The sequence below is a fragment of the Onychomys torridus genome, chromosome 14, assembly GCF_903995425.1.
Source record: "Onychomys torridus chromosome 14, mOncTor1.1, whole genome shotgun sequence".
NCBI lineage: Eukaryota > Metazoa > Chordata > Mammalia > Rodentia > Cricetidae > Onychomys > Onychomys torridus.
In genome coordinates, this window is record NC_050456.1 from 68,339,773 (window position 1) to 68,411,861 (window position 72,089).

A 72,089-nucleotide genomic window follows, 5' to 3' on the forward strand; every position below is an offset into this window, starting at 1 on the left:
AATCTTCAACTATTAACATTAAAGTTTATCATGGAGGCTAGAAAAAAGAAAGGCTCAGTAGTTAAGAGTGCCTGCTGTATAAATTTTTTTCCTTAATTTATATGTATGGGTGTTTTGCCCACACTGTGCACCACTACTGTATACCTAGTGCCCAGAGGTCAGGAGAGAGCACTGGATCCCCTGAAACTGGAGTTACAAATGGTTGTTAGCCACCATGTGGGTACTAGAAATCTTCTCCAGGTCCTCTCACAACATGAGGAACTGTATTAAAGAGTCAAAGCATTAAGAAGGTTGAGAACCACTGCTCTAGATGATCCAAGTTTGGTTCCTAGCACCTACATCAGATAGCTCACAACTGCTAGTAACTCTAGCTCCAGAGTATCCAACATCTTCGTCTAGCCTCCATGAATACCACACTCTTCGTCCCCATAATAAAAAATAAGGGCTGAGGATTTAGCTCAGTGGTACGAAAGGCCCTGGGTTTGATCCTCAGCTCAATAAATAAATAAATAGAAACAAAATTTTAAAGCTACAGTATTTAGATCAGCCCTATAACACTCAGATCCCTTCAACTATTCCCACCATTGGCTGGCTGATGGTCCTCAAACTTGCATAAGTTATCACATTCAGATATTAAAAGTTTTGACTAATCTACCACTCTTAAGTCTTCTACAAAGCTGTTGTACTCAAATTCAAACATGTACTTCTCTTCAAAGTGTACTCCAAGTACTGACACTGAGCTCTGGATAACTAAATAAAATATATAACCCAAACACTTACTGTACATTTTAATATTCTACAATAATAATGACTTAAGAGAACAGCCACAAAAATACACAAGATACTAATGCCTGTTTCCCTTACAGAACAGCCAAAAATAAAAACAAACAAACAAACAAACAAAACCGAAGGGAAACCTTTCCCACCACAAATGCCTCTTTTTCTAATTATAGTGCAGGTAGAGACAGACTATACAACCAAGATAGAGTTCTACAACCATGAGGCTGAGCACAGAATTTAAGTCTCAGAAGTCAGTGAGCAGTGCTACCTGAATATGTCCCTATAGCTCCTTTCCTTCAATTAACAGAATCCAATCTGTTTTAACTTTTATACAAGTAACTCAGATGACACAATTTTTTTTTTGTTTTTTTGTTTTTTTGTTTTTCAAGACGGGTTTTCTCTGTGTAGTTTTGCGCCTTTCCTGCAACTCACTTTGCAGACCAGGCTGGCCTTGAATTCAGAGATCTACCTGCCTCTGCCTCCTGAGTGCTGGGATTAAAGGCGAGATAAAATTATTTTTAAATGTAAAAATACTTCATAAAACTTAAAGTAGGGCTGGTGAGATGGCTATGCTGGCTGTCTAATGACCCGAGTTTAGTAGGGAACCACATATCAGGAGACCCTTTTGACTTCCACATGTGTAAGCACACACATTATAAATGTAATACTAACAACCTTAAGTAGAAACCAAACAGAAGAACCCTATTTTTGAAGTCAGGTAGTTGAGATACGTAAAGGCGGAGGAGAGGAATCAATCACTCGAGTCCAGGGAAGAAAGGGAAAACATTTTTGGTGGCCTAGGTTGAAGGGGTTGAGACAATTCTCAGTAAAGGCCAGTGAAGTCTCAAACTGTGAGCCATTCTCCCGCCTCAGCTCTCTAAGTACTGGGATTACAGAGGTGCACCACCATGCCCACTCAAAACACTATTGCTGATGCTGTCCAAGCAACCCAGGATAAGAACATGGATATGATTTTATGAGAAGAGGACATCTTTTTTTTTGGGGGGGGGGGTTCAGGACAGGGTTTCTCTGTGTAGTTTTGGTGCCTGTCCTGGATCTCACTCTGTAGATCTGCCTGGCTCTGTCTCCCAAGTGCTGGGATTAAAGGTGTGTGCTACCATTGCCCAGCGAGGCCATCTTTTAAAGCTAAATATAGTATAGCTCAATGTAGAACATTTATTTGCCTGGCATGTGTAAGGAAGTCATCCTTTGTATGGAGAATTGCCAACATCCAACTTTTATCAATTCTAAAACTGGCTAGGTTGACATTATCCTTCAGCAAGTTAATAGGGAAATGAAGCACAACACTAAATTTTTGCTGGAACACAAAACTTTACACAGACCTACCATAAAACTGAGAGGGGAAAAAAGTGACTTATCTTTACTAAAGAAAAGGGTATGTTTGGGCTGGAGAGATGGTTTGGCAGTTAAAGGCCCTTACTGCTTTCCACAGAGGACCTGAATTCAATTCCCAGCACCCACAAGGTGGGTCACAACCATTTGTAACTCCAGTTCCAAAGGATCTGATACCCTCTTCTGACCTTTTGTAACATTCATCCATAAGCACACACATGGTTCATATACATACATACATACATACACACATATAAGACAAAACAACACATAAATCTAATTGTAAAAAGAGGGGATTTGTTTCTGTACCATATTTTGCCAGCAGATGCCTACTGAATAAGAATACAATCCAGGAAATGGGCATTATAGCTTAGTAACACATTCCTCCCCTCTAAAGGAAAAGTAGGCTACAGAGGGGGTAAATGTAATTACCCAGATTTACCTGAAACACAGAGGCCACAAATACTGATATTCAGAAACTGCTTTGTTTTTAGAAAAGAGTATTGGGGATTGAATGGGAATTCTCCAAACTGGCTCATATCTTTGAATATTTGAGTCACCAGTAAGTGGAACTGTTTTAAAAGTATTAAGAGGTGTGGCCTTACCAGAGACATGTCATTGAGGGCAGGCTTTGAAATTTCAAAAAGACACACCATTGCCTGTTTGTTCACTGCCTCCTGCTTGTGGATCAACATGGGAACTTTCAAGCTGCTATTCTAGCCACCTGTCACCATGTCTTCACTCTGTCACCACAGACTAACCCTCTGGAACCGTAAGTCCAAGTAGACCCCTTCTACGTTGTCTTGATTACAGTTTTATCACAGCAATTTAAAAATAAGTCTCTGTGACATTAAACAATAAATTTAACTACACAAAAGCTTACTTGAGGTGCTCAATAAGAAGGCTTAGCAGGTAAAGGTACTTAGCTCAAAGCCTGACAATCTGAGTTCTATCACCAGGGCCCACAAAGTGGAAGGAGAGAACATGCTTCTGAATTTGTCTTCTGATCTCCACATCTATACACCACTGTGCAGGCAGGCAGACAAAAAAATTCAAGGGTCAGGATGCAGCTCAGTGGTAGTGCACTTGCCTAGCTAGCATGTACAGCCCTAGGTTCGAACCAGTCTTTCAAAAATTTGGAAATGAAGTATCTTATTTTTCAGTTTTATAATGATTTTTGTTTTTGAGACAGAGCATTGCTATTCACTATTTTGACCAGGATGGCCCAAAAGTCAGTATGTAGCCCTAGTATTTGTATTACGCTTGTATGCCTCCACGCTGCTAAATTCTCAAGAAATAATCTGAAATTTCAAACTTGGATTCATGGAGAAAAAGGGGGAAAAACGTTACCATATATGACAGTCAATGTTTTCGAAAGATTCTTTTAGGGTGTTGGGGGAGATAGGATGGGACAACACAATTACTAGAGAGGTCTAACACATCCACAATAACTTTTAAAGTTTCCTTTTTTTCTTTTTGAGAATGAAGCTTAAGCTTAAACTACTCGAAAAGTAGGGATACTTCTGCTTCAGCCTCCCACTCAGATTACAAGGAAGTGTTAGGATTATAAATGTGTGCAACACACCCATCTCTAATTTTAATTTTCTACTGGACAAGCCACTTTATGGAAGATCACAAACACTTCCCATTTGCCAGGCATGGTGGCAGACACTACGTCTGCAGTCTTGCCCTTGGGAAATGAAGGCAGAGGGGCAGGCATTCAAGGCCAGTCTCTGCTACAAAAGACCACATTTGAAAACAAAACAAAACAAACAAAAGAAATGCTGGGCTAGAGAGATGGTTTAATGGTTAAGATCACTTGCTGCTCTTGTTTTCAGAATCCACTTGGTAGCTCAAAGTCTAACTCTGGGTCCTAGGAATCCTTTTGACCTTCAAAGGAAACAGATATGCATGCGATGCACATACATATATGCAGGCAAAACACCCTTTAGCTCAGTGGTAGATCGCTGAGGCCCTGGGTTCGATCCTCAGCTTGGGGACACACACACACACACACACACACACACACACACACACTATTTTGCTGGGCGGTGGTGGCGCACACCTTTATTCCCAGCACTTGGGAGGCAGAGGCAGGCGGATCTTTGTGAGTTCGAGGCCAGCCTGGTCTACAGAGCGAGATCCAGGAAAGGCCCAAAGCTACATAGAGAAACCCTGTCTTGAAAAACCAAAAAAGAAAAAAAAAAACAAAACCCCACATACAAAAAATACAAACACCTTCATTGTTCATTACAATGAAAAAAAAAATTTCTCAATTACATGTAACAGAATGGAGAAAGCAGCACACAATAATGGGTGATCCAAACTTGTAGCAGACACCGTAACTTTAAGCAGTCAGGGCTAGGTAGTAGGTAGCATCCTACCTCAATCAATAAATGAAATCAAACTATCTAGGGCTGAGCCCATGGCTCAACTGGTGCTTATCTAGCACTTTGGAAAGCCCAGGGTTCTATCTCCATCGCCACATAAAGCATAAAGGTTCAACATAACTGTAACCTCAACATGGAGGCAGGGTCAGAAATTGAAGGTCATCCTCACTACATAGCAAATTCAAGTCCAGCCAAGGATACATTAAATTTTGCCTATAACAAAATCAAAGTATCTGCAGAGTAAAACTAAAATTTCTTTGAAATAATCCCTGAGGCCAAGAATAAAACAGCACACAAATAGACCACAGCATAAGAGATCACATTCACCATTAAGTAGCTGTAAGTGCTTTAAGCTGTAGGCTAGATTTCCTCACTAAAATACAGACCACCATCCTAGGCTGAACTCTCACCAACCTATAATTACTATCTTAGACTCTAAATTATCTATAAAACATGGCTAATTATAGTATCCACATTTGAGAACAGTTTTAAGAATTATGTCTGTAAACACAAGTGAATTGCTTAAAGAGGCCCTGGCACATAGGAGGTCTCAATAAACTTCTACTACTATTGATCTTTTTTGGAATTTATCTGTAAGGGGGAAAAAAGCCCTAGTAATAAAACTATAGATTTCTTCACAAGTATCCCACAATTTTTATAAGTCCATGTTTTCTTTGTTGTTTAGTGAAGAAGTTTTACTATGTAGGCCCTGAACTTGAGATCCTCCTGCCTTGCTTCCTGAATGGTAGAATCAAGGTATCCCACTCAGCTTAAATCCATTCCTTTGAATTAGCTTTCTTTATAACATGACTTACAAGGGCAGATCATTAATTATGTTTAGCTCTTTTCCCACTTTGGTAAAAATAAAAATCATTTTACCTGTTCTAATAAATTATAACTTCATAACTCCAAAAGAAGAAAGGTGCTTAGAGGCAATTTCCTAAATGATAAAAATATAAAAGAGCATAGAAACACCAGACTTTTACAGAACCTTGGTAGGAGAAGAGATTCTCCAAGACAGTCTGGCATTAAGTCTTCATGCTGATCTTTTCAAAAGGTCTTTGTAAACTGGCTGCTGTGGTAGCTCATTGCCAGTAATCCCAACATGAGGATCTGAAGCAGGAGATAAAACAGATACAGAGAATGGCTCTAAAACCAAAGAGGTTGGGTGAGGTAGTATACCTTTAATCCTAGGGTCTGGGGAAGTAGAGACAGGAGGACCAGGACTACCAGAGTTTTGGCAACATACCATGTTTGATTCCAGCCTGGTACTGCAGGAGACTCTGTTTCCCAAGAAACAACAAAAGGGTCTTTGTATAATCAAAATACATTGGGGTGAAGAAATTCAAAGAAACTGGGTGTTTGTTGGAGGTAATTCAGAGGTAGCCTAGCATGCTCAAGACCCTGGATTCTTTTCCAGTTATCCCACCCTCAAAACAAGCAGCTAACTTAACCTTAAAACCCGTATTTCCAATTTACTACAAGGAAAGTTTTCCATATATACAAAAATGTAGAGGTGGAGGTTATTATGTGACAGTCATCTACACATTCAACTTCTATTTCCACCTCCCTCCCTTCGGCTTTTTTTGAGACAGGGTTTCTCTGTGTAGCTTTGTAGCCTGTCCTGGAACTCAATCTGTATACCAGGCTGGCCTTGAACTCACAGAGATCTCTGCCTGGCTCTGCCTCCCCAAGTGCTGGGATTAAAGGCGTGTTGCCACCACAAACCGGCCTCAACTTATTTTAACCACAAATAAAAACCCAGCTCTGAAAAACAGACCTACTGTAACCAGAAACTTTTTTTCAGACCAAGTCTCACTATGTAACCCTGGCTGGCCTAGAACTTTATGTAGACTCTGGCTGGTCTCTAAGTCACCTAGAACTGCCTGCCTCTCTGTTAGAAACTTTTAAGAATGCCTGTAGAGGTAACTTTTTACCACTGTTAATTTATTTGGGGTATTTGTATAAAGATAACCTGTGGGCACTATACTCCAAATTACCATTTTCCAATTCAAATTAATGTTTCTGCAATCTTCAGTTACAACCAGGAGAGCCTTGTTTTTCATGTAATGAGTTCTAGGTATAGTCCAAAGAATAAAAACCTTCTTTGAAATAAATTTGTAATAATTGAGATATGAAACAACTACAAACATATTAAACAGACCGGTCCCTCAGATTAATGCAACAAGGTAACTATATTTATACTCCAAAGAAACAATTTGAAAAGTTTTGCCCAACATGTATATTTTCTTTCATTAAGTGAAATTAAAAATGTAACCAAGGAAAATGTCAAACCCTGAAGAAACTAATAATTTAAAATGAGATACAGAGCTGGGAGGTTGTGGCACACACCTTTAATCCCAGCACTTGGGAGGCAGAGGCAGGAGGATCTCTGAATTTGAGGCCAGCCAGGACTACAGAAACAGTTCCGGGACAGCTAGGGCTACACAGAAACCCTGTCAAAAACAAAATGACAAAAACCGTGAAACTTTGAACAACTTGGTCTTTGGACCCTGAAGACAGTTTCAATAGACCTGAAGGGAACGCAGGAGGGCAGATTCAAGCTTTAAAAATACTTCTCCCCACCTGTTAAATTGAACCATTGAAGACCACACGCTTAAGCAATCAGAAAATCTTGCAATAAAATGTTCCAAAGGGCTGGGCAGTGGTGGCGCACGCCTTTAATCCCAGCACTCGGGAGGCAGAACCAGGTGGATCTTTGTTGAGTTCGAGGCCACCCTGGTCCACAGAGCGAGATCCAGGACAGGCAACAAAACTACATGGAGAAACCCTGTCTCGGAAAAAAAACAAAACAAAAACAACAACAAAACAAACAAACAAAAAGCCCCAAAAACAAAGTTCCAAAGGTCCAGAAGTTCCCACAGTAGAATTACAGTCTCTCTTTCCTGGCCAGGCGTGGTGGCGCACTTTAATCCCAGCTCTCGGGAGGCAGAGGCAGGCGGATCTCTGTGAGTTCGAGGCCAGCCTGGGCTACAGAGCGAGTGCCAGAGCAACAGAGAAAAAACCCTGTCTCAAAACACCAATAACAAACTTCCCTTCTTATGAAAAAGACAAGCAACACCGGACAAGTCCAACGTATCCTCACAAAGCAAAGCAGCGCTTTCTCTCCAGTGGAGGAGCTGCCAGCATCGCCGACCCCGAAGATCAGAAAGAGGTAGTGGAAAAGGTCCAGAACTCTCCCCAAAGTGTGCAACGGCTACGAACTTGATGAGCTCCAAGCAAGGTCTTGCGTCTGATTTACAGATGGGTGAACTAAGGGCAGGCAGGTCGTATCCGTCCCGTGCCTTTCTCAAGGTCACACGGGTGCAAGACCCCAGCCAGGCTCCGGGACGGATCCCAGGTCTCCGACCTTGCCCCCACGAAAAGGCGGCACGGCGCAGCGTGCTCCGCTCGGCTCCAACTCTCCCCCAGCGCAGGGTTCTCGGTGAAGGAGACACCCCGATCGCTCTCGAGCGAGCTCCACCGGACTTGGGTACCCATGGCGTTCCCGCCTGGACTCCCGAATTCCCCGGCCCCGTGCCCCCGTTTCCCCCAGGAACCAGCCGGGGCTGCTTACCGTCGCTCTCGGCCCTGACGAGCAGGGACATGCCCTTCAGCCGCTCCACGTAGCCCGAGGACACGTGGCCAGTGCCCCGGTCGTCCCATTGCCGGTCCTCGTTGAGCGTGTAGACCTTCACCCGCCGTCGGGTGTCGGTCATCGTGCCGGCCGGGGGCCCCGCCCGAGTGGCCCGGGGACGGTGTCCAGGAAAGGCGGGCGGCCGCGAACGGGAGACTCCGGGACCTCAGTGCCGCCGCTGGCCGCCCCGGAGCCGCGCCGCCGCTCGCATGGCCCGCTCCCGGGGCCGAGCCCAGGGCCGCCGCCTTCTCTCGCCGCCCGCTCCTCGGCGCTATTGTCCAGGCCGGGTGAGCGCGGCCGCCCAGCAGCCCCGACGGGAACGCGCAGCTCTGCACAGCCTACCAACAGGGCCGCCGTTCCAACAAGGGGCAGCTCGGTTCACAGCCCTGCTCCCGCCTCCGCCATGACCTCCGCAGAGCCGCTTCCCGCGCCGCCGCCGCCGCCGCCGCCTCCTCAGGCCGCCGCCGCCGCCATGTTTTCCTTCCTTGTACCTGGCCCTGCCGCCGCCGCCGGAGGCTCCGCTCCGCTCCTCGCGCTTAAAGCATCCGAGGCCGACGAGCTAGCGCTACCCGGCAGACTCTGAACGTCCCTGGCGACCCGACAACCCCTAACTCTTCTTAGAAGTCGCCTTCCCTGACCCACCGCCTCTTCCGTCTTCCTCACAGAGCCAAAGCCGCCGCCATCTTGACTCGCCCCTCCAAAGCGGCGCGCGGGGCCACCTAGGCAGCAGCGGCAGGGGCGGCCCGCAGGCCCCACCACTTAAAGAGACAGGACCGGGGCCAGCTGCCTGGCTGCGGCGGAGGCCTCGCACCGAGGCGGACCCGGAGCTGCGGGGGTGGCGGAGCCGAGGAGGCGGGACGCGAGTGGCGCCGGTGTCGGACCGGGACTCCCTCGCGCTGCCCTGCACGTACTGTCGTGCGAGCGCGGGCTGCGTGTGCGTCCGTCGCACCCTGAGTTCGTCATCAGCCCTGGAAGGGGTGTGGAGTCGGTTGGCGGCCTGCGAGCCCGTTTGGGGTTTGGACTCTGATCCCGTAACTCACCCTTGTCCGTCCTTGTGTGTTTTCTCCCGCCGTTTTCCGGGAGGGCCTGAGCAGTCGGTCCCGGGGCACCGGCTTCTGGCCTCCTCCCCAGGCCTGAAATGGAGAAGCTGCTGGGCAAAAACCGTTTGAGCTGCGGTGGGCCACGCACTGGTCGGGCGAGTTCCCCTTGGCGCGTTGTTCACGCGTGGCACGGAACGTTCTGAGCCCTTACCTCACAATACAGCGGTTACCTTCCTTTCTGCCGACTATCAGAGCCGATGTTCTATATTAAAATATCTGTTAAACTAAGCTGTCTGTTCAGAAATTCTGAGAAGCACAAATCCTGGTTGGGCCTGATTCAAAGTCCCTAAAATGCACTTTTTTTGGGGGGGGGGGGGACGGGAGCGGTGCGTGAGAGGAGAACCAGAATATAGCAATTTGACAATTTAGAATAAAAACATTTTAGAGGTGAATGGCTCCAGAAGACACAGATTGTAGATAATGTCCTTCATCATAATAAACCGGAAGACAAATACTGTAATTCTGGCTAGTTGTGCTTTATTCCAGGTTTTTTTTTCCCCCAGCAAAAGTTTCCTCTTTGATGGGTAAAGAATTAAGGCAGATAAGGAACTATTCAGTGTTCAGCCTCTTCTAGCTGATCTCCAAGTCCCTTCAAAGCAGAGCTTCTCATCCTGTTGGTCACAACCCCTTCAGGGTTACATAGTAGATATCCTGCGTATCAGATATTTAATTATGATTCACAGCAGTAGCAAAATTACAGTTAGTAAGCAGCAACAAAATAATGTTATGATTGGAGTCACCGCAGCATGAGGAACTGTATTTAAAGGTCACAGCATTAGGAAAGGTGAGAACCACTGCTTTAAAATAATCTGCACACCAGTGCGTCATACTGATTAGTAATCTGGTCTCCTTGATAGTCCATGAGCTCCCTCCAGATGCTTGAAACGATTGTATTCCAGTCTTTAGAAACAGCAACCGCTTTGTTTTTCCATACTTCTCAATTTTGTTTGCAAACACTTTCAGACGTGTCTTTCATTTGTCTCTGAAGTTATGGGTGAGGAAGTCACCAGCTTCTCACATAGGTTGCTTTGGTCAGTCAGAGCAACATAGCGAGACTCTGTTTCAAACAAAAACAAAAACAAAAACTGTAGTTAGAGTTTTCCTGCCTGGCCCACAGTCAGGACAAATCTCTCTTACCCGCCAGTCCCACAGTCGCTCAGACCCAACCAAGAAAGCACACAGAAACTTACATTGCTTATAAACTGCATGGCCGTGGCAGGCTGCTTGTTATCTACCTTTTCTATCTTAAATTAACCCATTTCTGTTAATCTATACTTTGCCACATGGCGTGTGGCTTACCAGTGTCTTTACATGTTGCTTCTCATGGCGGTGGCTGGCGGTGTCTCCCCCAGCCTTCTCCATCCCAGAATTCTCTTTCTTCTCTCTTGTCCCGCCTATACTTCCTGCCTGGCCACTGGCCAATCAGAACTTTATTTACACAGAGCGATATACACAGCACTTCCCCTTTTCTTTTTTTTTTAAGGAAGGTTTTAACTTTTACATAGTACAATTACATAAAACAATTATCAAGCAAGAATTACAGTTACAATATTAAAGAAGATATCCTATCTACCTTATATTTGTGAGTCTAAGGTTTTATATCTAACTTATCTTGTATCATAACTGAGGAAATTATAACTATCTAGTCTTTAACCACATCAAAGACCTCAGAAGGATATAATATTACCTAAGAACCGGGAGAAGGATGTAAGCATTTTTCAGGAGTCTTGCAAGAGTAGACAGAGACAGCTGGCAGCCTGGACAGTCACCTAATGTTCCTTTGTAAAGTTGGGGCATTTGTCTTCAGCTCACAGGGCTAGAGTCTCTTGGTCACTTCTCTCAGTGTCCTGTAGAATGTCTGGCAGTTTCCTCTGTGAAGCAGGAACCTGAAGGACCATTTTGTCAAGCAAAGGTCAGTGGTCACCTTTCTATGGGTCTTACATGTCCACTTGATCGAGCAGTCCAGGCAAGAACAGTTTCTTGCCCAAATGGCTATTTTTGCCAAGGTGAAGATAAGATATGAAATGTCTTCAATGCCCATCCTCCTCTCTGAAGTAAATCGGTGCTGCCAGGAGCAGACATGTCTCACTGTCCAGAAAGTCTAAATTGTAAAAGTATTTTAAATGCCATATTTTGTAGGTCTTTGAAGTATTTGAAGATTACCTATCTGAAATATCTCTATGTATACCTAGTAGACTTAACTAACATGGCTATGAGTATGATTATCATAGATGACTAATTATTAATCTATTTTTAATTATCCATTACAATTTAAAATGAGCTATACAAACATAATACCTTAAACATGATTAGAAATATACACACAGTATAACAAAATTAACTTCAAGTTTGTATCAATAGACTAAAATCTAAACCAATGTAAAACATTTTAAACAAGTTGTTGCTCTTTAGAAGTAAGTTCCTTCCTTAATCTACCCTTTCATCCTATTATATCTATATCATATCCCCTTTTTATCTTTAGAAAGAGATCACATTTATAATCAACCTGCTTTAAAGAAAAATATTGGTATTTCTCTGTCCCACACCAGAGGGCTCTTCTGATTTGGGACACAAGAATCTCTTAACCTTTTTTTTTAGCAATATGTCTGGGTTTAGAGAAGGAGTAAGCCAATTCTATCTCCAAAGCCAGCTTGATAATTTTGGGAATTTGGGCGTAGTTTTTCTTACTACTTCCTGCTGGAGGGGGGTGCTGTATCTTATGGGGATACAAAGAAAATTTTAGTATTATAGAGTAGTCCATTAGGGTGAACCTCTGAGCCAGTTGCCTTGAAAGCATTCTGGATGTTGGATCATCTGGGCCATGGTGTCATTGGAGACCTTTCAGGTGGTCTTGGCTGATCAAACCTGATATATCTTAATTTGGAACAAATCCACAGCCTCTGGCTTTCTGTGGAAACAAAAGCAGAGACTCCTTTCCAAAGCAACATATCCTTATATCCAAATTTTAAAGTCAAGGTACCTTTAAAATTTACATTTTTGTTTAACTCAACAGCTTTCAAATATTTTTCTGTGGTTAAAAATCCCAAAGACAACATAAACCAGATTCTCTGTGTAATATCCATCTTTGTAAGACTGAAACGCTGCTGTGGCTGCTGGCTCCACCCACCTCAGTTTCCCAACATGGCGGTGGCACTGTTTACCGCCAGCTCTGGGTCTGGAGCCATGTGTACCATCAGCTATCAGAAGCAGTTCTATCAAAGCAGTGCATAGCCCAGAAACTTTTTTTTTTTTTTTTTAAACTACCAAAGGCTAAATCCACCACGCAGCAGAGTAAAGTGTCGCTTGTAGATTCCTCATTCCCGCCGCAGTACAGGTCAGACGCACACGCCAGGAACCCGCCAGAGTAGCTCAAACCGGCAGGCTGCCGCTAACTTGAGAGAGACAACTACGAAGCTGTTTTTAGCTCCGTTTAGAATCTTTTTTTTCAGGTTTTAGGTGGAAACTCTTGCCCCACGTTGGGCGCCATTTGTAGTTAGAGTTTTCCTGCCTGGCCCACAGTCAGGACAAATCTCTCTTACCCGCCAGTCCCACAGTCGCTCAGACCCAACCAAGAAAGCACACAGAAACTTATATTGCTTATAAACTGCATGGCCGTGGCAGGCTGCTTGTTATCTACCTTTTCTATCTTAAATTAACCCATTTCTGTTAATCTATACTTTGCCACATGGCGTGTGGCTTACCAGTGTCTTTACATGTTGCTTCTCATGGCGGCGGCTGGCGGTGTCTCCCCCAGCCTTCTCCATCCCAGAATTCTCTTTCTTCTCTCTTGTCCCGCCTATACTTCCTGCCTGGCCACTGGCCAATCAGAACTTTATTTACACAGAGCGATATACACAGCAAAAAACAAAAACAAATTCATGTTGATCATACAGTGCTGCATTTACCACAGAGGCTTATTCTTAATTATAAATGCCCAGCCTTGGGGTTGGGAATTTAGCTCAGTGGTAGAGTACTTGCCTAGCAAGCGCAAGGCCCTGGGTTTGGTCCTCAGCTCCGGCAAAAAAAAAACAACCAAACAAGAACAAACAAAAAAAACCTGCCCAGCCTTAGCTTGGCTTATTTCTTGCTAGCTCTTCTTAAATTAGCCTAGCTCTCTTTTGCCTCTGGGCTTTTCCCATTCTCTTACTTCTGTAAACCTTATTCTTACGCTGTGGCATGCTGTGTAGCTGGGTGGCTGGCCCCTGGAGTCCTCCTCCTTCTCTGACTACTTCTTTTTCCTCCTCCCAGATTTCTTCTATTTATTCTCCCTGCCTGCCAGCCCTGCCTACCCTTTCTCCTACCTTGCTATTGGCTGTTCAGTTCTTTATCAGACCATTAGGTGTTTTAGACAGGCACAGTAACACAGCTTTACAGAGTTCAACAAATGCAACATAAACAAAAGTAACACACCTTAAAATAGTATTCTACTACACTCGCTTCTCAGCTTGTGGGAAGCTTCAGTCACTCTGTGGTGTGGGGCTTTGTTGACATCAGACTGTGTCCTACTATAAGTTACTGCATAGTTTATGAAACAGTTTAGGCTGTATCTTGCCCTAGGAGACACCATTTTACACACAGCTCTTGATTCCATTTTGAGGGAGAAAGATGATTAGCCATTTTACCATCTGTCAGGTACCATCTATCCAGCACAGACTGATAAATTACATTCCTGGGAGTAGAAAGAAAGCTACCCTATGAATTGAGACTTTAGAAGGACATGGGTCTATTAAAATATCAGGGGTGTTTATGTTACTTTTCAATTGCTGTGACAAAACACCACGATACAGCCACAATGCTGAAGCAAATACCTAAGAGCTCATATTTTGGGACAACTACCATGAGGGCAGAGAGAGCTAACTGGGAATGGCATGGGCTTTTGAAATCTCAAAGCTAGCCCCCAGTCACATACCTCCTCCAACAAGGCCACACCTCCTAATCCTTCCCAAACAGTTCCACCAACTGGGGACCAAGCATTCAAATATACATGATGAGTGATGTTGCTCTGTATGCTGTGAGTATGTTGCTCTGATTGGTTGATAAATAAAAGTTGGTTGGTCAGTAGCTAAGCAGGAAGTATAGGCAGGGTAAACAGACAAGGAGAATTCTGGGAAGAGGAAGGCTGTGTTAGACCAGCCTGCCATCCAGGGAGCAGCATGTAATGGCATACACGTAAAGCCACAGAACACATGGTGACATATAGATGGGTGAAAATGGGTTGAGTTTAAGTGTAAGAGCTAGTCAGTGGTAGGCCTGAGCTAATGGCTGAACAGTTTTAATCAATGTAAGCTTCTGAGTGATTATGATTTTGTAAGTGGGGCTTGGCGGGACCTGAAGAAACTTTCCAGCTATATATATGAGTCTATGGCACCATTCTCATTCAGAACATCACAAAGCAGGCTGGAGAGATGGCTCAGCATTAAGAGTGCTGGCTGCTCTTCCACAGAAATCAGCTCTAAGTCCCAACAACCAAACAATGGCTAGCAACCATCTGTAACTCAGGTTCTAGGGGATCCAATGCCCTCAGGTGGCCTCCACAAGTTCTGCATGGTACATAAATGTAGGTGTGACACCCACGCACATAAAAATAAATCTTTAAAAAAATCAGAGAAACGAAGCCCAAGAACATATAGTACATGCCAGACTAAGGAAAAACAGTAATATCCAGGCCCCACAAAGAAATGGATACCAAATACTGTGAAGGCATGGGCCAGACAAAGCTATCATCTGATACTTGGTTTGTTTGGCAAGGACTAATAGAGAACTCCATGACCCTGGAACTGAGGCTTTGCTTGTGTCTCCTGGTCTGCTTGACCACCCACCTGTTGACCCATCTATGGATCTGAACCCACTGCTTTTTACTCTTGGATCCAGATTTGGCTTTCACCTCCCAGCTGAATTCTAGACCTTCATTCTCAAACTGTAGCTGCAGTAGCAGCTTCTTTCTGGCCCTGGTCTGGTTTGTTATTTTATCAACACAGACTCCATCCCTTTCTGAAATCTCCTGCTCTGCTGTAGATTTTTAAACTGACATTCCTTCTGTAAAGATCATACATGCATATAGACATATATTTACTGTGTGGTGTGTGGTAAAATTTAATATTAATTCTGGTGGTTTAAATGAAAATGACCCCCCTAGGCTCATGGGAAGTGGCGCTGTTGAGAGGTGTGGCCTCACTGAGGAAGTGTGTCATTAAGGGTGGGCTTTGAGGTTTCAGATGCTGGAGCCAGGGCTAGTGTCACTCTCTCTTCCTACTGCCTGCCAATCAAGATGTAGAACTCTCGGCTACCTCTCCAGCACCATGTCTACCTGCATACCACAATGATTCCCACCATGATGACAATGGACTAAACCTTTTATCTGGAATCCAGCCACAATTAAACATTTTCCATTATAAGAGTTGCCATGGTCATGGTGTCTATTCACAGCAATAGAAACCCTAACTAGCCGGGGGGTGTTGGCGCACTCCTTTAATCCCAGCACTCGGGAGGCAGAGCCAGGCAGATCTCTGTGAGTTTGAGGCCAGCCTGGGCTACCAAGTGAGTTCCAGGAAAGGTGCAAAGCTACGCAGAGAAACCCTGTTTCAAAAAAAAACAAAAACAAAACAAAAAAAAAAAGAAAGAAAAGAAAAGAAACCCTAACTAAGAAATTAATAAGATTGGAATAAAAGAACCTATTCTATTCACCTTAGCCAGGCTACCAAGGTCGAAGGTAATAAATGACGACAAAAGCTGTCATTAAAACAGCTAAACCTGCAAATGTACTGTTGTTTAATAAATTCTGACATTGTGGGAAGACATACATTTATTTATGCTTCTGGCATAATAAGTTCACAACAGGTTCCCTTCCTTTACCATGTCCCCATAATTTCCCCTGTCTTTCTGTCCTGCCTCAGACTCAATGACAAAAAACTTCAGATAAAAAAGTTATAATTCTCCTGGGAGTGTGTGTGAGAAATCTTCCTTCTTTCTCTTTAATTTTGAAGCACTTGGGGATTGAACCTAGAGCCTCATACATAATAGACATGGACATTCTTTTTCCTTTTCTTTTAATTTTGAGACAAACTCTCACTAAATTGCCCAGTTTGGATTTGAATTTGCTCTGTAGACCACACAGACCTTGAATTTGTGACCTTTCTACCTCAGCTTCTTGAATAGCTGGGATTACAACAGGCCCCAGACATTTTTTTCACATTTGGAGAGTATGTGTGTGTGTATGTGTGTGTGTGTGTGTGTGTGTGTGTGTGTGTGTGTGTGTGTGTGTTGGGTATATCTTTCCATTATTTGGGTCCTGGGGACAGGTCTTAGGTCATCAGGCTTGGTAATAAGTGCCTTTATCTGCTGAGCCATCTAACTGGCCTTCAATTTTGTCTATTTTTTATGCAATGGAAAATTAAATTTAGACATATGTTAATTAACTTTCACATATACAAATAAAAACATGCAGTAATTTATAGAAAAATAATACTTATAAGCTGGGGCGACTGTATAAGCATGAGAACCCAAGTTCAGATTGTAGCACTCACATAAAAAGAAAAAGCTGGATGTGTATGAGGTTAACTTGTCTCAAAACTACAAGAACAAAAATCACTTACAATTACAAAGTTGATAAACATCAATTTTAGGGGCATACACATCAGAATCACAATGAGATATCACTTAATACCTATGGGAGGCTATTATCCATAAAGTGGAAAATAGTGGGTATTCCAGGATCTGGAAATGTTGGGCTCCCTGAGCACTGTCAGTGGAGAAACCCTGGGGTACAGCTGGAAACAGGATGTTTTATTTAAAACACACACACACACACACACACACACACACACAATTGGTTTTGTTTTTTGGTTTGCTTTGTTTTGAGACAGACTCTCATTATACAGCCTTGGCTGGCCAGGAAGACACTATGTAGACTAGATTAGTATCTTACGGAGATCTGCCTGCTTCTGCCTCCTGAGTGGTGGGATTAAAGGCGTGCACCACCATGCCCTGCCCAAAACAGAATTGTGTTGAATGACTCAGCAATTTTGCTTGTAGATATAGATCCAAAAGAACTAAAACCAAGATATTTGTACCCCTATGTTCATAGAAGCATCATTAATAATAGCCAAAAGATGAAAAAAAAAAAAACCAACAACACAAAGGCCTATGGATAAATAAAACATTGGAATCAGCACAAATAATATGTGCACATACAATATAATGTTATTTGGTTGTAGAAAACAATGAGGGTAAGGTAGTTTGAAAGAAAATGGCCTCCAAAGGGAGTGGCACTATTGGGAGGTGTGGCTTTATTGGAGTAGGTATGACCTTATTGGAAGAAGTGTGTCATAGTAGAGGCAGGCTTTGAGGTCTCATCTATGCTCAAGCCATGTCCAGTATCTCAGTTTACTTTCTGTTGCCTGCTGATCAAGATGTAGTACTCTCAACTCCCACACCATGTCTGCCTGCATGTTCCCATGTCCCACCGTGATGATAATGGACTAAACCTCTGAAATGTAAGCCAGTCCCAATTAAATGTCTCCTTTTACAAGAGTTGCCATGCTCATGGTGTCTCTTCCTAGCAATAGAAACCCTAAGACAGAGGGTTAAGAGTATGGCTCAATTATAGAATCTACCATACACAAGGCCTTAGGTTTAATCTCAGCACCTAGATTAAAAGGAATGAAATTCTGATATATGCCACATTATTGACGAACCTTAAAACATAATGCTAAGTGAAATAAAGCAGACACAAAGAGAATATTCCAGATGCCAAGAATAGTCGCATTTATAGAGACAGAGAGTAGAATTGTAGTTATCAACTAGGGACTGGGAAAAGGCATGGGAAGAGTTGTAGCTGTGCTTGCCACAGAGCAGATAATGAGTAACTATGTTCGCTAATGGGCATGTTAATTTGCTTTACCATCTTAGTCATTTTGCCATATATATGTGTATCTTATGACATCCAACTGGATACCTTCAGTATATACAAAAATATTTATTTTTAAAATTTGATTTTTATGGGCTGAAGAGATGGCTCAGAGGTTAAGAGCACTAACTGCTCTTCCAGAGGACCTGAGTTCAATTCCCAGCAACCACATAGTGGCTCACAACCAACTATATGAGATCTAGTTTCCCCTTCTGGCCTACAGGCATACATGCTGTATACATAATAAATAAATCTTTTAAAAATTTTGATTTTTATTATTATTTATGTGTGTGTGTTTCAGAGTGAATACATGCAAGTGCCCATGGAGGCCAGAAGAATGCATTAGATCCCTTGCAGCTGGAGTTGCAGCAGTTGTTAGTCACCAGTTGTGGGTGCTGTGAACCAAATTTGGGTCTTCTGAAGCAGCAAACTCCTACATTACCTATAACAGCTGAGAGAGGTGCCTCAGTGGGTAGAGGTGCTTGCCACCAAGCCTGGTACTCTTTCTTTGATCCTTGGGACTCTAGCTGGCCTGAGCATGGCAAACATGGCTCTGTCAGGCCTTGCCCTTCTCCCCCATTCCCTCTGCCTTGCTAAAAACTGATAGATCACATTCCTAAAGCCAGCCATCAAGGTCTATTCCCTTATTTGGTCACTTTCTCCTCTTGAGGTTTGCTACCAAGGTCCAGCTATCCAAGTACTGAAGTCCAGCAATCAAAGCCCCTTTTGGCCACCTTAATTAACATACTCTGTCAAAAGAAACCAACTCATCCTAACACAGATTTCCCCTTTTACCTTTATAAACTGCCATGTGCCTATGGGCCACATCTGTCTCCTCTTCATCCAGAGGCAGTCCTTTGTGCCCCACACCGCCTAGAACAAATACCCATTCCCCTTCTCCCTTCTTCACGTCCCCATTCTCCCTCATCATCTACCTCCTGTCTTGGTCTCTTATTCCCTGATCTGTGTCCCTCTGGGGCAAACAAATCTTCTTTGTGCTGAGAACTTGGTCTCAGGATGTCTTGAACCAAAACTGCTCCCTTCAGGACACACATAACAGAAAGAGAGAATTGACTCTATATGTGGGTGCATACACACATGTGCACATATAAATTAAAGGTATAATTTAAAAGTTAAAAATAAAAACCTTGTTCCAAATAACTAAAAGCCTTCATCTCCAAATTATTGAAATGATAAATTTCGTTACACACACACACACTCGCACACACACACACTCGCACGTTGCCACTATTATAAATAAAGATGTACACTTTAGAAGTGGAATTCTGGATATTATTGCAGATGGGTGAGAGAAGGAAAGCTACTTGTTATGAATTATGCATGCAGGGGACCATGCTGGTATGCTGCAGTGGGTGCAGCGGTCAGGCTGGGGGGTGACCAACTCCACGCAGGCATGGTGGTACGGCTGTGGGTGCACATTCACAACCTGGATGCTATGTCCATGTGGAAATGGTTTATTATAATAGCGATATGAAGAGAAGGTGGGAAAGAGGGAGAGAAGATAGAAAGAGAGAGGGAAAGAGAGAGAGAGGTCGAGAGGTGCACACTTGGTGGTAGTGGAGCGAGAGAGTGAGAAAGGGGTGTTTTTCCTTAAGAAGAGGCTTCTACATCAGGACACAGGGTAGCACCAAGGGGCAGGTCACAATATTAACACTAATGGCGTGTGGGAGACTCTCATAAATACTGTGAAATAGCCAGTTAGAAGCTGTCAGTAATAACTAAAGTGGAGTTTTGAAAAGAAAGGAGCTGACAAAAAAAAGCTATTTTAGGATTTTAGGTACACAGTCAAGAGGAATATACATCAATTAAACACCGAAAAGGGAGGAATCATGGGTAACTGGAATTTTTAAGTCACATGACAGTTTGGGGATGGGAAATAGTTCACAGGAGATAATTTGGCAGTAATGTGAATAATTTACTCTCAAATATTATTATAGGCCAGCCTTAATAATATTCTTCCCAGGGGCGCAGAAGAGAGGCCTCGAATGGTGAGAATTAATTTTGGGAAATAAATGTAAGTACACCAAGCTCTTTGACCATCTACTTTATTCTTCTGGAATAAAATCCTATTTACACAGCTTCAGATCTGTTCTTGTGCCTAACTCCTTTCTTGCCTGATTTCTCTCTACCTTTATCTGCTGTCCCCTCTAAGTTCTATCTTAATTCTCTCATCTTAATTCTGCCTCATCAGGGTTCTTGTCATCTTATTCTTACCTACCTAGTACTTCCCCATCTGGCTCTTCCTCATCTTCCATCTTCAAGGTCTCTAGTCAAAATCTTCCTCTAAGTCTCTTTATACCTCTCAGTTCTCCCCAAGTCTCTGAGATATTCTGTTATAAAGCCAAGCAATAGCAATCCTCCCCCCCCCCCAGCCAGGTCACCAGCCTTGAATTCTTATAGGGTCATAAAGGCAGACCAGATATTTCCTTATGCAGTGACTGTGAGACTTTATTTTACAACCCAAAAAGGGATTGGTAAAGGAAGAGGTCAACTGAGAGCTAAAAATCTGTTAATATATCAGAAAAGGGGAATTTATATGTTCAAACTACATTCCTAAAAGTGGTTAGGTAAAAATGTTAGGAGTCTATAATGTTAGTAAGGCTGTATAAGAAAGGAGGATCTCAGCTTAAATTGCACAAGAAATAAAGCTATCCGCCTGACCTAGGAGACTGGGGTTTCCATGAGGGTGTTACCTTAGTTCAGGAGATCGTTAGGCCTTGGATGTTTGATGGGTGTTTTAGATAAATACACTGTTAAGAGTTCTTGGAAGCATACATAGCACACAAGAAAAGCATTGTACGAACCAGCATATATATATATATGCTAAAATATCACCAACACTTAAGTCATGGCTTGACCTTTGGAAAAGTCCTTGACCTCTCCAAGTAGTAGCTTTTGTGATAGTAGCTGGATTCCATTACATTTTCCTGTGGCTTGCAGCAATTTACAAAGTTAAAAATACATTCTAAACTTGGTGTGGTGGGCACATACCTTTAATCCCAGCATTTAGGAGGCAGAGGCAGGAAGATCTCTCTGAGTTCAAGGGAAGCCTGACCTACATATCAAGTTCCAGGTCAGCCAAAGTTACATGGTGAAACCCTGGCTCAAAAACAAAATAAAACCAAAACAAAACTATATTCTATTTTCTTTTCTGTTGCTGTGAAAACAGTATCAAAGATAACAACAAACACAATTAAATAAAAAAAAAAAACTCTGATTAAAAGCAACTTAGAAGAGAAAATGATTTATTTCCCTTATACTTCTAGGTTACAGTCTATTGTTGAGGGTAATCAGGACAGGAACTCAAAGCAGGAACCTGAAGCAGAAACCTTGGAGAAATGCTGCTTGTTGGCTTGTTTCCTCATGCTTGGCTTTCTTGTAAAGACCAGGACAACCTACTCATGGAACGTTGCTGTCTGTTGTGGGCTGGGTGCTCCTACATGGACTATCAATCAAGACAGACAGACTTCAATCCCCACAGACATGCCTGCTGGGCAGTCTGACTATTCAATTCCTCCATGGAGTGTTTCCTCTCAGATGACTCTAGGCTGTATCAAGTTGACAATTAAAGCTAAGTAGGGCACGTGAGATGTTTGATTAGAGGAATGTGAAGCAATCTTTTGCCTTCCATCATGGTGCACACAGCCAACTCTTCCTCCTCTAGATTATTTGCAGTACTAAGTTCACCTGTGGGGTAAAAAGCAAAGTTCCAGAGGTAGACTGGTTGGCTGACTTGCCACATTTTGTTCTTTTTAGTTGCAAGTTTCCTGTCATCAAGAGATAAGTTTATCAGAGTAGTCTAAAACCTATCTGCTAAGTATTATATATACACAAAAATATGGGAATATGTTGTTCAGTTTATTGAATAATAATAAAATTGACTTGTGCTGGGTGGTGGTGGCACACACCTTTAATCCCAGCACTCAGGAGGCAGAGGCAGGCGGATCTTTGTGAGTTCGAGGCCAGCCTGGGCTACCAAGTGAGTTCCAGGAAAGGCGCAAAGCTACACAGAGAAACCTTGTCTCGAAAAAAAACAAACAAACAAACAAACAAAAAATTGACATGTATGATAGGCCACTACCTGTATTTTCTGAGTATTATTATCTATCTTTTTCTCTTTCTTCTCCTTTTTTTCTTTGAAACAGGGTTTCTCTGTGTTTCCTTGGCTGTCCTGGAACTTGATCTTTAGACTAGGCTGGCCTTGAACTCAGAGATCCACTTGCCTCTGCCTCCCAAGTGTTTTTTTTTTTTTTTTTTAATTATGATGTTGGGGTTCCATTGCAAGGCCTTGTGCATACTAGACAAGCACTCTGCTACTGAGCTATATCCCCAGCCCCCCACTTTTTAAATCCTCTCCTTCCCCACTTCCTCCTTTCTTTCTGCTCCCCTTTCCTTCTCTGACAGGTCTTACATACCCCAGGTTAGTGACCTAACTTGGAACTCATTCAGGCAATAGATAAATTTCTAAACAATCCATTCTTTAGATTTAAAAAGCTTAATATCTAATCCCAGTACTTCAGAGGTGGAGGCAGGAAGATCAAAAGTACAAGGTCATCTCTGGTTACATAGTAAGTTTGATCCCTACAAAAACAGTAAATAAAGTTTGCACCTGCTCAAGTTTTGAGAAGGCCTTAATCAGCAAAAATGCTCATATATCTTTCTTGCTTTCATCAGGGAGAATTGGATCCTTTCCAGGTCATGTCAAATCTCTACTTTTTCTTTTTTTTTGGGGGGGGGCGGGGAATTTCAAGACAGGGTTTCTCTGAGTAGCTTTGGAGCCTGTGGAACTCCTCTATAGACCAGGCTGGCCTTGAACTCACAGAAATCCACCTGCCTCTGCCTCCCGAGTGCCGAGATTAAAGGCGTGTGCCACCACCGCCTGGCTAAATCTCAACTTTCTTTTATGTCTAGCACTTTACTATTCTCCCAATCCTGTTGTGTTCCGTTTAACATCTTTGGTTTAAAGATGACAGAGAACTTCTTATTTTGAAGTATTACTTTGCGGTGGGTTATTGTTATTATTATTGACAAAGAGAAAAATAACGTGTTTTTTTTAAGTATACAAGTGTCCATGCACTCATTTCTCTTCCCTGATTTGAGACAGGATCTCATGTAGTCCAGGATGGCTTCAAACTCACTATGTGGTCAAGAATAACCTTGAATTCCTGGTCCTCATATCTCTACTTTCAGAGTACTAGTATTACAGGCCTGTGCTACCACATCTGGCTTCTTTTCCACCTTTGATAATCCAAAGTGACAAGGATGGTGGATATGAAAGTACTGATTTTTTAAAAAACAGATCAACATGGTCTTGCTATATAGACCAGGCCATCCTGGAAGCTCCATTTTCCTGCCTCTGCCTCCTGATTGCAGGAATGAACCATCACTGTACTGTAGATCATTTTTATTTAGCTATCTTTAAATAACCTACTGATTGTGACCTGGTTTTTGTAATTCCAAATACTCTTGCTGATTTTTTCATTTGGGGCTAATATGATGCTCTTTAAACAACTGAAGAATCCAGTACTTCAATATCTGGTCACAGTGGCTAGGGTTGTACTTGACAGAACTCATGCCAGTCAGATATAGAGACTACATTTCTCTGACTGTTACTGAGGGAAAAGGGTAGTAGGGATGTGCATATCATGTGCACCCACGACTCCATCCTTGATGTAAATAAATATCTGCACCCTTAAGAAGAAAGTAAGTAGAACATTCTGTGGGGGCTCAGGTTATCTCTCATAATAGATTTTGTTTTTCAAGATAGGGTTTCTCTGTATAGTTTGGTGCCTGTCCTGGATCTTGCTGTATAGACCAGCTGGCCTCAAACTCACAGAGATCCACCTGGCTCTGCCTCCAGAGTGCTGGGATTAAAGGAGTGTGCCACTACTGCCTGGCTAAGAGGATTTTTTGAAAAGAAGATTTATTTTAATGTGTTGTTTGTCTGCTATGTATATATGTGCACCATGTGTGTGCCTGATGCTCTTAGAGGCCAGAAGAGGGTGTTAGAGCACTTGTAACTGGAATTACAGGCAGCTGTGAGCTGCCATATTGGTGATGAAACAAACCTGGGTCCTTTCCAAGAGAAACACGTGCTCATAATCGCTGAGCTGTCTTTCTAGTTCCAAACACCTAAGGTGATTTTGAAGTTACGCTCAAAGGGTCTTGAGATGTCTTAGTGGGGAAAGGCACTTGTTGCTAAGCCCAATGACCCGCGTTTGGTCCTTGAAACCCACATGACGGAAGGAGAGAATGGAGTCCCTCAAATTGTTCTCTGACAGCCACACACCCTTCTGCCTCCCACAGAAACAAAATAAATGTTAAAAAAATAAGTTACTTTCATGTTCTTTGGCATTTTTCAAGGGCTCTAAGACATTTTCCAAAGACTCCTGGTTGTAATAGTGCATGGCTTTGTTCCAAGCCCTCAGGGAGGCAGAGGCAGATGGATTTCTGTGGGTTAATGGACTCTTGGTTGGGGCTGGAGAGAGAGCGCTGCAGAGCACTTGCTGTTCTTGCAGAGAGCACACATTCTGTTGTCAGCATCCACACTGGGCAGCTCACAATCCTGTATCTTCAGTTACAGGTGATCTGTACAAAGATGGTGCATATATATTTATTCACACTCAGGCACACACACATAAAATAAATCTTTTTTTTTTTTTTTTTTTAATGGAGTCTTGGAGCCGGGAGTGTTGGCGCATGCCTTTGATATCAGCACTAAGGAGGCAGAGATAGGAGGATTTCCGAGTTCAAGGACAGCTTGGTCTAAAGAGTGAGTTCTAGGATAGCCAGGGCTACACAGAGAAACCTTGTCTCCAAAAATCAAAATACAAACAAACAAATGGAGTCTTGGGAGTGAATATGTAGCTCAGTTGACAGAATGCTTACTTAGCATGAACAAAAACCTGGATTTAATCCCAAACACTCAAAGACTAGGCATGGTGGAGTATGCCTCAGCACTTGGGAGTTGAAGGAAAAAACATCCAATATTTAACATTATCCTTGGCTTCACAGCAAATATGGGCCATCCTATGCCTTATTAGAATCTCAACAACAAATTAGTCTCCAGACGGCTGTGGTAGCACATACCTCCCAGGATTTTGCAGGCAGAGGCAACAGGATCTTGAATTTGTGGACATCAAGGACTACATAGTGAGTTTGAGGCCAGCAGGAACTAAACAATCAGACCCTGTCTCTGTAGCCCAGGCAGGCCTTGAACTTTCTAAAACCTATCCTCCCAAACCACCAAACAAATGAAAGCAAACAAAAGCAACAGCACCACCAACCTTGCTCCTCAAACCTGGCAGATCCCCCCCCCCCCCCAACTTGTTTGTGTGTGCCCAGCTGAGTGAAGCAGGATTGATTCTGTTGACATCAGAGACTAGGTCACAGAGGGCAAGTGCTGAGGCCTGCTTCTGTCGGAATGCTTTCTGTGGGGAAGCCAGTCACCATGGAAAGATTCAACAAGTGCCACCCCCAGAAAGGCCTCCTGTGGCTGCACGGGTGTAGAGAGCCCTGGCTGAGCTCCAGATGACAGCTATCAGCAGTTGTCACCATAAGTGTTTCATTCGAGAACAGTGCAGCTGGCATTTATTTCACTGTAACTGTAGGAGAGGCCTCAGGCCAGGGACTGCCCAGCCAAGCCTTCCCCGTTCCGGATCCATAAAGTCCAAAGCACATCAAAACAGCTGCTCCAGAGCACTGATATTTTTTTTAAATTTATTTTTTTTATTTTTATTTATTTATTTATTTATTTATTTATTTATTTATTTATTTACTTACTTACTTAGGGTCTTTCGAGACAGGGTTTCTCTGTAGTTTTGGAGGCTGTCCTGGAACTCGCTTTGTAGACCAGGCTGGCCTCGAACTCGCAGAGATCCTCCTACCTCTGCTTCCCGAGTACTGGGATTACAGGCAGAGCACTGATTTTGGAGGTAATGTACAACACAGCAACAGGAAGCAGACTGTTATCTGTATAATCAAGTCTACTTTTTTTCTTTTTTGGTTTTGCGAGACAGGGTTTCTCTGTGTAGCCTTGGCTGTCCTGGAACTCCTGCTGTAGACCAGACTGGTCTCAAACTCACAGAAATCCACCCGCCTTTGCCTCTAGAGTGCTGGGATTAAAGCTTGCACAACCACACCTGGGTGATCTCCTTTCAAAGAGGGTAGAAATACAGTTTCAGGACTGAATAAATGGGATCTAGATAGGTTGTGTTTTATTTATTGTTTTGTGGTACTAGAGCTCTAACTCATGGATGGTGCATGCCAGCCAGTTATAGTGAGCTGCTCTCCCAGTTTCATTTGTAAAATGCTGGCTGAGAAAGCATGAGGACTTGAGTTTGGATCCCTGGCACCCATCCTTTTAAAAGACAATCCAAGTGGCTTATGCCTGTGTTCTCAGTACCAAGGGACTGGAGATACACAGATTCTTGGAGCCAGCTGGCCAGCCAGTGTAGCCAGTTAGTGAGCTCTGGGCTCAGTGACAGATTCCAGAAGGGACTGGAAAGATGGCTCAGCAAGAGTGCTTGCTTCTATCATGGGGACCCAAGTTTGAATCTTAGCATCCATACTGGGCAGCTCACACATGCCTGTAACTCCAGCTCCAGGGGATTGAGAAGATACCCAATGTTGACTTCTGGCCTCCACATGTATGCTATGCACTTGCATGTACAGATACACATACTCACACCACACACACACATGCACATATGAAAAAAAAAACTGCTGGTAATATATACAGTGCTTTTATGCAATGGATTTTCTTCCTTTGTTAGTAACGGGGATTGAAATGAGGGCTTTTCCCATGCTAGTCTAGCAATCTACCACTAAGCCATATTCACAGTCTTTTATTTGTTTGTTTGTTTATTTATTTAACATATTGTGTGTATGATGTGTATGAATGAGTGTGGCAATACAATATATGTCTGTGGAGTTTAAGAGGACAACTTTCAGAAGATGGTTCTCCTGTCCCGTCTTGGGTTCCAGGGACTGAATTTCAGTTGTCTGGTTTACATCGTAGCAAACACTTCTTCTTGCTGAGCCATTTTGCTCAGCCATATTCCCAGTCTTTAATTTTTTTTAAACTTTTATTTATTTTTTCTTTTATTTTAAGAAAAGGCTGCCAAGGTTGGCTATAGACTCATTATATATGATAGGTTTTCCTTGAATTTGCCATTCTCCTGCCTAAGCCTCCAGAGTTCTTGGAATCACAGACCTGCACAACCTGGCTATGAAATGGACTTTGATTTGGTAGAAAGCAGGTCTCATCATACCAACTTTATGGTAATTGTACAGACATACAGACTGTAGACAACAAATACAGATATTTGTACTAAAGACCTGTGCTAGTTTTGTTTTGTGTTTATATGACTGACCTTTAAAATTTAATATAATTGGATTTAACTTTCTTTTTTTGCAGGTAGGGAGACCAGTCTGAGACAGGGCTTCATGTCACTCAGACTGGCTTTGAACTTGCTGGGCCTGCACTAAGTGGGTGGCAAGGCACCACCACACCATACAGTGGAATTTATCTTTTACTTATACTATTTGTATTTGAAGTTGGACCAAAAGAAAATATGAAGAATTGGTGACATAGATTGAGCATTGGGCAAGATACTCACCAATAATTCCAGCACTTGGGAGGCTGAGGTAGGAGGATTGAAAATTCCAGGCCAACCTGGCCTATGTAGTCAGACACTACCTTTATTAGAGGTTTGTTTCATTTTCTCTTTTTTTTTTGAGCTGAGGATCAAACCCAGGGCCTCGTGCTTACTAGGCAAGTGCTCTACCACTGAGTAAAATCCCTAACCATTGTTTCATTTTTATGTGTAAGTGTGCATGTATGTATATGTATATATGTAAATGTAAATGTAAATGTAAATGTATATGTATATGTATATGTATATGTATATGTATATGTATATGTATATGTATATCCTTTGGAGCTGGAGTTATAGGTAGTTGTGAGCATCTCAGTGTTGGTATTGTGAACTGAACTCCAGCCTTCCACAAGAGCAGCCAGTGCTCTTAACCACCGAGTCATCTCTCCAGCTGCCAGGCACAGCTGTTTTTAAAAAATCAATACAAATTTAAAAAGAGCAAGTATAGAATCTTCCTGTTTAGCCCTGACTAAATGGGAACACTGTTTCCTCGGAGCACTAGGTAAAGGTCAATGCCATTTCTCAGCCTCCATGCAGAGCTAATTAAACTGAGAGTGAACACTTGTAAGATTTGTGTGGGAAGAGAGAGGTCATGGTCTAAGAATCTGTTTCTTAGCAAAGTCTGATCTTAGGAGGTCGTGCAGAATTCTAGAGCTGAGCAGAGTGCTAAACCACCAGCTGAGAGAGCGCAGAGAAGAGCTAGGCAGCCAGAGAAAGGTAAAGAGCAGCTTCGTGATGTCATATAACAAGGCCAGGGGCCAGCTTTTCTATCAGCTTGTGTCTTCTACAGGATGACTCTCCTTCTCTCCGGTGCTTTCCTCCATTAATCATTGTGAGACAGATGTGATATAGGATTCCAGATCCATCTGTGAACCATCTTACCCTTTTGCCTTAATTATTGATGGGAACTTGGTGCTGTAAAATGGCAGTTTTAGTTTTCTCAGCTCTGAGTATGTATAAGATAAAGTGGTGAGAAGAAAGTATGGGGGAGGTGACATGGGGTATAGCTGGAGAGATTGCTCAGTGGCAAAGAGCATTAACTCCTATTCCACAGGACCCACATTCCCATTCCCAGGGAATCTGATGTCCTCCTCTGGCCTCCATAGGCATACATATTGTATATAGACACACATATATGCAAAATACTCATAAAAGTAAATACATAATATTCTTATTTATATTAATTAATTAATTAATGTTTTTATTTTTGGTTTTTTGAGACAGGATTTCTCTGTGTAGTTTGCACCTTTCCTGGAACTGGCTTTGTAGACCAGGCTGGCCTCGAACTCACAGAGATCCGCCTGCCTCTGCCTCCCGAGTGCTGGGATTAAAGGCATGCGCCACCACCATCTGGCCATAATATTTTTTAAAAAGAAAAAGAAAGAACAGGTTTCCTCCTGGCCCTCAGAAATCCCAGGTATGCTGCATGGCTCTGGGAAGCTGAGGCAGGAAGATCTCTGTCAGTTCAAGGCCATCCTAGTCTACATAGCAAGCTCCTGGCCAGCTAGATCTGCATAATGAGAAACTATCTCAAAAAATACAAAAGAGATATAGAGACAGACAGAGATGATAGATAGATAGATAGATAGATAGATAGATGACAGATTGATAGATAGATGATAGATAGTTAGATGACAGACAGATGATAGAAAGATAGATAGATAGATAGATAGATAGATAGATAGATAGACAGATTGGTAGACAGATTGGTAGACAGACAGATAGATAGATGACTCCAGGAGCAAAAGAGAAAGAATGACATAGCCTCTCTCCTAGCCCTTGGGGCACTAGAAATTAAAACCAGGTAAATGTGAATGCTAGGAAATGCCCACCCCAGCATAGTTCCTTTTAAAAAAAAAAATCTTTATTTTATGTGTATGGGTGTTTTGCCTACATCTATGTCTGTGCATCATCTGTGTGCAGTGATTTTAGAGTAGACACCAGGAAATAATCAAATTGAGAGCTGAAATCAATAAAATAGAAACAAAGAGAATAATACAAAAAATTAATGAAACAAAGGGTTTGTTCTTTGAGAAAATCAACAAGATCGACAAGCCCTTATCCACCAAACTAACCAAAAGACAGAGAGAGAGAGCATCCAAATTAATAAAATCAGAAATGAAAAGGGGAACATAACAACTAACACTTGAGGAAATCCAGAAAATCATCAGGTCATACTTCAAAAACCTCTATTCCATAAAACTGGAAAATCAAAAAGAAATGGATAATTTTCTGGATAGATACCACATACCTAAGTTAAATCAAGACAAGATAAACTATTTAAATAGTCCAATAGCCCCTAGGGAAATAGAATCAGTCATTAAAAGTCTCCCAACCAAAAATCCCAGGACCAGATGGTTTCAGCACAGAATTCTACCAGATTTCCAAAGAAGAGCTAATACCAATACTCTTCAAATTGTTCCACACCATAGAAACAGAAGGAACATTACCAAATTCTTTTTATGAGGCTATAGTTACCCTGATACCCAAAGATGCAACAAAGAAAGATCATCTCCCTCATGAACATTGATGCAAAAATACTCAATAAAATACTGGCTAACTGAATCCAGGAACACATCAAAAAAATTATCCACCATGACCAAGTAGGCTTCGTCCCAGGGATTCAATGATGGTTCAACATTCGAAACTGATCTACTTGGTGATCAGATGGCCAAACACCCTAACTGTCATGCTAGAACTCTCATCCAATGACTAACGGAAGTGGATGCAGAGCTCCTCGGCCAGGCCCTAGGTGGAGCTCCGGGAGTCCAATCTGCGAGAAAGAGGAGGGAGTGTATGAGCGAGAATTGTTGAGACCATGATTGGAAAAAGCACAGGGACAAATAGCCAAACTAGTGGAAACACATGAACTATGAACCAATAGCTAAGGAGCCCCCAACTGGATCAGGCCCTCTGGATAAGTGAGACAGTTGATTAACTTGAACAGTTTGGGAGGCCCTCAGGCTGTGGGACAGGGACCTGTCCTTAGTGCATGAGCTGGCTATGGAACCTGGGGCCTATGCAGGGACACATTGCTCAGCCTGGGTGAAGGGAGGAGGAGCCTGGACCTGCCTCAATTGAATCTACCAGGCTGAGCTGAATCCCCAGGGGAGTCCTTGCCCTGAAGGAGATGGGAATGGGTGGTGGGCTGGGGGGAGGGCAGAGTGGGGGCTGGAGGAGGAAGGAAAGGGGAGTCTGTGGCTGATATGTAAAATTAAAGTATAAAATAAATTAAAAATGTTTTAATAACTTAGAAATTTTTTCTTTTTTTATGACTATGAGACATATCAGCTCCCGGCAGTAGCAGTCTAGTTCAGAGAAAATATGGGCATTGAAGAAACTGCATATGACGTTAACTTTCACTGTGGCAAAAGTTAGCCACTGAACAACAAAGTGTCCTTGAATCAACTGCTGACAAACAGGACAAAATGGACAGACAGGACAAGAAACACAGGACTACTGATTCTTGCCAAGACAAGTGTGGTTATGGCTTTAACAAAACGCATCTTCTGAGGCCAGAACAATATGGCACCATCCCTGAAGTGGCCTTTACAATCTGGAAAAGGTACAATGCCCCTTTCATTGAAGGCAGCTGATCAGGCAGTGGACTGATGGCTTCTGATGTGCAGTGGAACAGCAACTGAAACAGTTATTCTTAAAAGAGTAACTAAGCTGACGGAGTCTAACCTCTCAATGGTAGACTGGCATTTAACAGAGGAATGCCGAGCAGAATGGATGCTGAGATGAAGCCACACACACAGAGCCAAGAAAAATGGACAGCTGAATTAAAAAAGAAAATCAACAATTTCCAGAATTTAAAACCCCGAATCATGATAGGACACTAGTGGAATTCAGGTGTTTCTGGTACATGGACTACTCTCACCAAATGTGAGGTCAAACTGTTGACATTCTACTTCACAAATGAGTCTGTCAGATACATTAAGCCTATAGGCTGAAGATGATGCCCTAACGTTGCAGACAAATCTTGGATGACTGTCCAGGCAGCTGGCTGTTTCTGTCAACTCACAACTTTTTTGGAAGCTGCTTGCATGCACTTCCTGTTTTTATATTTTTAGGTAGTAGTATTTCCTTCTTAGGTCTCTGAGGAAGTTGAAGATTAGATAGTTATAGTTAAAGATTAGATAATTATAGTTATAGTTTTCCTTGTTAAGAATTTCAGAAAAGAAACTCACTAAAGAGTATAAATTTGAAAGACATTATAAAACAGTTCTGTTAGTAATATAAGTTAGGATAGAAAGTGAACCAGGTACATTTTAGACTTAACAAAATAGGATAGATAATGGAATTATTTTCTCTGAATTTGTCAAATGCAAATGAACTAGGCATTGTTCAGGTATTTATTGCTTGTGTATATTGTATATAGTTATTGTACTTTTTATATATAGTTTTTCTTATAGTAGTCATAACTTTTTCCTTTTTTCTTTTTATTAAAATAGAAAAGGGGAGATGTGGTGATATTTTATTTGTGCTGAAATGTGATTTTATTTGTATGTTAATAAAGTTGCCTGGGGATCAGAGCTAAGAGCAAGCCATTAAGCAGAAGTCTGGCAGTGGTAGCACATACCCTTAATCCGATAACATGGCAGGCAAAATCTCTGTGTGTTCAAGGACATAGCCAGCATGGTGACACATGCCTTTAATCCCAGTACCAACCATAGAGACCTGGAGATCTGTATAGACATGCAGTGATGAAGAAGTCATGTGGTTGGGTTTAGAACCAATGAGAAGACAGAACGGGAAGTCAATAAAAAGACAGGACACAGGAATAACGTCTCTCTCTCTATCTCAGGGAAAGCACAACAGTGAGTGGTAAGAGAAGGTGGTCTTAGCTCTTAGCTACTGCTCTGGGCTTTTAACTCTTTATTTGGCTCTATGTTTCTTATTTAATAAGACCGTTTAGAATTACATCTACACGTTTCCTTCTTCCTCAGCGCTGCCTGGGAGGTGGCTGCCCTCCAGCCTCTGGTGAAGCCCAAGATCGTCAAAAAGAGGATCAAGAAGTTCATCCGGCACCAATCAGACCGATATGTCAAAATTAAGCGAAACTGGCGGAAACCCAGAGGTATCGACAACAGGATGCGGAGAAGATTCAAGGGCCGGATCCTAATGCCTAACATTGGTTACGGGAGCAACAAGAAAACCAAATATATGCTGCCTAGCGGCTTCCGGAAGTTTCTGGTCCACAATGTCAAGGAGCTGGAAGTGCTGCTGTTGTGCAACAAATCTTACTGTGCCGAGATGGCTCACGTTTCCTCCAAGAACCGAAAAGCCATCGTGGAAAGAGCAGCACAGCTGGCCATCAGAGCCACCAATCCCAACGCCAGGCTACGCAGCGAAGAAAACGAGTAGATGGCTTGCGTGTGTGTTTTATTTGTGTTTAAATAAAACCACAAAAACTGCCAAAAAAAAAAAAAAATAAGAATTACATCTACACACAGCTTGGGTCTATTGCAGTCTGTATTGGAGATGAGGCAGTACAGACAGGATTTTTAAGCATCTCTTGTGAGGTTAGTTGTGAATGAAGACTTAGAACCACACACTCACCTTTCTCCTTGACTCCCACTTCCTTGTGTTGCCCCTCCTGTCTCTAACTTCCAGGAACTCATACTGCTCTACTTGATTGCTCCAGAAGAAGCAGAGGGTTCATCCTTGATGCCCCACTTCCCTCACCCCTGGCTATCAGGAATCCCATCTGCTCTCCTTACAGAGTGTATTCTTTGGGCTGCTACTGCTCACCTTCTGCACTGTACGCACCACAGCCTGAGGCTTACAGGCAGCTCTTGGGCATGGTGATACAACAGCTGCTAGCCATGGCCTTTATTCCATTCCTGCCATCCTTCCCCAAGAGTAGGTCTCTGGCTGACAAGCACCCAACCCTGGGACCTTTTCCAAAGCTTAAGTCAGAATGTATCACCTTCCTACTCAATGTACTCAGTTGATGCCTTTTTGATATAGCTAGTAAAAAGCCCCCACAGTCCCACAGTCCCTGCCAGCCTTTCCAAACTCAGGGGGCACCAACCATGCCATTATTTTCTGTGCTTCAGCAAGAAGGGGTCCTCTCAGCTCCTCAAACAGACCAATCCTATTTCTTCATACTGTCCTAGTACTTCTGTAGTGTCTCAACAATTATAAACATGAAACATTAATTCAGTGTATCTCAATAGTTTAGATTTAATTTTCAGCACTTGAAGTGATTTTAGATTCATATTTTAATGCTCAAAAGTAGCATATGTTAGCCAAACATCAGAGTCTCAAAGCTGGTTCTTCAATTATTATTGAATAATTGTCCATTTTATTTTAATTTAGAAAGCAATAAGAGAGTAAAAAAGGCACAGTATTTTGTCAGTCTACTTTCAGATCTTTTTTTCTAGTTTAGGGTTCAAACTCAAGGTCTCACATAGACTTGGTAACACCTTCAACCACCAAGCTATACTCTTCGCATTAAATACTTTAATTTTAGTTTGTAGCAGGAATTTTAAAACTTCTTATTAATAAAATCAAATGCCAGTTATTGGGGTGAATGCTGGAAGATCAGAGAAGCAGAACAAGCCACAGCTTCCTCACCTCGCCAGTTCCTCAGCTGGTCTTGTTTCCTCAGACTGCAAGCTTCTGAGTCCTCATCCCAATCGCTTTCAGCTGAACTGTGCTGCTCAAACCTAAAAGCTTAACCAGCCAAAAGCTTCTAGTCTGGTCTTCTCGCTTTATATAATCTTTCCCTTTCTGCCTCCACTCCCTGGGATTAAAGGTTGGGTTTCTGGGAATAAAGGCATGTGTCACTATGCCTAGCTGTTTCTAAAGTGGCCTTGAACTCAGAGATCCGGCTAGCTCTGCCTCCCAAGTGCTGGGATTAAAGGTGTGCTCCACCACCGCCCAACTTCTGCTATGGCTTGCTCTGACCCATTTTCTAGCCACTATTTCTGGCTCTGTTCTGGTGGCTGTCTGTTCTCTGACCCCAGATAAACTTATTAGGGTGCACAATATTGTGGGGAACACAATACCACCACATTTGTTAAATAAATCAAATATAGATACTATGGAAAACTTTTCTGTTTCCCTTCATTTTCCCATTCCCAAGCTGTACTCAAATGCATAAAATTGCTAGGTCTCTGTGTGTTTGTGTGTGTGTGTGTGTGTGTGTGTGTGTGTGTGTGTGTGTGTGTGTGTTTGTGTGAGTATGTCTGTGTGTCTGTGTCCTTCTACAATGCACATGGAGGCCAAAAGAAAACCTTGAGTGTCAGTCCTTAGGCACTGTCTGCCTTGTTGCTATGAGATTGGCTTTCTCATTAGTCTGGGGCTTCCTGATAGCCTAGATTAGCTCACAAATGAGTCCCAGGAATCCACCTAATTGATGCCTTCCTGTCTTCAGATTACAACCAAGGATCACTCAATCATCTTTTTTTAGGTGTGTTCTGGAGACTGGAGTCAGGTCTTTATGTTTGCAAGACAAGTACTTCACCAACTGAACTATTTCTCCAGTCTCATTACCTGTTTTTCTGTTATAATTTTACTACTCTCTATGCATGCATGAAGAGTGTATAGCATTGCATAGCATTGCTTTGTGTATTTTCTGAATTTTAGGTATGGTATTACTCTATCTTTTTAAAGATTCATTTATTTTATTTTATGTCCTTTAGTGTTTTGTCTGCATATATGTATGTCCACCACAAGCATGCCTGGTGCCCTCAGTAGCCAGAAGAGGGCATCAGATCCCCTGGAACTAGAGTTAAGGTAGTTATTGGTAGCTGTGTGTGCTAGGAACTGAGCCTGAGTCTTCTACAAGAATAACAAGTGATCTTAACTGTTGAGCCATCTTTCTAGCCCTTCCTACTCTATTTTTAATTTTAAACTTTATGTATGTGTGTATTTATTTATACACATGAGCGTGATGTGTATGTAGGGGTGGGGCATATCGCAGTGTGTGTGTGTGTAGCTCAGAGGACAACATTTGGGACTCAATTCTCTTCTTCCATCATGGGCTCCAGGACTTGAATTCAGGTTGTCAGGCTTGTGTGACAAGTACTTCTTACCTTCCGAAGTATCTCACCAACCTTAATATTCTATTTTTAAAATATATTGTGTGTGGGGTGCATGTATGTATGTGTATATGTATGTATGTGGGGTGCACATGTACATGGAGGCCGAAATTGATGGTGTGTATTTTCTTTGATTGCTCTTCAGTTTATTTATTGAGGCAGGAGCTTTCATCAAACCTGGAGCTCCTGATTTCTGTCTTGTACAGCTAGCCAGTTTGCTCTTCCCCTCCTAAGATATCCCTTTTCTTTGTCTCCCAAGTGCTAGTATTTAGGAGATAATTGCCCCATCTGTTCAGATTTTGTGTGGGTTCTGTAGATTGAATGCCAGTCTTCAAACCTTTGCAATAAATGCTTTATCCACTGAACAGTCTTCCAGACCCTGTCCTAATATATTTTGTAACTTTATTTTTTTACTCAATTTCTCTGAGTTCAGTTCTCTATTATATGTCTATTTTCTCATTTTTTTGTATTTTCTCATTTTGATGGAATGTATTTATATGCTTTTGATTATCTCTTTATGTATAGATAGTTACATCACCAGTTTTTTCTTATTACAAACAATACTGCATTAAAAATGGTTGTCTTAGGGCTTCTATTGCTGTGAAGAGTCACTATGACCACAGCAACTTTTATAAAGGAAAACATTTCATCTGGGCTAGTTTACAGTCCAGAGGTTTAGTTCATTATTATCATGATGGGAAACATGTTGGCATGCAGGCAGACACAGTGCTGGAGAGGTAGTTGAGAGTTCTACATTTGGATGGGCAGGCAGCAGGAAGAGAGTGAGACAATGGGCCTGGCTTGAGCATCTGAAACCTCAAAGCTCACCCCTAGTGACACATTTCCTCCACCAAGGCCACACCTACTCCAACATGGCCACACCTCCTAATAACACCACTTCCTATAGGCCTATGGAGGCCATTTTCATTCAAACCGCCACACGGGTCTCTTAGGCATGCTTATAATTCACAGTCCTCTAGACTCTCTCTCAATTTTCATTGCATTTTGTAATTATGGTGGAAGACTTGCTAAAACTACAGTTGTCTGGAGCTATCTACAGAGACAGATTTTAATTTGTGTATGTATAATGGAGGCTAATGGTAATTCATTGATTTTTGTAAGGCTACCCATGTATTTTTCCATAAAATGTAATTTTTATTTATTTTTATTCTACAGTCTACATAGCATTGTATCAGACTGGTAATAATAAAAGCAATAGGAGAAGGTAAGAAAAATACTGGAAATAGAATTTGAAGATTTTTTTTTTTAAACTTAACACTAACTACAGTGCTTTCTACAGGTGATCAACAAAATTGACGCCAGGTATGGTAGCACACGCCTTTAATCACAGTGCTTTACGGCAGAGGCAGGTGGATTTCTGTGCGTTTGAGGTCAGATGGGTTTACAGGGCAAGTTCCAGGCCAGCCAGAGCTATATCTATATCTAGATCATATCTCAGAAAAATATTAAGCTATTAATTTCATGTCACTTGACTGAAATAGAGAAACCTAGGAATTTATAAAACTCAGTGTTCATGAGCTTAAAACAGGTAACTTAAAAAAAAAGATTTATTGATTTTTGTGTTCATTGGTGTTTTGTCCACATAAATGTCTGTATGAGGATGCCAGATTGCCTGGAACTGGAGTTACAGACAGCTATGAGCTGCCATGTGGGTGATGGGAAATGAACCTAGGGCCTCTGAAAGAGCAGCAGTGCTCTTAACCACTGAGCCCTCTCTCCAGCCCCCAAAACAGCTAATTTTTATTTCTAGAACTCAATTATTCTGCTGGTCCTGTGGGTACCTGACACTTGAGTGGCTGAGGCAAGAAGGTGGTAACTTCATGGCAGACTGTAAGATCTTGTCTTGAGAAACAAAAGCAGGGAAGGCGTCAACTGTTCTGACTGAACTGAACAAGATGCTTTATTGTTGATTCTCATAGAAAAACACAGGCAATGTGCTGGTGATACAGATCAGTGGTAAAGTACTTGCTGGTGATGCTTAGGTTCTTCCAGGCTTAGGTTCAACCTTCATATGGAAAAATATCAAACCAACCAAACAAAACATCTGCCAGAATTGTGCTTGAGAATGCACACATATTTTTAAAAAGGACTGTAATGTAATGAACAGTCTTTAACTAAGATTCAGATCAAAGATATAAAAAGTAACTTAATACAGATGTGAAAAATAACAATACTGCTTAGAAGACCCCACAGATGGCATAGGTAAATATAATTTTATATTTTTAATCCTCTGTGAAGACTTTTTCAAGTTTATTTTATTTTTATTTTTTTCAAGTTTTTTATTTTATAATTTAATTTAATTTTACATATAAGCCACGGATTCCCCTGTCCTCCCTCCTCCTGCCCACCCCTCCTCCCACCCCCTGCCTTATCCCCAGCCCACACCCCCATTCCCATCTCCTCCAGGGCAAGACCAAGTTGGAAAAAGCACAGGGACAAATAGCCAAACTAATGGAAACACATGATCTATGAACCAAAAGCTGTGGAGCTCCCAGCTGGATCAGGCCCTCTGGATAAGTGAGACAGTTGGAATAGCTTGAACTGTTTGGGAGGCGCCCAGGCAGTGGGACCTGGACCTGTCCTTAGTACATGAGCTGGCTGTTTGGAACCTAAGGCTTATGTGGGGACACTTTGCTCAGCCTGAGTAAAGGGAGGAGGGGACTGGACCTGCCTGGACTGAATCTACCAGGTTGAGCTGAATCCCCAGGGGAGTCTTTGCCCTGGAGGAGATGGGAATGGGGGGGAGGGCTGAGAGGAAGGAGGGGTCGTGGGCGGGAGGGGGGAGGACAGGGGAACCCATGGCTGATATGTAAAATTAAATTAAATAAAAAAACTTAAATCAACCTGTTTATATTTATTTTTAATTTGCATTCTGCCTATCCCTCTCCTACCTAGCTATTGACCATTCAGCTCTTTATTAAATCAATCAGGTATTTTAGGCAGGCAAAGTAACACAGCTTTACAGAGTTATGTAAATGCAATATAAAAGAATGCAACATATCTTTGCATCATTAAACAAATATTACATAGCATAAACAAATGTAACACATCTTAAACTAATATTCTTTTTTTTTTTCTTTTCTTTTTTCTTTTTTTGTTTTTTTTTTTCTGAGATAGAGTCTCTCTCTGTAGCTTTGCGCCTTTTCTGGAACTCACTCTGTAGCCCAGGCTGGCCTCAAACTAACAGAGATCTGCCTGGCTCTGCGTCTGGAGTGCTGGGATTAAAGGTGTGTACCACCACCACCTGGCTTAAACTAATATTCTATAACAGATATTCCTCCTCTTCTCCCTCTGGGTATTTACAGCAGTGTGTGATGTTATACTTCCAAATGCCACTTATGAATAGATTCCATAACAAAATAATACACCACATATTACATCCTGTAACATTTTCAGGTTAATTCCATTTTAGTAAAATGTATCAGGGCCTAATTTCCCCAATATTATAATCTCCAACTTTTAGAACAATGAGTTTGTTTTAAATAAAAGATGGTTTATTATAAATATATATTGCTATATAATATAGACATGTTAGCCCAGTCAACTTGTAAGACTGCTAGAAAAAATGCTCAGTTAAATTTGAATTTCAGATAATCCACAAATAATTATTATGTCCCACACAACTATATGAGGCATTTATATGATGTTGCATGGAACATTTCTCCAAATTATAATGTTCTGTCCAAATTAAAACATTTCCTCCAGAGGGCAAGCTTTGGCTCACCAGTTTCAGTAGGTAAACCAAAGGGTACAAATCCAGAACAGAATTGTGGAAGATTCTTGCATGCCTCCACCCAACTGTGTAAGGGGGAGTAACAGTTGCAGAGGGTAGAGACTGACTAGACATCCCAGGAAAGAGAGATGTCCCAACTGTGGAGCTGCAGCAAGCTTGTAGAAATATACAGAGCTGCAGGTTTGGGGAGTCACAACCCAAGTTAGGGTGAGCTTTCTGGTGATGCATACACACTTGAGTTATCCCTGTTCCTCATGAGGAACCCCTCATAACATGCTTAAGAAGCCCCTGAAAAAACTCAGTGGTTCCCCAAAATGGATGCTGGTGCATATAATAGTTTCTTTGGTCTGCTGCTGGCTCCCTTTCTGGGGTGATTACACACGTGTGTTGCATCTACCCGGGAAATGTCTGTCACACAACACATGAGATAAGGTGTGATTTATTGCATGAAGTCAATGCTTTTATTTGCTAAATTTGGCAATACAGACCCATGAGTACAAGAATTACTTCAGAGCCCTCTTACCTGTGTTTACAGTGATGCTTTCTCTAGGAATATCAATGAACCAGAGAACCAATTGCTGAACTTGAAGAAAGAAGAAATCAGAATACATTATTTTACAATGTTAATAACAACACAACACTGACATTGGCATACCATGCCCAATACTTTAAAAATAAAATTAGTAAAAAAAATCCAAATATATATACATATGTACACCTATAGATAAAGAGTTATCAATAGCGAATTTCACTGTTAGGGATTTTTCCTATGCTACACTCACATATGAGTGAAATCACACACACACACACATGCATATATTCAAGGATATTTTGCATCACTGTTTGTAATGGCAGACTGATGTAATGCTAGTAAGATATATATAATTTTATGGCTGCATGTGGAACAGCCAGGAAGCACAAAGCTGAAGCATTGCTGACTAGATAAGTCAGAGTCAAGGCATGGGGCTGGTAGAACACTTGGAAATTTAAAATGGAAATCCCAGGAACAGGGGAGCAGTAAGAATGGAGAGCTCTAAAATTTACATAGAAAACATGTCTTAATTCTCCTGCTACACCAGTGTAGAGAATACTCCCAGAACAGCTTTAAAAAGAAAAGCAGTTGGGGCCAGGTGGTGGTGGCGTATGTCTTTAATCCCAGCACTCCAGGAGGCAGAGGCAGGTGGATCTCTGTGAGTTTGAGGCCAGCCTGGGCTATAGAGTGAGTTCCAGGAAAGCGCAAAGCTACACAGAGAAACCCTGTCTTGAAAAACAAGAAAAACAAAAAACAAAACAAAAATCACAACACAACAAAACAAACAAACAAACAAACCCCCAAGAAAGAAAGACAGGAAGAAAAGCAGTGGAAGCCAAAACCCAGCAGAATATTAACTATCAGAACTACAGGTAAGATGGTTTGCAGTTTTTCTTTTCTTTTTTTACCAAGGAAATTATTTGCTTTTTAGACTAACAATAAAAATAGCATTTCTTAGAAGAATGAACCAGAATTCAGAGTTGCCACGTGTTACCTTCAGTGTACAGTTTTCAACCAAAACAATGACAATAAGAAAATAAACAGGCCAATGTAACTGGTATTATTGGGGCAAATGTTTGGCTAACAGGTAATGTATTAAATGTTATTTTTACAAATCTGTGCATAGCCTGAAGGAAACTGTCCCCACGAGTAAATGCAGAGATAATTCCAAACAGAGTAGAAAAGATACATAAAGAAAATAAATGCAAAAATAAGGCTGTAAGTAGAACTGAAGTAAAATACATACTAAGTGGCCTCAATAGAAGACTGAATAAGATAGACAAGGCAAAAGGGAATTCAGGGATATACAAGTGACTCAGTCATAAAGGAGAAGGAAGCAGTAGCATGGCTGGAGATAGTAATAATATATACTATATATCTCAAAAGGTTAAAAAATAGGACTTTAATATGTTTACCATAAGACATGAGGTGCTATCTCAAATAAAAGAAACAACAACCCAAAACAAAAATAAGAACAAAAATAATACATATTTGAGAAGAGAGTAATTTAATCTAATGTAACTGTTACACAATATGTACATATATTAAAATACCATCTGATATGCCACTAATATATACAACTTTATATCTCTATGTATCAGTTAAATTTAGAAAAAAATGAAAGTGACTAAAGAAACTTAATAGTTTTAGAGACTTGCAGGACAATATCTTGATTTCTAAGACTTGTAAAATTAAGAGTCCTAAGAAGAAGACAAACAAAAGAGAAAAAAAATGCAGAAATAATTACTGAAGACTTTCAAAATTTGGCAGACACAAAATATGCAGCTCAGATACCCAGTCAGGAAAGTACAAAGAGAAAAATGTAAACATGTGCAGAGAAGAACTACACATTACATACGGAGGGAATAACTGCAATTTAAAGCTAACTTCTTATCTAGAAACAATGGTGCTAGGTGACTTTAGAATGTTCCAAATTCTGGAAGAAAATTAAGCCACTGAAAATGGTATATTTGGAAAAATTATCTTTTGAAATTTAGGTGACTAATAAATATGTTAGAAGTCACAATATGTTTAGCAAAATTATAAAATGAAAGAAAATTATACAAAAAATGAAATGTTGGGAGTAGATTTAATGGAACAAATATAAAAGGTGTACTCTTGACGACCACATGACATTGTTGGCAGAAATCAAAGATCTAAATAAATGCAAAGATGTCACATGGTTATCATTTGGAAACTCTACATTATTAAAATGTCAATGTCATCCAATTTATTTACACATTGAACACAATCTCAGGAGACTATTTTGTAGTCACTGGCACGGTTATCCTAAAACTTAGGGAACCAAAGGGACTCAGACTAGGAAAAAAGCAGTCAATTGAAGAAAAGTGAATTGAGGCTTTGTCAACATTTAGCACAATGCCATGCTATCAAGACAATGTGGCATCAACATAAAGGTTAGGATCACAGATCAAAGCAGCAGTGTAGTTTTCGACAGAGATGCTAAAACAATTCCAGCAGGAAAACCCAACACTACTCAATGTAAGGTGATGGAGTGCACGCAAAACAAAAACTGTAGCATTCTTGGGCCACGCCCACGGGTGCCTGCTCTCTGATTGGCTGGCAGAAACAGCGGTTAAAACTCCAGTTGGGAGGGGGCCAGGAGACAGAGAAGACCAAGGGAAGGGCGATTAGTTTGAGCAGATGCTCAACTAGGATCATGAAGGAAGAGGTGAAGGGAATTCCTGTGAAAGTGGCCTTGCGTTGCCGCCCTCTGGTCCCTAAAGAGATTGGCGAGGGCTGTCAGATGTGCCTGTCCTTTGTGCCTGGGAAGCCTCAGGTGGTGATTGGTACTGATAAATCCTTTACCTATGATTTTGTGTTTGACCCCTTCACTGAACAGGAGGAGGTCTTCAACACAGCAGTAGCACCACTCATTAAAGGCATATTTAAAGGTTACAATGCCACTGTCCTGGCTTATGGACAGACTGGCTCTGGAAAAACCTACTCTATGGGAGGTACATATAGTACAGACCAAGACAATGAACCAACCATGGGGGTCATTCCTAGGGTAATACAACTTCTTTTTAAAGAAATGGATGAAGAGAGAGACTCTGAGTTTACACTGAAGGTGTCTTACTTGGAGATTTACAATGAAGAAATTTTGGATCTTCTTTGCTCGCCTTGTGAGAAAGCTTCTCAAATACATATCCGGGAGGATCCCAAGGCAGGAATAAAGATTGTGGGACTCACTGAGAAGACGGTTTCAGCTGCCTCTGACATGGTTTCCTGTTTGGAGCAGGGAAACAACTCTAGGACTGTAGCTGCCACAGCTATGAATTCACAGTCTTCCCGATCGCATGCCATCTTCACAATTTCCATAAGGCAAAGCAAGAAAACTGACAAGAACAGCAGCTTTCACTCTAAGCTGTGTCTTGTAGATCTTGCTGGATCAGAAAGACAGAAGAAAACCAAGGCTGAAGGGGACCGCCTGAAAGAGGGTATTCATATTAACCGAGGACTCCTATGCTTGGGAAATGTAATCAGTGCTCTTGGAGATGGCAAAAAGGGTAGCTTTGTGCCCTACAGAGATTCCAGGTTAACTCGCCTGCTTCAAGATTCTCTGGGAGGCAACAGCCACACTCTTATGATTGCTTGTGTGAGTCCTGCTGACTCCAGTCTAGAGGAAACATTAAATACCCTACGCTATGCTGACAGAGCTAGAAAAATCAAGAACAAACCTATTATTAATACTGATCCCCAGATGGCTGAACTTAATCACCTGAAGTATCAGGTTCAACAGCTACAGGTCTTGCTGCTACAGGCCCGTGGAGGTAGCCTGCCTGGATCTATAAACGTAGAACCATCAGAGACTCTCCAATCTCTGATGGAAAAGAACCAGTCCCTGATAGAAGAGAATGAAAAATTAAGTCATGCTCTGAGCGAGGCAACTGGTCAGACAGCCCAGATGTTAGAAAGGATCATTGCTACAGAACAAGAAAATGAGAAAATTAACACTAAGCTACAAGAGCTCAGGCATCATGCAGCCTGTAAACTGGATCTTCAAAAGCTAATGGAGACTTTGGAAGACCAGGAATTAATAGAAAATGTAGAGCTAATTCGCAGTCTGCAACAAGTTATTATTTGTCTATCAGATGAAACTATTGCTTTTCTAGCTGCAGACACAGAATCGGCAATGGAACTAGATGGTCAAGTGGTCATCAGTCCAGAGACTAGTAGGTCTTCTGATGCATTCACCGCACAGCATGCTCTACATCAAGCTCAGATGTCTAAGGAACTTGCTGAGTTGAATAAAGCTCTTGCACTCAAAGAGGCCCTAGCCAGGAAGATAACTTTGAGTGGTGGCCAACAGCAGCCCATTCAGTACCAGTATGAGGCTAACATCAAAAGTCTAGAATCAGAAGCCAGCAGTCTGCAGAAGGAAAAGGAACAATTGCTTCTGGAACTTCAGACAGCCAAGAAAGATGTCAACCAGGCTAAGGTGAGTGAATACCGCCGCAAACGTCTAGAAGAGCTGGAGGCTCAAATAGCTGATTTGAAGAAGAAACTAAATGAACAATCCAAGCTTCTGAAACTGAAAGAGTCTACCGAGAAGATGGTCTCCAAACTGACTCTGGAGATACAGATGATGAAAACCCAGCGAGTACAGTTAATGCGTCAGATGAAGGAAGATGCTGAGAAGTCTAGACAGTGGAAGAAACAGAAGGACAAAGAAGTAATCCAGTTAAAAGAACAAGACCGTAAAAGGCGATACGAGCTGCTCAGACTTGAAAGAGACTTCCAGAAACAGTCCAATGTGCTCAGGCGGAAAACTGAGGAGGCAGCAGCTGCCAACAAGCGCCTCAAGGATGCCCTCCAAAAGCAACGGGAAGCTGCAGATAAACGGAAAGAAACCCAGAGCCGTGGAAGAGAAGGCACAGAAGCACGAGTGAAGAACTGGCTTAGAAATGAAATTGAAGTTATGGTCAGTACTGAGGAAGTCAAACACCATCTGAATGACCTTCTTGAAGAGCGGAAGATCCTAGCCCTGGACGTGGGTCATCTTAAAGAAAACAAGAAACCTGGAGAGAACCCACCCCCTAAGCTCCAGAAGAACACATTTGCTAGTGATGAAGTATGTGGTCATGCTTCAGAGCCAGAGGATTCTATTACAAAGCAGATTAAAAGGCTAGAGTCTGAAATGGAACTCAGGAGTGCTCAGATTACTGACCTACAGCAAAAGCTCCTGGATGCAGAAAGTGAAGACAGGTCAAAACGACACTGGGAGACTATCACTACTATTCTGGAAGCCAAATGTGCCCTAAAATATTTGGTTGGAGAGCTGGTCTCCTCCAAACTACTGGTCAGCAAGCTTGAAAGCAATCTGAAACAGAGCCAGGCTGGCTATTCTAAAATGCAGAAGATGCTGGTTGAGGAGCAGGGTCATGTTATTGTGGTAGAAACAGAATGGAAAGCTGAGTTGCTCAAGGTAGAACAAATGCACCAAGAGAAGGTGCTCTACCTTCTCAGTCAGCTGCAGCAAAGCCAAAGAGCAGAGAAGCAGCTGGAGGTGTCGATCAGTGGAAAGGAGCAGCAGCTGCTGAACACACTTCAGTGTCAGGAGGAACAGTTTAGGAAAATGCAAGAAGTGTGTGAACAAAACCAGCAGCTTCTTCAAGAGAATGAAGCCATCAGACAGAAAATGATTCTCCTTCAAGGTGCCAAAGGCCAGAAATTCCGTCTTCCCAAGGATGGCCTTCAATCTTCAGATTCTTCCTTTGACTATATCCCACATCCACCCAAAGCATCCCGTGTTGGAGACAAGTTCCTGGAACAGAGCATAGACATTGAGTATCTAACTTATCATTCAGAGCATTCTGCAAATGAATCTAAAGATGGCGATGCTGATGATGAGGAGTGGAAACCAAGGAAACTGGCTAAAGTGTCCAGGAAGACCATTCAAGCGTGTTCTTGCAGGGGGTGGTGTAGTAACAAACACTGTGGGTGCAGGAAACAAGGGTTAGACTGCAGTATGGCCTGTGGCTGTGACCCCACCAAGTGCCGGAACCGCCAGCAAGAACAAGATAACTTGGGCACTAGTGAGTGGAACCAGGATTCTGAAAGCTCCTTCAAACTGGAGGATCCTACAGAGGTGACCCCAGGACTGAGCTTCTTCAACCCTGTCTGTGCCACTCCCAATACCAAGATCCTAAAAGAGATGAGCGATATGGATCAGGTTCTGTTAAGGAAGACTGCTATTGCTGTTTCCTTAGATCTCCCAGACATGAAACACAGGCCAACAGAATCCCAAGAAAATAAGGCTGCAGGGAAGAAGAAACGAGCTCTGGCTAGCAATAGCAGCTTCTTCTCTGGTTGCTCTTTTACCAAAGAAGAGCCCCACTGAGAGTGCAGTCAGCTCTTCTCTTCATCTGCCCTGGCAGACACTTTCAAGGAGAGGATTGTTTCTAATGACTTCCCTGGATTTTTGTTTTCTTGCTATTGAGAAAAAGGGACACAGTGTTCCTCAAAGAAAGAGGGCCTTCTTTGAGCGTTGTCTTCAGACCCCCATCCAGGACCACTATTCTCTTCTTCAGAATTGAAGCCACCCACAGAAGACCCAGGGACACTTCAGGAACCAATCCTCATGTAATCCAGCTCTTTCTCTGTGATCACTTAATGCTGTCTGCTCACAGAGGTGGGGCTGAGGTCTTCCTGTCTTGAGACTGTCTCAGCTTGAAGGAGAAGCCTGCTCCACATGGAGTCCAGGCTCAACTCCTTCTCCTCATCTCAGGAATTCCTATCCTAATGTGTCTGTATTTAAATGTTTTAACAGGACCCACAAATTGTTTTCATTTTTCAATGTTAAATAAATCAACCCTCGCTATTCCAAAAATTACTCTTATGTGCTATAATATATAAAAATGGATGACAAAGTTGTTCAAAGTACAGAAAAGAAAGCAAAAGCTGTAGAATCTTGTAACAAAGATCGGGTAGACCTGTAAGCTCTTGTCAGGAGATGAGTTTTCTACACATGACACAAAATGCACAAGTAACAAAACTTTTAACTTTTAGAGTAGAAGAAAATATTTGCAAATCACATATCTTATAAGTGAGCTGTACCTAGAATTTATAAATAACTTTGATAATTTATCAATGTAAACAGAAACCCCATTAACAGTGGGCAAGGAATCAGAATAACCTTTTTCCCTATGAAGAATTTCAAGTGATCAATAAGCCCAAGAATTGATAAACAGGATTAAAAACCTGCAAATCCAAACCATGATGAAGTAGCATTTTGTATATTCTTGGAGATTATAATAACCATTGGTGAGGATGTAGACAAATTGTGATCAAGTAGTCAGCGGTAGGAAAAGAAAAATAAAAAGAGCAGTACCACCTTGGGAAACAGTTCCTCACCATATAGCCCAACAATTCCATTCCTGGCTTTGTACCCCAAATAAATTAAAACCTATTTCCACAAAAAGAATCATAAACACAGAAGCAGCAGTTATAAGAGCCACAGATAGAAACAAGTCCAATATTCACTTTCCGATGGATAAACAAAATGTGCTATGTCTATAGTAGAGTATTACCCATAGAACGAAAAAGCATTGACATTTCCCTTGCTGTGTATGGAGCTTGAGCACATTATGAAAACTGAAGTAGGCAGCTACCAATACTAGGTATTGTATTGTATTTACATGGGCTATGCAGAATTAGAAAATCTATGGAGAGGGAGAGAGAATGTGAGCAGAATAGTGGTTGCTTAGGGCCAAAGAACTGGAAGGAGAATGAGGAGTGACTGTTAATGACTTCATGCTGTCTTTCAAGATGATGAAATGTTCTGGAATTATATACTAATGAGTCTGTAAATTCTGAATATACTAAAAACCAATGAACTATAGACTTTCAGTGGGTAAGTTCAATGGTATGTGAATTTATCTTGATAAACTGGTTTAAAATTAAAGTACAATTTTTACAGATGGTGAGGATCAACTCTAGCTCACTGCCATTTGACTGCCACTGAAAATGCTGGAAGAAATTGAAGCCAGCAGAATGATGTCAGATCTTCAGAAGCAACAGAAATAATTAATTGCTTCAAATACATTTCTTCTAAGTGATTTATTTTTTAAAAGGAGTGCAGAGAAAGGTTTTGCTCTGTATTTGAGGCTGGCATTGAACTTACAGCAATCCTCATGTCTCTACCACCTGAGTGCTGGAATTCTAGGCATGTGCCATTATGCCTGACTAATTTGTTTTATCATCATCACCACCACCATCAAACTATTTATTTATTTATTTATTTATTTATTTATTTATTTGTTTGTTTGTTTGAGCTGAGGACCGAACCCAGGGCCTTGTGCTTGCTAGGCAAGTGCTTTACCACTGAGCTAAATCCCCAACCTGTCAAATTATTTTTTAATGTGTTCTAGTTACTTGAAAAATACGTGATTCTTTAACAATTTATTATATCATACTGTATTATTGGATTTAAAACATTTGTAGAGATACATTATTGGATTTTCCAGCTTATAAAAAGGCATCCAATCAGAAAGAGTATGCTTCTCAACAATATAACATAGAATTAAATCTAATATAATTACCAGAGATAAAGTGGAAGTTATCATGGTATGTACTATTCATGACTATCAGGTTTCGAGCAAGGGCTCCTCATGTTAAAAACAATTAAAACTGTCTTTGAAGTATCTTTGTTTTTACTTCCAAAGAAACAGTAGACTTTCTTTAGGAAAGAAAGAAATATAACAAGCAATGAGAATCTGTAGATGAACTTTCTCATTGGGACTTCCAGCTCACAAACAAATGACATGAAGGCTTATTATTAATTATGAAAGCTCTACCTATATCCTAGGCTTGTCCCAGGAACTCTTATAACTTAAAGTATTCCATTTATATTAATCTATGTTTTGCCTTGTGGCTTTTTACCTCTCTTCCATCTTAGCTTGTGGCTTTTACCTCTTCTCCTGCATATCTTGCTTCCTCTCTGTCTCCTCTGGCATCTCTCCTGTGCCTATATTCATCTATTTTTCTTTTCTCTCTGCCTGGAAATCCCACCTGACCTCTTCTTGCCTTGTTATTGTCCATTCAGCTCTTTATTAAACCAACCAGAAGGCACCTTGGCAAAGATCCATCTTCATAGTGTACAAAAATATTATACCACAACATTTCCCCCTTTTTGTCTTTTTTTTTTTTTTTTTTGGTGCCCACTGCACTTGCCAGCTAAAGATGATTTTTTTTGTTTGAACAAGTAAAAGGCATCTGTTAACTTTATAAGTTTGTTTGGACATTATAATTAAACTGTTGTATAAATCTCTATCCATACCATAAGAAAGGATGGCATGTAATAAATCATGAGGAATCTGTAGCCAACAAGATTTATCATGTCTCGTTCTGTCTCAGAGCTGTTCTTACACAGAGGGATTAGCATACATGTCACCTATCTTGTAGTCTTTTCTGTCTTTCTCCCTCATGTCTGTAGCCAGTATTTTCAGGGGGTCTCCACCAATCAAACCTGATTTCTATCAACCTTGAATGAAGTCACAGCCTTTCATTTTTTGTGGATTCAAAGGCATAACCTTTTCCCCAAAGCAATACATTTTCTTCCATTTGAAAGTGAAGGCTTTCATAAAGTATCTAGGCAGTTTATTTCATTAATCCCTCTTACAATTTTATCTCTCTCAGCAGCTATCACTCTCTCAGCAGCAATCAAAAAAATTCAAGGTCAGCAAGACACCATACAGGACCCAGTCTCCCCATGTATTTTCTTTCTTTATGTGGCTTATCCTTTTCATATTATTTTATTCTCTTTAAAGATTTTATTTTTATAAACTATTTTATGAATGTCTAAACTCATTTTCTTTTCTTTTTTAGGCCTATGCACATTTTAAAAACATATTGTAATATAGAATTTTTTTTTCCCATCTGGATCTGTTTTTATTGAGCACCTGCATCATTCTCTGATTGCATAAGACAAATATTAAACTGCCATGTCAGCTGCTGCGTGGTTCAGCTCAGCATATGTTATTGGTGCCTGACACAGGTGTCTGGCTGGCTCCAGCCCACAGACAGCAGCCAGTAGCTGCAACTCTGCATGCTGGGTACCAGCCCACCTGAGAGATTGCAGGACTAGAAAGCCACATCTGGCTCCTTGTTCAGAACTTTTCTTAGCTTTCTCAGTCCCTATGTTTGGATATTTGAGCCCTCGCATTGGAAACCATATGTAGACAAACTATCCCATTGTCACCACCATCTCACAAAAACTGACATGGAGACTTATTAATTATGAAAATGCTGCCTACAGCTTAGGCTTGTCCCAGAAGCTCTTATAACTTAAATTAACCCATTTATATCAATCTGTGTTTTGCCTCCTGGCTTTTTACCTCTATTCCATCTTGGCTCATGTCCAGCTTCCTCTCCATCTCCTCTGGCATATCTCCCACACCTTGCTTCATCTCCTCTTCTTTTCTCTCTGCCCAGAAGTCCCACCTAACCTCTTCCTGCCTAGGTATTGGCCATTCAGCTCTTTAGTAAACCAATCAGAAGGCACCTTGACAAAGATACATCTTCACAGTGTACAGAAGGATTATTCCACAACAAGAGTTTGATATGGAGAAGCATTTTACAATAATTTATTAGCGAGAAGAAATTTGTGAAAAATAATTGCTGATAAAGACTGTTATCTTTGGTGATTCCCATATCCAGTTGGGCAAACCTATTTTTACAAGCATGTCCTCAGAGTTAAATAACTTATTAATTAAGTATCCTAGGTTTTTCACTTCATTCTTATGAGGATGTTCTTAGGCATAAATGATAAGTTTATATTTTTCATAACCATGAAAAATAATTTTGAAATGGATATGGAAATGTCACACCATAAATGCCTAAATTTTTTTCATTTTTCTTTATTAAGAAATTTTCTACTCACTTTACATACTATCCACAGATCTCCCCTCTTCTCTCCTCCCAACCCCCAGCCCTCTTTCACAAGCCACTCTGCATCCCCATTTCCCTCAAATCGAGGTCTATCATGGGGAGTCAGCAGAGCCCAGCACACTGAGCCTAGGCTAAGCCCCTTCCCACTGCACCAAGGCTGCACAAGGTGTCACACCACAGGCACCAGATTCCAGAGGCCTGCCTATAGTCCAGGGACAGATCCCAATCCCCCTGCCTGGGTGGCCCCAAAACAGTTTGAGCCAAACAACTGTCTTCTGTATCCAGAGGGCCTAGTCCAATCTCATGGGGGCTCCACAGCCACCAGTCCACAGTTCATTGGCTTCTACCAGTGTGGCCTGAATGTCTAATTATAATGAAAATCTAAGTGTTGTTTTATTCTCAGCGTAGTGGCTGAAACAAAAACTACTGCTGTTTCAGTTACTTGTAGATGAACAGTCTTATTAAATAAGAAACACAGAGCCAAATTTAGAGTTAAAAGCCCAAGAGGTCAGAGCAGTAGTTAAGAGCTGATACTAGAAAACCTTCATTACCCTTTGCTGCCACTGTTGTCCTTCCTCTGAAAAAGAGACCTACTTCCTGTGTATCTGTCTTTTTATTGACTTTCTGTTCTGCCTTCTCATTGGTTGTAAATCCAACCACATGACCTCCTCATCACTGCTTGTCTCTACAGACCTCCAGGTCTTCTATGGTTGGTATTGAGATTAAAGGTGTATGTCTCCATGCTGGCTGTTTCCTTGAACACTCAGAGATCTGCCTGTCATGTGATAGGGATTAAAGGTGTGTACCATCACTACTGCCCGGCTTCTGCTATGGCTTGCTATTAGCTCTGACCCTCAGGCAACTTTATTTATTAACATACAAATAAAATCACATTTCAGTAGAAATAAACTATCACCATAGTTACTGATGGCAGTTTTGCAATCATTGCCACACTGCTCAGGCTGAGGCCCAGCTGGACTTCTGAATTTCACTGGAACTGCTTCTGCTGCTGCAGGCAAATGTAGTTTTTTTTTTTTTTTTTTTTTTTTTTTTAACTAAGTCTCTATTATTCTATTTTACCAATGAAGACTTGGGTGTCAGATACTGGGGTGAAAACCTGCTAGCTAAGAGAGGCTGAGAGGCAATAAGCTGATCTTCCTCCTTAGCAGGTGACCCAGCAAGAGAGCATCTCTTCCACTGCCACAATCAAAGTCCCACCATGTTACTTCTCTCTATCCATCCTTCAGACTTCCTCCGACTCTCTGTGACTACTTTTTGTCAACTAATTTCTGGCTCTGCCTTGTGACCCAAGGTTGATTTTATTTAATTAATGTAGTCTCAGGGTTCACAGTATGACCAAATATCCCACAATACCTAAGATAGACACTGAGATTTATCTCTTGGCTCTCCTACGAATTAAGAATACTTTGTCTGGGACTGGTGAGACAGCATATTGGTTAGGAGCACTTGCTCATCATGCAGAGAACCTGAGTTCCATTCAAAGCACACATATGGTGGTTCACAACAGTTTGTAACTACAGTTATGGGGATCTAACACTGTCTTCTGACCTCTTTAAGCACCAGGCACGTACATGATACACATACATACATGCCGTGAAAACACGCATGGAGAAAAAATAAAATAAGTGAATCTTAATTGAGAAGAATACTTTGGGAGCTTCCTAAACTTCAAATTCTCTTCCTTAAAAATGGGGAAATGGCTCAGAGGTACACACCCATAATTCTATTACTCAGAAGGTCGAGACATGAGAATACTCATTTCAAGGCTATTCTGAGCTAAGTGGTAGACTCTGATCCCACCTAAATAATGAAAATAAAGGGGAAGGCCTGACAACAACCTTAAAAATATCTACTATATGTTAGGCAAAGTAGAAGGTGTTAGGGATATGGAGGAGAATAATCTGATATAATCCCTGCCACTTTAGAATTTACAGTCTAATGGGGGCTGTCAGGCAGACAAACTGGTTTATGGGTGAAGTTATAGATAGATAAAGGGAAAGACAGACCAAGAGAGTAAATACAGCATCAATTATAGAATAAAATAGTGAAGGGGGAGTGGGAACATAGGTGTTGGGATGTCTGATTTTTAAAAAATTAATTACATTTGTGTGTGTGTGTGTGTACCATGTATATCTATGAGCATACATGCCACAGAATTCATGTGGAGGTCAGAAGACAATTTTTTGCTGTTATTTCTCTCTACCAGGTAGGATCTGGAAGTCAGGCTAGGTGGCAACTGCCTTTATTCATCAGGCATCTTGCTGGTCTGGTCTTGGAAATCTTATTTTTAACAGAGTCATCAGAACAAAAGAGTTCCCTCAGAAAGGTGATGTGTGAAGATTAAGTTTCATAATAAACACAGAACACTTAGTATGTAGAATTGCTTTATAAACATTAGTGATGACTTAAAACAATGCCAGTCACAGGCAGGCAGATCTCTGTGAGTTCAAGGCCAGCCTGATCTACAGAGTGAGTTCCAGGACAAGCTACAAAGCTACAAAGAGAATCCCTGTCTCTAAGAACAAAACAACCCCCCCCCACAAAAAAAAAACAATTCCAGTACCCATGCACTATACTGTAACTATGTAAAAAGTGAGCTAGAATACTAGCTTTAAAACTAAAAATGGAAACTAGAGATGGCTCAGTGGTTAAGAGCCTTGTTGCTCTTCCACGGGACTTTTGATCAATTCCTAGATCCCACATTGTGGCTGACAGCTCTATAATTCCAACAGATTCAAAGCCCTCTTCTGGCCTGTGTGGGCATCAGGCATGCATGTATATACGTGCACCTATGTAGTACACATATGGAGATACAGGCAAAACATCCATACAAACAAAATAAAATAAATAATTCTACAAATTTTTTAAATTAAAAAGTTAAAATCAAAGTGTTATGCAATTTGTGTCAGGGCATACAGTCATAAATAGTAGGCCCAAGATTTGTCCTGGATTTGTAGGTGTATCTTCCCTTTCCTATAGTACAAAATCACAAAAAGGGCACACGCTTCTCAAGACTTGTTACTTCAAAACTTAAATTAAGTATATACTTGGTATATCAAACAGGAATTAGGGCCCAAGTTAAAGGCGATTTAGGCATAAATTATGTTTCTTTGAGGAATGTTATTCTGTGCTTTTATTGTATTTGTCATCGATTTTTAGATAATTTGTGTTTTTTAAAATTAATATCTGTTTTTGTTAGCAATTGACACATGGATTTTCAGTGTGCATATTGGTGTATTAAACCCAAAGATTTGAGTGTGGTAGGCAAGCACTCTATCATTGAGCCATTATACATGGCTTTAGCCTATGACTATGTTAATATTCTCTTTTATTTTATTTTGTTGTTTGATTGCTTAAAAATCTCCCATCATTTGAATGAAAAGGTCATACCATCCCTTACACAAAATGACAACCACAACATGGTCCTTGTTATACAAGGACTATTTCTTATGGTCATGTGAGGTATGTTTCTCTGACAGGCTACTTCTGTCAAACTTCAAAAGAACTAATTGGTTCCATATCAGACAAGATTATTAAATCTGGTCTAGAAAAGGGAGGTAGGCATCATTTATTAACAATGCTCACAGAGTATGGCTACCCAGGATGCTCAATGGCTAAATGAAATATACCTCCCTATCCAGCTACAGATACAATTCCATAGGATCTCACCTTCCTGTCTGGACAGTAGAAAGCATTTGAGAGACTATAGTGCCATTGCATTTATATCAGGCCTTAAAAGGGCCCAAAGGACTATAATACATACAGTTAGTGGACTTTACTAAACTGTCCGTGGAAAGAAACAACTTGATTATTTGATTGTCTGTGGAGACATCTTCACTGGAACAAGCAAAGTGGTTTCCTTCTCACCTAAACAACAACAACAAAAAAACCATCAAGATAGAATGACTTACATGAAAAGTACCACATTTTTCAAACTGATAAAACACAGTCTTTTCTTTACTAAGACAGGGTTTCTCTGTGTACCCTCTGCTGCCCTGGAACTCACTTTGTAGACCAGGCTGGCCTTGGACTCAGAGATCTGCCAAGTGGGGTTAAAGGTGTGTGTCACCACTACTGGGTGATAAATCACTTTTTAAATAATAAGAATTATAACCTGGGCAGTGGTGGTGCATGCATTTAATCCTAGCACTTGAGAAGCCGAAGCAGATGTGTCAAAAGAGTTTCAGGCCAGTTTGTTTTACAAAGTGAGTTCCAGGACAGGCAAGGTTACACAGAAAAACCCTGTCTTGAAAAAGAAAACAATTACAATTTTAAAGCTTGGTGTGGAGATGTACATATGCAATTCTAGGTCTCAAGAAGTTGAGGCAGGAGGATCAACAGTCAGAAGCTATCCTGGACTACATGAGAGTCTGTCTAAATTACTTTCCCATCCTCCACAGAACAGAATTGTGTAGTTGGAAGTTTCCCTGTGTCCCACCAGTTTGGCAGCCACTCAGACCTAAATAAACACAGAGATTCATATTAACTATGAACTGTATGGCCATTAGCTCAGGCTTATTACTGACTAGCTCTTACACTTAAATTAACCCATAATTCTTATCTATGTTTAGCCACATGGCTTGGTACCTTTTCTCAGTTCTGCCTTCATATCTTGTTTCCTCTGTGTCTGACTGGTGACTCCTGATTTAGCCTTCCTCTTCCCAGAATTGTCCTTGTCTGCTTATCCTGCCTATACTTCTTGCCTGGCTATTGACCAATCAGCATTTTATTTATCAACCAATCAGAGCAACACACATTTACAGCATACAGAATGACATTCCACATCAGAATTGTAATTTTGTCTCCGCTGCCCATCATGATAAACAAGATCACCTTTCCTTTGGTGATCAGTGCTGCCACCTGGTTCTTCCTACTTTGGGGCCCAATTATATGCTCAATTTAATTCATCCAACTGAACAGCAGTGCCTCCACTCTAAGGTCTGGCACAGGGAAGAACACAACAAAAAAGCCCTTCAAATGTGCTGGTGCCTTTCTCACAATTTTGCATCTTATAGAATAGTGAAGGGTATGTCTTCTGGGCCCTCAGAGGATTGGGTTTTACACAGCATACCCACTCTAGCACTGTGATTTCCTTGAGCCTTAAAATCCTTTCACCAACCCTAAGCCAAGGGATATCAGCCACATCAAACCCCTTTTAGTAGGCCATCTTTTGACAAATGCTTCTGCCAAGTAGTCAAATGAACCTTTGACACCCATCTTAAAAAAAAAAAAAAACAAAAACAAAAACTATATGAGCTTCCATATTAAACCTAGAATCTCCACTGAGTGGGCTTATATCAATATATTCAATGTGATCCAATTTTATTTCCTTCCACCATTACCCAAATCCTTAAAAATCTGTTCCCACACATATTCTTCAGGCTTCTATTTAAATGAATTAGCAAGTTCGTTAAGTTCTTAAGTGGTGTAGTGTCACTGGTGCTTCAGCTTGGGTCTTGCTGTCCCTGATACCTGGGGGCAGAGGATGAGTAGACATGGAGTCAATGACACAGACCCCAGGAGGTTGCAAACAATCTTGTTTATTAAACAAAAGGCTGAGGTATATATCTTTTTGTCAGGCTTTTGCTCCTAGCTGCTGTGACATTTCTTGGTTGGCTCTGGGCTTCATATTATCATTTTCCAGTTTGGAGTTTATGGGTCAGGTTTCCTTTGGCCAGAATGCTTGCTGTGTATGTTAGCTCATTGTTTGCTTTAGGCATGGCACAGTGCTTCAGCCTTACCTACCTCACCACCCTTTTTATTTTATGCTAGTGGGAATCAGAGTTCTTTGCTCTAATCTTGTTGTCCCCTCATCAGGGACCACCCAGCATTTGGACTGTGTCTGTCTTAGGTTAGCCTTACTGTCAGACTCTTACCTGTCATTGACCACCAGTCCTGGAAGGGTGGGTCCCTAGAGAGCATCTAGTATGCAAGAGTTAGAGAGAGGCAACAGGAATTTCCATGAACCAGTCCCTTATTACTTCCTTAGGGAGGCCATGATCAGGGCCTTCCATAGCCATTAGAAGATGTAGGGTTGTTTTGTTGATGTGGTGCTGCTGGGGAACATGTTGTAGGAAACACTTAAACAACAGAATTATTAAGAGTGCCATTCACCCATCATTCCCCATATTATAATTTTTGAAGGGTCAAGAACTGATTTTATGTGATCCCAAATTTGAGCAAAGAATGTTGTAGACACCTCCAGTGGTTTCACATGCATGGAGTTCAGCCTTAAAATTTCATTAGAGAGTTGTACTATAAGGTTTAAAAACTCTTTGCTCCATGGTCACAATATGATTTCCCTTATCCTGGCTTGTGTTATATTTGAGACCAGGTAAGGGGTTAAACAAAAGGAGGAGAATCGGGGATCACAGTTTTCTCTTACCAGCCATCTTAAGGTCTGGATTTCTTCATCCAATAAATCTAGTTGTTGCTGTAAATTGAGTATAGCTGACTGGAAATGGGAATTAATCAGCTGTTGATTGCTTAATGCTCAGGCTGATTCTTCTATGGCCATATTAAGTGTAGAGGTGGTGGTTATCATTTGAACCAGGGAGGCTGTCACCACTGCCCCACCGGCCACAGAAAGCAGTATACTGGGCACTATGGCTACCATTATACCAAAGTCTCTTTCTATTCTGGTTTGTTCCATCACTTCTATCCTATGGAAATGTGTTACTTTGGTCAAAGGTACCCAAAGGAAAGTAGAGATGCATTCCACCACTGCCTGTGAGGCCAATTCAGGATTCCAGCAGGGTCCCAGCTTATAAAAGTCTCAAGTGCAATTTAGCATTGGAATGGAGGAATTGGTTAAGATAAAAAAGGGGGTCTTTATGCATACAGGAGTGGCAGAGAAGGCAAATGGTTTCACATGATAACATACAAATCATCTGTAACTCTGTCAGGAGAAGAGATGGTATCATAAGAAGGTATACTCTCCATAGAAATAAGTGCTTCTTCTTATAAACAGAAAGGGGCTTAAATCCATGCAGGCATGGTGGCCAAATAGAAGCCACATCCCCAAAACAGTTCTGGACTTTTTTACTCACCTCATGAGGTAACCATCAGTAGTTCCTGGTGTGCTACAGTTCATAGACAGTGGAGCCTTGCCATCCTCTGGTGTCTGGATCCAAAGTCCCATGTTAGCCTTTCTGTAAAGGGGGCAGGGTACAAAACCAGGAAGGCAATTGATCCCAGTTAATAGGTATTTCAATCTTGGTGGCATATTCCCCCGAATTTAAACAAAAGGAATCAAATGGTTGCTGAATGCCTTCAGTGATTTTTTTCCTTTTTTTCTCAGTAGTGGGGCTCATTATTTTGACACCCTGCATAAATCCAGTCATTCTTCCAATTACTCCTTGTAGTGCTTTAACATCTCCTGTAATACAAGAGGAAAAAGGGATGCACCCAGAAGCCTCCATCATATTGTGTACATCAAAGCAAAGAATATCTGCCAAATTATAAAATCCAAATGAATAATTAAAAGAACCTTGAAATGGGGCATAAGAAAGGCCCAAGATTGCTCCGGCCAGTGGGGTTTCAACAGGGCGATCCACCTGTGGGAGAGAATGAAAGGGACGGAGGACATGAAGGATGACAGCAAGACAGGATTCTGATCAAGCTGCAAATTTTATTTTCCTCAGCAAGGCTTATTTAGCATAGGAGGGGGAAGGGGCAGGAAGGAGGGAAGGGGGAAGGGATGTGAAGAATGTGGAAGGGGTACAGGATGTGGGAGATGTGCAGATCATGCAACTGCAGGATGTTGGCTTAGGTCACTGGTCAGGGCCCATTTGTTCTGTTGCTAGGCTACCTGACTGTGGAATGCTCTTTACGTTTGGTTGTCATGGCACCTAACTGTGGAGTGTTCTCTTATCTTTGGGAGCCTCTGGCTAGTAAACAGGTGTTACTGATCTGGGAAAGGGCAGTGGGCATATGACTTGTTCTCTGGCCTAGCTAGTACTTTTCCATGGTTCATGTTTGGTCCCTGACATCTTGGTCCCTTACATGAGATTTTGTTAGTTGTATAAATTCTTGGGAAAGTAGGGGCAGCTACCACAACAGGCATTGGGATGGGGGGTGGGCAGGGACTAAGCCCAAAGATCTTTGGCCTGAACAATCATTGGCAAGATCAGTAGCAGGACTGTCAACAAAGGGAGAGCTCCTCCCTGAAATTTTCTTGATCCATATCAGGCTGTATGTCTCTGATTGGCTCCCATATTGGCTTCATTTGATCTTGTGAGAAAACACAAGCATACCCTCATCAATGTGTGACTAAGAGAGCAGGAGGTTGCCAGGCATTGGATAGAGGGTCTTTTCTTTCTTTTTTCTTTTTGGTTTTTTGAGACAGGGTTTCTCTGTGTAGCTTTGCACCTTTCCTGGAACTCACTTGGTAGCCCAGGCTGGCCTTGAACTCACAGAGATCCACCTGGCTCTGCCTCCTGAGTGCTGGGATTAAAGGCATGCACCACCACTGCCTAGCTATATAGAGGGTCTTTTTCATCTGACTGGGGGAACAGCATATCTTTGAGGAGGGAGGCCCAATGCTTACTTTTTCATCAAATGATAGGAAATTGCTCTTAAGTAGAACTTCTACCATTGCCAAATGTGGGTCCCTCTTTGTTCTTTTGATAATTTGTGTAGATTTTCTTTTAAGGAGCAATTTGTCTTTTCTACTATCAATTGTCCTCATGGGTTATATGGAATACCCATAGTATGGTCAATATTCCAGTCCTTTAAGAAATCTCTGAACTGGGTGGTGGTGGCACATGCCTTTAATCCCCAGCACTTGGGAGGCAGAGCCAGGCAGAACTCTGTGAGTTCGAGGCCAGCCTGGTCTACAGAGTGAGATCCAGGACAGACTCCAAAGCTACACAGATAATCCTTGTGTAAAAAAAAAAAAATCTGAAAGTTAAAAAAAAAAAGAAATCTTTGAACTGCTGGGAGGTATATGCAGGACTATTATCTATCTTTATGGTGCAAAGCACTCCCATGACCATCATAGTGGTTTTTAATGCCTTGATGGCCTGTGATACCTCTCCCCCGATTATGCTCGGGCATAGGTAAATGAGGAGCATGTATCATTATCACACGTATGTATTTAAGATTGCCAAAGGGGTAATGGTGGGTAACATCCATTTGCCAGAGCACATTGGGAACAAGGCCCCTGGGGTTGACACATTGTTTATTTCAGTGGTCCCAAGGAAGCTAGAGGGGTGCAAGTGGTGCAGGACTGGGTTAGATGTTTGCATCGTGCTATGGGCAGTTCAAGCAGCAACTTGTTCAAGTTATGAGGGGACAAATGAAATTGTCGATGGAGGAGTCTAGCCTGTTCCAATAGGGGTGTGTTTACTGTCATGATGAGCTTGTCAAACCTATTATTGCCTGAAGCAAGCATTCCTAGCAGCCCCAAATGAGATTGGATATGGGTTATAACCAGGGATGCTTCCTATTCTCTAGCATGTCTTGTATTGCTTAAGGGTTTTTAGTTTAGCAAAGGACAACAGCTTGCATACCTGGGTCACATATTGGCTGTCTGAACAATGTTTATGGGCACTGACTAGCTCAACTCCAGTACTTTAAGGATGGCCAGGAGTTCTTCCATTTGGATGGAGCCTGGGTTGAGTTGGGTTTGAGTTATTTCTTTGCTATTGGACATTGTGACTATTAGGCCAAACTTCATTCTATTGGTATCTGTAAAGGCTGTAGCCTCTTGAGGAAGAGGGACATTTGAGGGATTAGCACAGGGGCTTAAGATTAACTTGAGGAATGGCAAAGCTGATAAACATTCATCTTAGGGAAAGTAGTTATCCAAGGTCCCTAGGAAACACATTATCATTTTTGGAAGGGAAGAGTCTGCTCATAAAGGCTGGGTATTTTGGAGGGAGAAGGGGAGGGTAATCTTGTCTGGTTTGTGACTCATGATTCTTCTTGCAGTTGCTCTTGCTTTAATGCCTATCTCAAAAGCAATATGAATCTTCAAGGTGTTCTAGGATATCTCAGAATGTGATAGATGTGTCCAGATGAGGGGGCCTGATTGCCACAGTGCTCCCAATATGCTGCCCTTAGTCCAAAGAACTAGGATGATCAGGGGAACATTTGGATCATGTCTCCTCAGGGAGGTGTTATAGGCAAGTTCACTAGCCCTCTTTAAGAGATCCCTGGCCCCCTCTGTCAACTGTATTTTTGCAGAGGGAGGGTAATGCCCTTCAAGAAGGGAGAACAGTTGTCTCATGTCTTCATTGGTAATTGGGAGAAATTGTTTGATCCAATTAATGGTGCCACAGAGTTCCTGGAGGTCTGTAAGTGAGTAGGACTCTTGTATTATAATAGGGCCATTGAGGATGGCTTGGCCAATTTGATAACCCAAGAAGGCAAATGGGGGTAGCCATTGTATCTTTTCCAAGGCCACCTTGAGGTGAAGGGTTCCTAAGGCCTCAAGAAGTCAGGGCAATAACTCCTGAAGTCTTTGTCTGTTTAGGTGGGCCAACAGGATATCATCCATATAGTGAGTGGATCATTAATACCTCACTGGGGACCCTAGCTAAGGACTGTTGAACATATGGCAGATGATTGGATTGTTTTTCATAGCTTGTGGTAACACCTTCCAGTGATAATGGGAAGCAGATTTTTGAACATTGGGCTCCCAGATAGTGAGCACAAAGTGCTCTCTGTCCTCTGGAGCCAGTGATATTAAGAAAAATAATCTTTACTATCTATTACAAGAATATGCCATCCTGGTGGAATAACACCTGGGTGCAGTAGCCCTGCCTGAGGGGAGCCCATCTTTTCTATTTGTGCATTAATTTGTCTTAAATCTTGCAGGTGAAATTTTCTTGACTTTTTCTTAATTACAAAAATGGGGGTGTTAAATCTAGTGTGGGAAGGTTCAAAATGGCTCAATGACAATTGTTATTTAACTAACTTTCTCAATGCTGATAGTTTAGATTCTATAATAGGCCACTGGTCCACCCACACAGGATTCTGTGATGTCCAATTTAATGGTATGGGCCTTGGAATATTTATATCTGTACAGTTCAGGACCTGAAAAGTGAAATAGAAACAATGAAAAAGACACAAACAAAGGGAATGCTAGAAATAGAAAATCTGAGTAAATAAATAGGAAACACAGATGCAAGCATAACCAACAGAATATAAAAGATGGAAGAGAGAATCTCTGGTATAAAGGATACAACAGATTCATCAGTCAAAGAAAACACCAAAGCTAAAAAATGTCATAAAACAAAATGTCCAAGAAAAGGTCAAACCTAAGAATAATGATAGAAAAAGGAGAAGAATACCAATTCAAAGGCACAGAAAATATATTCAACAAAATCATGGAATAAAACTTTCCCAACTTAAAGAAGGAAATACCTATGAAGATATAAGAAGCTTATAGAACACCAAATAGACTAGACTCCCTAAAAAGTCCCCTCACCACACAGTAATTAAACCACTAAACATACAGAATAAGGAAAGAATATTAAGAGCAACAAAGGAAAAAGGCCAAGTGACTTATAAAAAGGCCATCAGAATAATACCCAATTTCTCAATGGAGACTTTGAAAGCCAGAAGGTCCTGGACAGATGTAATGCAGACACTAAGAGACCATGGATGCCAGCCTTGACTAATATACCCAGCAAAACTTTCAGTCACCATAGGCAGAGTGAACAAGACATTCCAAGACAAAACCAGATTTAAACAATACCTATCCACAAATCCAGCCCTTCAGAAAGCACTAAAAGAAAAATTCTAACCCAAGGAAGTCAGATACACCCATGAAAACGCAGACTATAGATAACCCCACAGCAGTAAGTCCCCCCAAAAGGGAAATTTACACACACAGGACTACCAAAAGATAACAGGAATTAACAATCACTGGTCATTAATATCCCTTAATATCAATGGACTTAATTCATGTATAAAAAGACATAGACTAACAGAATGGATACAAAATCAGGACCTATCCTTCTACTGCATACAAGAAACACACCTTGGACTAGAGAGATGACTCAGAGGTTAAGAGCCCTGGCTGCTCTTCCCGAGGTCCTGAGTTCAATTCCCAGCACCCACATGTTGGCTCATAACCATCTGTAATGTGATCTGGTGCCCTCTTCTGGCATGCAGACAGAACACTGTATACATAATAAAGGAATAAATCTTTTTTTTTTTTTTTTTTTTTTTTTAAAGAAACACACCTTAACTTCAAAGACAGACACTACCTCAGAGTAAAAGGCTGGGAAAAGACTTTCCAATCAAATGGACTTAAGACGCAAGCTGGTGTAGCCATCCTAATATGTAACAAAATAGACTTCAAACTAAAATTAAACAAAAGAGATCAAGGCCGGGTGGTGGTGGTGGCGCATGTCTTTAATCCCAGCACTCAAGAGGCAGAGCCAGGTGGATCTCTGTGAGTTCGAGGCCAGTCTGGTCTGCAGAGCGAGATCAAGGACCAAAACTACACAGAGAAACCCTGTCTCGAAAAACAAAACAAACAATAAACAAAAAAAAAAAAAGAAAAGAAAAAAAGAAATCAAGAAGGACGTTACAGACTTACCACAAGAAAGATCCACCAAGATGAAGTTTCAATTCTGAACATTTATGCCCCAAATACAAGGGCACTAATATATCTAAAGGAAACATTACTATAGCTTAAATCACACATCAAATCCCACACATTAATAGTGGGAGACTTCAACATCCCACTTTCACCAATAGACAGATCTGGCAGATCAAAACTTAATAGAGAAATAAGGGACCTAACAGTTGTTATGACTCAAATGGACTTAATTGATATCTACAGAACATTCCATCCTAACAAAAAGAATATGCCTTCTCAGCACCTCATTGAACTTTCTCTAAAATTGACCACATACTTGGTCACAAGGCAAATCTCAACAGATAAAAACAAAATTGAAATAACTTGCTGTATCTTATTGGACCACCATGGCTTAAAGTTAGATTTCAACAACAACAAAAACTAAAGAAAGCCTACAAGCTCATGGAAACTGAATAATGCTCAACTGAATCACCAATGAGTCAAGGAAGAAGTAAAGAGAGAAATTGAAGACTTCCTAGAATTCAGTGAAAATGAATACTACATATCCAAACTTATGGAACACTATAAAAGCAGTGCTAGGAGGAAAATTCATAGCACTAATGCCTACATAAAGAAGTTGGAGAAATCTCACACTAGTGACCTAACAGCATACCTAAAAGCTCTATAACAAAAAGAAACAAATTCAGAAAGAATAGATGCCAGGAAACAATCAGAGAGCTTAAATCAATAAAATTGAAACAAAGAACAATACAAAGAATCAATCAAACAAAGAATTGGTTCTTTGAGAAAATCAACAAGATAGACAAGCCCTTATCCAAACTAATCAAAAATCAGAGAGAGAGAGAGAGAGAGAGAGAGAGAGAGAGAGAGAATCCAAATTAATAAAATCAGAAATGAAAAGGGAGACATAACAACAGACAATGAAGAAATCCAGAGAATCATCAGGTCATACTTCAAATGCCTGTACTCCACAAAATTGGAAAAATTGAAAAGAAACAACTATTTTCTGGATAGGGACCACATACCAAAGATAAATAAAAACCAGATAAACAATTTAAATAGACCAATAACTCCTAAGGAAATAGAAACAGTCATTAAAAGTCTCCCAATTGAAACAAAACAAAACAAAATGCCCAGGACCAAATGGTTTCAGTGCAGAATTCTACAAGATTTTCAAAGAGGAGCTAATACCAATACTCTTTAAATTGTTCCACACAATAGAAACAGAAGAAGCATTACCAAACTCCTTCTCTGAGGCTACAAAGTTACTCTGATTCCCAAACCACACAAAGATGCAAAAAAGAAAGAGAATCACAGACCAATCTCCCTCATGAACATTGTTGCAAAAATACTCAATAAAATATTGGCAAACCATATCCAAGAACACATCAAAAAATTATTCACCCTGCTCAAGTAGGCTTTATCCCAGTGATGCAAGGATGGTTCACCATATGAAAATCTGTCAATGTAATCAACCCTATAAACAAACTGAAAGAAAAGAAAAACATGATCATTTCATTAGATGCTGAAAAGGTCTTTGACAAAATCCAACACTCCTTCATGATAATGGTCTTAGAGAGACCAGGAATACAGGGAACATACCTAAACATAATAAAGGCAATTTACAGCAAGCCAACAGTCAACATCAAATTAAATGGAGAGAAACTCAAAGAGATTCCACTAAAATCAGGAACAAGACAAGGCTCTCTGCTTTTCTCATGTTTATTCAATATAGTACTTGAAGTTTTATCTAGAGCAATAAGACAACAAAAGGAGATAAGGGGATGCAAATTGGAAAGGAAGAAGTCAAACTTTCATTATTTGCAGATGATATGATAGTATATATAAATGACCCCAAAAATTCTACCAGGGAACTCCTACAACTAATAAACACCTTCAGTAATATGGCAGAATACAAGATCAACTCAAAAAAATAAGTAGTTCCCTATATACAAATGATAAACAGGCTGAGGAAGATATCAGAGAAACATCACCCTTTACAATAGACACAAATAATATAAAATACCCTGGGGTAACTCTAACTAAGCAAGTGAAAGACCTGTATGACAAGAACTTGAAGAAAGAAATCAAAGAAGATATCATGGATAGGTGTAGTTTCAGAGCTTTTTCCAGGTGCCACCTAGCCCCTGTGGTCCCTCAATCCATGTATAAAATAAACACACAGACATTTATTATTTAAACTGCTTGGCTATTAGCTTAGGCCTATCATTGTCTAGCTCTTACTCTTATATTTAGCCCATTTCTATTAATCTGTACTTTGCCACCTGGCTTGTGGCTTACCAGTACCTTATATCTTTCTTGTCACAGCGGCAGCTGGCCGTGTCTCCTTGCCCCAGCCTTCACTTCCCAGAATTCTCCTCCTTCTTGTCCCACCTACCCTATTCTTCCTGCCTGGCTACTGGCCAATCAGCACTTTATTTATTTTAACCAATCAGAGCAACACATTTGACATACAGAACATCCCACAGCACTTCCCCTTTTCTTTTTTTCAAAAAGCAAGGTTTTAACTTTTATATAGTAAAATTTCAGATAACAAAGCAATTATCAAGCAAGAATTACAGTTACAATATTAAAGAAGATATCCTATCTATCTTATATTTGTGAGTCTAAGGTTTTATATCTAACTTATCTTTTATCATAAGTGAGGAAATTATAACTATCTAGTCTTCAACCACATCAAAAACCTCAGAAGGATATAATATTACCTGATAACTGGGAGAAGGATGCAAGCAACTTTCAGGAGTCTTGTAGGGTAGACAGAGACAGCTGGCAGCCTGGACAGTCACCTAATGTCCCTTTGTAAAGTTGGGGCATTTGTCTTCAGCCCATAGGGTTAGAGTCTCTTGGTCACTTTTTTTTAGTGTCCTGTAGAATGTCTGGCAGTTTCCTCTGTGAAGTAGAAACCTGAAGGACCATTTTGTCAAGCAAAGTTCAGTGGTCACCTTTCTATGGGTCCTGCATGTCCAATTGATCAAGCAAGCAGTCCAGGCAAGAACAGTTTCTTGCCCAAATGGCTATTTTTGCCTAGATGAAGATAAACTCCATATGAAGTGTCTTTAATGCCCATCCTCCTCTCTGCAGTAAATTGGTGCTACCAGGAGCAGACATGTCTCGCTGTCCAGAAAGTCTAAATTTTAAAAATATTTTAAATGCCATATTCTGTAGACCTTTGAAGTGTTTGAAGATTACCTGTCTATCTGAAATATATCTATGTATACCTAGAAAACTTAACATGACTATAAGTTTAACTATCATAGAAGACTAATTGATTTGTATTTCTTAATTATCCATTACAATCTAAATGAGTTGCATAAACATAATACCGCAAATGAGAGTAGAAATATATATATATATATATATATATGTATATATATATATATATATACAGTATAATAAAATTAACTTTAAGCTTTATCAACAGACTAAAATCTATATCAATGTAAAACATTTTAAACAAGTTGTTCTTTAAAAGTAAGTTTATTAATCTACACTTTCATCCTATTATATCTATATCATATCCCCTTTTCTTCTTAAGAAAGAGATTGCATTTATAATCAACCTGATTTAAATAAAAATATTGTTTTTTCTCTGTCCCACACCAGAGGGCTCTTCTGATTTGGGACACAAGATTCTCTTAATGTTTTCTTTTAGCAATATGCCTGGGTTTAGAGAAAGAGTGAGCCAATTCCATCTCCAAAGCCAACTTGATATATTTGGGAATTTGGGTGTAGTTTTTTTTATTACTTCCTGCTGGAGCAGGGCACTGTATCTTATTAGGACACAAAGAAAATTTTAGGATTATAGAGTAGTCAGTGAGGGTAAACCTCTGAGCCAGTTGCTTTGAAACCATTCTGGATGTTGGATCATCTGGGCCATGGTGTCATCGGAGACCTTTCAGGTGGTCTTGGCTGATCAAACCTGATGTATCTTAATCTGGAACAAATCCACAGCCTCTAGATTTCTGTAGAAACAAAAGCAGAGACTCTTTTCCAAAGCAACATATCCTTATTTCCAAATTTTGAAGTCAAGGTACCTTTAAAATTTACATATTTATTTAACTCAACAGCTTTTATGATCAAATCTTTTTCTGCAGTTAAAAATCCCAAAGACAACATAAACCAGATTCTCTGTGTAATATCCATCTTTGTAAGACTGAAAGGCCACTGTGGCTGCTGACTCCGCCCACCTCAGCTTCCCAACATGGCGGTGGTACAGTTTACCGCCAGCTCTGGGTCTGGAGCCATGTGTACCATCAACTATCAGAAGCAGTTCTGTCAAAGCAGTGCATAGTCCAGAAACCCTTTTTTTTTTTTTTTTTTTTAAACTCCAAAAGGCTAAATCCACCATGCAGCAGAGCAACGTGCCGCTTGTAGACTCCTCATTCCTGCCACTCTGCAGGTCAGACGCACAAGCCAGGAACCTGCCATAGTAGCTCAAACTGGCAGGCTGCTGATAACTTGAGAGAGACAACTAGGGAGCTGTTTTAAACTCCGTTTTAGAATCTTTTTTCTCAGGTTTTAGGTGGAAACTCTTGCCAACACATTGGGTGCCATTTGTAGTTGGAGAGCTTCTTTCCAGGTGCCACCAAGCCCCTGTGGTCCCTCAACACATGTATAAAATAAACACACAGACATTTATATTATTTAAACTGCTTGGCCATTAGCTCAGGCCTATCATTGCCTAGCTCTTACTCTTATATTTAGCTGATTTCTATTAATCTATATTTTGCCACCTGGCTTGTGGCTTATCATTACCTTACATCGTTCTTGTCATGGAGGCGGCTGGCTGTGTCTCCCTGCCCCAGAATTCTCTTCCTCCTTGTCCCGCCTACCCTATCCTTCCTTCCTGGCTACTGGCCAATCAGCACTTTATTTATTTTAACCAATCAGAGCAACACATTTGACATACAGAACATCCCACAGCAGATAGGTAGGATTAACATAGTAAAAATGGCAATCTTATCAAAAGCAATTTACAGATTCAATGTAATCCCCATCAAAATACCAGCACCATTCTTCACATACCTGGAAAGAACAATACTCAACTCTATTTGGAAAAACAAAAAACCCAAGATAGCTAAAAGAATCCTATACAATAAAGCCACTTCTGCAAGCATCACCATTCCTAACCTGAAGCTCTACTATAGAGCTACAGTGATAAAAACAGCTTGGTTTTGGCATAAAAACAACCTATGGACCAATGGAATTGAATTGAAGACCCTGATACTTACCCACACACCTATGAATACCTGATTTTTGACAAAGAAGTCAAAATTGTACAGTGGAAAAAGAAAGCATCTTCAACAAATGGTGCTGGCATAACTGGGTTTCAAAATGTAGAAGATTGCAAATATATCCATAACTACCACCATGCACCAAACTCAAATCCAAGTGGATCAAAAACCTTGACATAGGGTTGGGGATTTAGCTCAGTGGTAGAGTGCTTGCCTAGTAGGCGCAAATCCCTGGGTTCAGTCCTCAGCTCTAAAAACAAAAACAAAAACAAAACAAAACAAAACAAAACAAAACAAAAAAACCTTGACATAAATCCTGTTACACTGATCTTGATAGAAGAGAAAGTAGGAAGTAATCTTGAATATATTGGCATGGAAGACCACTTTTTAAATATAACACCAGTAGCACAGACATTGAGAACAATAATTTATAAATGGGACATCTTGAAACTGAGAAGCTTCTGTAAGGCAAAGGACATAGTAAATAAGACAAAACAACAGTCTATAGAATGGGAAAAGATCTTCCCCAACCCCACATCTGACAGAGGGCTGATCTCCAAAATATATAAAGAACTCAAGAAACTAGACATCAAAATACTGAATAATCCAATTAAAAAATGGGCTACAGAGCTTAACAGAGAATTCTCAAAGGAAGAATCTCAAATGGCTGAAAGGCATTTAAGGAATTGCTCAACATCCTTAGTCATCAGGGAAATTCAGATTAAAATGACTCTGAGATATCATCTTACACCTGTCAGAATGGCTAAGATCCAAAACACTGAAGATAGCTTACAGTTAGAGAGGATGTGGAGCAAGGGGAACACTCCTCCTCTACTGTTGGTAGGAGTGCAAACTTATACAGTCACTTTGGAAATCAGTATGGCAGTTTCTCTGAAAATTAGGAATCAATCTTCCTCAGGACTCAGCTATACCACTTTTTGGTATATACCTAAAGAATGCTCAATATCACCACAAGGACACATGCTCAACTATGTTTATAGCAGCATTATTTCTAATAGAACCTGGAAACAACTTAGATGCTCCTCAACTGAAGAATGAAGTAAGAAAATGTGGTACATATACACAATGGAGTATTACTCAGCAGAAAAAAACAAGGACATCATGAAATTTTCAGGCAAATGGATAGAACTAGAAAATATCATCCTGAGTGAGGTAACCCAGTCTCATAAGGACAAACATGGTATGTACTCATTCATAAGTGGATACTAGATATAAAACAAAGGATAACCAGACTACAACCTACAACTCCAAAGAAGCTAGCTAACAAGGAAAACCCTAAGTGGGATGTATAGATTGCCCTTGGAAGGAGAAATAGATGAGATATTTGTTAGTAAACTGGGGATGAATGGTGGGCAATGGAGGGTAGGGGATTGAGGATGAGAACATAATGGAACAGAATGGTCGAGCTGGACCAGGAATGGAGTGAGAAAGCAGTAAAACAGATATCATGATAGAGGGACATCATGGGGATAGAGAGAAACCAGGTGTTAGGGAAGTTCTCAGGAATCCCCACAGATGACCTCAACTTGACTACTAGAAATAGTGGAGAGGGCACCTGAACTGAACTGGCTTGCCCCAGAGCTCAGATTGGTGAATACCCTAACTGTCATCACAGAGCTTTTCTTCAGTGACTGATGGAAGGAGTGCAGAGATCCGCAGCCAGGCACCAGGCAGAGCTCCAGGAGTCCAGTTGGGGAGAGAGAAGAGAAGAGGGATTCTATGAGCAAGTGCATCAAGATCATAATAGGAAAATTTGCAGAGATGACCAAACCAAACTAGTGGGAACTCATGAAAGTTGGATCAATGGCTGTGGAGCCTGTATGGGGATGGGCTGGGTCCTCTGCATGGTGACACAGTTGTATAGCTTGATCTGCTTGGGGGGGATCAGAATCAATCCCTGTTGCATGAGCTGGTTTTTTGGAGCCCACTACCTATGATAGGACACCTCATGCAGCCTTGCGGCAGTGGGAGGAGCTTGGACTTAACTTTACTGAATGTGCTTCCTCATGGGAGCCTTGCCTTCTTGTTGGGGGTGATGTGGAGATGGGTTGGGAGAAGGAGGCTGGGGGAATGGCAGGAGGGAAGAGGGAGATCTTTGATTGGTGTGTAAAATAAATGGACAATTTTCTTAATTAAAAAAAAAAACAACTAGGACAATTTCCTCTTTCAAAAACAAGGAATTTCTGTGCTAAGGTCTTTAAACACACCAGGGCTCCTTGCTCTGTTTTCCTTTTCTCATTTCCTAACATGCAGATGCCTGGCACAGGTGTTTCTGTCTTTCCTTTTATGCTCAGTCTATGCTGTACCCAGTCAAGAGTGCTGTGGAGGGAGGAGTTTGGCACCCCTTTGCACTGGAGTTATTTTACTTGACCTGGGTGTTTGTAAAGGATTTGTAGAAGTTCTTGTCTTAGTTAGGGCGATTATTGCTGCTATGAAACACCATGCCCAAGTTAGGGAGGAAAGGGTTTATTTGTCTTACAGGCCTATATCACTGCTCACCACTGAAAGAAGTCAGGACAGGAACTCAAACAGGCCAGAATCCTTGAGGGAGGAGCTGATGAAGAGGCCATGGAGGGGTGCTGCTTACTGGCTTATTTCCCCTGGCTTGCTCAGCCCACTTTCTTAGAGAACCCAGGACCACCAGCCCAGGGATGGCCCCACTCACATGGGTTGGGACCTCCCTATTGATCACTACTTGAGAAAATGCCTTACAGCTAGATCTCATGGAGGCATTTCCTCAACTGAGGCTCCTTCCTCTCTGATGACTGTAGTTTGTGTCAAGTTGACACATAAAACCAGCCAGTAGAGTTCAACATGAATCATTTAAAGGTAATTGAAAAGATGGCATGCTGCTTGTTGATACATTGCTTCAGAGTTTAAATTTTGGAGTTATCCAGCAATAAACTATTAAAGCAAGACTTGACATATAATTACAAAGGGCCATGGAGACAAGATGATACATTATTGAGTTTGCTCACAGAGTGGGATGCTGATTCAGTCACTTCCACATCAGCAAATGTTTGTCCTTGTGTCAAAGACACATCATATGTTTTTGGTGTATATTGGTGGGAGAATCACTTTTGAAAGAGAAATACATAGATGCTGTTTGGGAATTAATTGTGTTTGCATATTTCTGTCTCA

At 41.1% G+C, this 72,089-nt stretch overlaps 3 protein-coding genes and 1 pseudogene across 4 annotated transcripts in view; 3 read left to right on the top strand and 1 right to left on the bottom strand.

The window, feature by feature from the left end:
• Positions 1–9,090, bottom strand: part of Ppp4r3a (protein phosphatase 4 regulatory subunit 3A) — a 48,577-nt gene extending 39,487 nt beyond the window's left edge. For both annotated transcript variants that reach the window (XM_036206181.1, XM_036206179.1), the window contains exon 1: positions 8,101–9,090. In XM_036206181.1, coding sequence (XP_036062074.1) covers positions 8,101–8,242 — 142 coding nt within the window. In that variant the 5' untranslated portion in view covers positions 8,243–9,090. The remainder of the gene's footprint in view (positions 1–8,100) is intronic.
• A 23,355-nt stretch (positions 9,091–32,445) lies between these two features.
• LOC118595283 (60S ribosomal protein L32-like) lies at positions 32,446–33,215 on the top strand. The gene is made up of 2 exons (XM_036205646.1): positions 32,446–32,452; positions 32,758–33,215. Exons 1-2 carry the CDS (start codon positions 32,446–32,448, stop codon positions 33,213–33,215), a joined length of 465 nt encoding a protein of 154 aa, XP_036061539.1.
• Positions 33,216–42,865: 9,650 nt separating this feature from the next.
• Positions 42,866–46,549, top strand: LOC118595167 (chromosome-associated kinesin KIF4A-like). Its single transcript, XM_036205458.1, has one exon. The coding sequence runs from the start codon at positions 42,866–42,868 to the stop codon at positions 46,547–46,549; it is 3,684 nt and encodes a 1,227-aa protein (XP_036061351.1).
• Positions 46,550–71,817: 25,268 nt separating this feature from the next.
• Positions 71,818–72,089, top strand: part of LOC118595284 — a 4,652-nt pseudogene continuing 4,380 nt past the window's right edge.

Excerpts from the sequence above, each read along its gene's own strand:
- LOC118595167 (XM_036205458.1), top strand. The coding sequence starts at position 42,866 with ATGAAGGAAGAGGTGAAGGGAATTCCTGTGAAAGTGGCCTTGCGTTGC.